Source organism: Carex rostrata, chromosome 2, assembly GCF_964058835.1.
Source record: "Carex rostrata chromosome 2, lpCarRost1.2, whole genome shotgun sequence".
NCBI classification, from domain to species: domain Eukaryota; kingdom Viridiplantae; phylum Streptophyta; class Magnoliopsida; order Poales; family Cyperaceae; genus Carex; species Carex rostrata.
This window is the reverse complement of record NC_135919.1, coordinates 17,551,458-17,623,546: the sequence shown is the minus strand read 5'-3', so window position 1 is coordinate 17,623,546 and position 72,089 is coordinate 17,551,458. Positions and strand designations below refer to the sequence as shown.

The following is a 72,089-nucleotide window of genomic DNA, read 5'->3' as shown; positions in this document are numbered from 1 at the left end:
AAAAAAAATTTCCGGAAAGGGTAGATTTCGAAAAACGTTACTGATCCGGTTATTTTTTGAAATTTAATATTAAATTTGGATATTAATAAAAAATTCGGAATATTTGGCATTAGCAAAGATTGGGAGATGATTGAAAGTTTTTAATATGAAAAACATGGGGAAAAAAAAATTCCATTTTTTAAAGTATAACCATAGGTTTATTAAGTTGTAAATAAATCATTTTTCTTTTTTACTTTCTAATTTACATAACATTTTTTTTATGCAATGAAGGACGCAAGAAGGTCTATTACACAAAAAAAATATATTATTTTTTAATGGACACTAGAAACTTTTAAAATCATATTGCGAACTAGGTTCAAGCCGACTTAACCGTATTTCTCAGTTAGAAAAGACACGACGGCCCCACGTGTAAGTCGCATATTATATGTAACTGCCAATTTAAATACGAAATCGTTTGAAATAAGTTCGTGTTATTCGTGTGTGATCCAAATATATACGCTCATTTATATATGTTATTTTATTATTCATCATAACTACCAAATATGGCTATCTAAATAATTCTTCATTCCTTTTATACAAAATAATCGGATATTAATTACACGCTTAATTTAGATCGATAAAAAAAAAGGAAACACAAACAAAAATGCTAATATTGGCGGTGCCAAAATCACCATATGAGAAGTAAATAATACCAACATGATACATTCCTCCATTCATTCATGACTAAGATAATCATGATTGAAGTCCACATTATATTTCTCAAAATATAAATATCTTTGCTACTTCAATTATTACCGTCCAAATTATGAAGGAATTGACAAATGAACTATGTTGACAGAATTTTGCTGTCCGCATACACTAATTTATTTGGATCAATGTTCAATGTACTTTTTATTTATTTTCTACATACAGATTCGACTTAATTTTGAAAAAGTTTCATATAATTCACCTAGGGACGTCATGCGGAGCAGATGTCCTTTATTTTTTTTTAGATTTTTGGTTTGAACTTATGTGATGTTGTGTTATATTATATTATGCTATGTTCAGGTTCAGTCGGGAAGTCATATTAGTTTCTTTTGCGAAAAAATAAAACTAGTTCTAAATTTCTGAATTATTTGTCTTCGACAAAATGGATTCAACAATGATATTTTCGGTCAGCTATATAATATACAAAGTACAGGTACAACATTAGATTGTTATTATTTGCTACAACAATATAATTAACTAGATTGTTTAATCATTTATGAATAATAGGAAAAGATAAATGGAGATACAAATATATAATTTTAAAAAGTTATACAAATTAAAATTAGTTGTTGTGAATTTCAACATAACGTAACATCATATAAAAATAATTATTGATAATAAAATGAAAGAAAGTTAATAATGGAAAATAAATTAGGTAAAATTTTAAAAGTAGAAAGGCAACTACTTAGTATGGCGTTCAAGTGGGATGCCATACCAAATTGAGCCTTCTATTCGGAAAAAGAAATAATATAAAATAATCACCATAGGAACGTCATACGGAGTGAAGGTTACTTTTCTTTTTTTTAGATTGGGAGAATTTCATATATATCCCTCAAAAGTTTCAGTATTACATATTTATCCCTCCAAAATCAGTAATTACATATTTATCTTTGAAAATTGTACAAACTCACATATTTGCCCAATTTAACTCTATAACATATCAATTATCTCCAAAAATAATTAAATAATATTTTTTTAAGCTTTAAAATTTATTTTACAATATTAAGTAATAATATATTGACCATTATACCCTTCAGTCTCTTTAGTTCGCCTGAGTTCTCTTCTCTGTAAGGCACCAAACCTCCCCCACCACTCGCTCCAATTGTGCCAAATCACAGATTTATCCCTGCCTTCCCTAGTCGCCTCCCCTCTCACAGATTTCTGCCGCCCCTTGCTACTTTAATTTTCCATTTTTGTTTGGAGAGAGGCGGGAGGTTTAACGCCTTAGAGAGAAGATAACTTAGACGGACAAAAACAAAGAGCATAATAGTCAACATATTTTTTAATTAATACTGTAAATTAAATAATTTTTTAAAGTTTTAAAAATATTATTTAATTATTTTTGGAGATATTTGATATGTAGAGTTAGATTGGATAAATATGTGAGTTTGTATGATTTTTAAGGATAAGTATGTAATTATTGATTTTGTTGGGATAAATATGTAATATTGAAACTTTTGAGGGATATACATGAAATTGCCCCTTTTTAGATCTATAGTTTGAATTTATTTGATTTGATGCTGTGTTATATTATATATTTATGTTTTGGTTCAGTGGGACTAGAGTGGAAAAAACGTATTGTGTCACACTGGGACTAACACATCGTGATTTTGGTTTTATACTGTTCCGTGTCGTCACCAAAATATCATGGGTGGTCACGACACGCGAATAGTCACGCCATGGGAGTCACGCCGTGTCTAAACATGTCATGACCAAATGTGTCTCGCGTGACCATTTAATCATAATTTAAGTTAATTTATTCAATATTCATCATTTAATCAATATCTAATGGTTCTAATTACACGTGACTCGCGTGACTACGTGCCGTGATTAAATTTTTCATGTGGTGTGCTGTGCTGTGCCAAAGTTTCAAAAGATAGTCACGGCACGGTACACGCGAATCACAACACATATATGACATGCGAGCCGTAACCGTGCCATTCCGTAATGGAGCCACTCTGCCGTGCCATTTTTCCCACTCTAGGTGGAACGCCATATTAGTTTCTTTTACGAAAAAAATAAAGTCTAGTTATAAATTTCTAAACTATTTGTCTTTGACAAAATTGATTCAGTGCTATTTTTCAGTCTGCTATTTATGAACTATTTATCTTTGACAAAACTGAATCCCACAATGTTATTTCTGGTCAGTTATATAATATAACAAAACACATGTAGAATATTATATTGCTATTATTTACTGCAACAATAAAATTAATCAGATAATTTAATTATTCAAAAAGAATAAAGGAAAAGATAAATGAGAGCTACAAACTTATACAAACTACAATTAGTTGTTATGAATTTAAACATAACATAATATCATATAAAAATGTGAATTTGACCATAACATCATATAAAAATATCATCGCATAATACTTAGTTACAAGCATAACATAAAAAATCTGAATTACATAAAAATAATATAACAAGTCCAAAATACATGACCATAACATAACATAACTATTTCGAAATACACAAATAGAACATAGCATAATATAACATAACACAATGTCACTTAAGTCCAAACTATAAATTTTATTTTTTGGACTGAAAATCCGTCTAATATGAGTAGTTTGCCTTCTCATTTTTAAAATTTATGTAAATTTTTTTCAGTTTTAATGTTTTTTTTCTATACAATATCAATAAAAAAAATCCGGCTGTTTTTGGTTTAGATGAAATTTGGATACATATTTTTGACAGGATTGTTTTTAATTTATACACTAAACCCTATACATGACTTATTTGGAGCTCTAAAAACAACCATGTTACATGTTAGGGGGAATTTCACGTATACCCCTCAAAAACTTCAAAATTACGTATTTCCCCCTCTAAAGTTTAAAATTACATATTTCCCCCTCTAAACTTCAAAAAATCACAAATTTACCCATTTTGTTGTATTTTATATTAAAACTCATTCTAAAATCTTAAAATACCCATTTTACCCTTTATTAAAAGCATATAAAGCCCATCAAACTCAAAATTGAATCTGGACAATTTTTCTACCGTCCAAACTGCTTTTAAATATGCGTGCGCAAGATCAGCACGAATCTTGATGCGAACATGCACGCATATTGATGTGACCTGCACAGATCTTAATGCGATGCGCACCAATCAATATTGCTTTAAGATCCGTGCATGCTAGATCAACACGAAATTGAAGCACTATGCACAGATCTTAATGCGATGCACACGGATCAAACAGTAGATGAACCCTTTAGATTTAAATTTGAGTTTGATGGGCTTTATATGCTTTTAATAAAGGGTAAAATGGGTATTTTAAGATTTTAGAATGAGTTTTAATATAAAATACAATAAAATGGGTAAATTTGTGAGTTTTTGAAGTTTAGAGGGGGAAATACGTAATTTCAAACTTTAGAGGGGGAAATACGTAATTTTGAAGTTTTTGAGGGGTATACGTGAAATTCCCCCATGTTAAAATGTGTACCCATAAAATTTGCCTAGCAGTGAAGTATTTAAAAGGCACCCCTGCCTTGTGGTTTCTTCATTCCGACGCCTCACCTTGCAATCCATTGTCCCCAACTCCCCAAGCAACAAGCAAACAGTACTACGACCGAACACAAAACAAACAAAAAAGAGAGAAAGATAGCGAAGAGATATCGTTGTGTTTCTTCTCCAAAATACCACTCGAATCCAACCGCTAGTCCCCAAATCGATCCGATCGACATGGAGAGCATGGTATCGGCGAATGAGAAGGATCTATTGATCTCCAACTTCCTCGAGATCGCTGTTGGGCAGACAGTAGACATCGCCTCCCACTTTCTAGAGGTATTTTTCCTGATTTTTTTTCAATTTTTTGCGGTGTACCTTTTCTGCGAGTATGAAAGGGAGATATGAGTAGGTAGATAAGTGTTGGGTTTCAACCAGGTTTTGTTTTTGCGCTTTTGTTAGTAAAATTTAGAGAAAAATAAAGGAATTTCAAGTTATTGGTACCTTCTATTCTAGAACTTTGTTATAGAAACTTTTTATTTTTCACGTGATATGGCAAAAAAATTTGAGTAAATCAAATGAAATTTGTAAATTTTTCCACTCAGAAATCTAAAATTTGTGAAACTCAGGCAGCAAATTGGAAGTTGGAGGAAGCGATACAGCTATTCTATGTAGGGAATGAAGGCGGTGTGCCAGCATCTTCATCACTACCTCCTGAAGTGGATAGCCAATCTCCTCCCAGGTGAGCTATGGATGTTAGAAACTACTTGAATTAATGAAAATTATTAAAAAAAAGGGAGGGGATTTTTATAATTTTTCTGTTTTGCATGTGAAAAGTGCCGTTGCTTCTGCTTTGCCAAGTGATTTGGCAGCAGTAACAGACATTGGAGAGGATGGAGTGCGTGCTCCACTACCTGCTATAAGAGACACCCTTTATGGAGATTTGCCTTACACTAGGTAAATTTCTTACATGATTTTCACAAACATATCTTAGATGATACTTGTGAAAATCCTTGGTAATTAACATGAGCTCTAAATTAGTATATGGGCCAATAGAATTTAGGTAAAGGAATGTAGTTCATTTGTATCAAATATTGTCCAATAAAATCAACTTTCATTTTTAACTGAAACGCCTACCATTAATTCCTTCATGCTACATAAAAAATTAATACCATTGGTCATGTTTGGTTGCGGAGCAAAGTTAATGAGGATTAAATTGCTTACTCCATTTTACTTCTCATATTTTACACTTCATTTGGTAGTTCAAGTCATGACTTAAATTAATCCGTCACTAAGATGTTGAATAATGAACCTCTTCCTATGATAGTGAGCCCTACAAGCAGAATAACTGTAGAATAAGTTAATCCGTCTGGAGAGGTGGAGTAACTTACTTTGGATTAACCCACCTCTTACTCTTTTTATTTTTATTTTTATTTTTGACTAAAATATTGCTATGCCCGTTTCATTACGAAACAGAACGTACTCTTTTTATTTTACTCCTCGTTTGGTGGCTTAAGTGTGTAACTTTGCACTCTTGCGCACACATGTTTGGTTGACACTGTATTATTTCAGTATGCAACGGCAACAAATGATGGCATTCAGGGACTTCGAGCAGGAGTCGAGGCAACAAGCGTCAGATGTTTGGGATTCTGGCCAAAACTACGATCAAAACGCTGCCTCTATAGAAAATCCCTCCTCCTCTTCCTCCCCTGTTAACTTGGCTTCTTTGTACCAACCACCATTTGCTCTCATGTTCAAGGGTCCCTTTGAAAAGGTAACATCCTAATGCCCAAGGAATTTAATAAAAGAAATGCCGACTTTAATGATTCTGTGATGCACTGGGGCTGAATGAGTGCAAACATTTTCTGAGTATAAAATTTTAGACATTTGTTTATTCACTTTGGACTTTATTGACTAACTGCAAATTTCTATGCATGCATATCTGAAGGCTAAAATAGATGCTGCTCTCCAGGAAAAGTGGTTATTGATTAACATCCAATCTTCAGAGGAATTTAGTTCTCACATGGTATTTTCTTTCTCTTTCCTTTGTCCACCATAATTTTCTTCACTTTTCAAATCACAACCCTAATTTGTTATTTGTTTATTTTTCTCTTGTTGTTTTAAAAAGCTTAACCGAGATACGTGGGCAAACGAAACATTGAGTCAGACAATAAGGTCTAATTTTCTGTTCTGGCAGGTGAGTATATATATTCTCAAAATATTAATATTTTGCAACAACAAATCTAGTCTCAAAAGTAGACTCTTTTATATTCATCCCTAAGATGTCCAAATAGACTAGCAAAAAGTGGCACATGAACATTTCCTAAAAGCCAACAAAATGTGGAAATCTTCAGAGTTATTGAGCAAATTTTAAGAGATTAGTCATTTTATAAGGCACATTAACTTGTTATTATATAGGTGTATAACACCACAAGTGAGGGAAGGAAGGTGTGTACGTTCTATAACTTGGTAACTCTACCGGCGATTCTTGTGCTTGATCCTATCACCGGTCAGAAAATGCGTGCATGGACCGGCATGGTTCAACCTGATCGTCTTCTAGAGGTTTCTTACTAGCCTTTTGTTGTCGATTGTTGCTACTATATTTATAAAATTTCTTACGTTTTATATTCGCGCACCACGATATGTAGGAATTGCTTCCATACCTTGACAAAGGACCGAAGGATCACCATGCCATGTTGCCACTAAAGCGCCCAAGAGAAATATCCCATAATGCTACTCCTTTTACCCCAGGTATGGAACACTTATCTTATAAAACCAATCCCATTTCTGGTGATTGGCCAATTTCACCTCCCCTTTTCATGTTTTGCACATAACAACCAGCATTTCTTGAAATTTTTGCAATCAACTACAGCCCATGAAATAATTGTGATTATTAATTATCATTGTCACTATTATCATAACATCATCATCATCATCATTATTATCTGATTTGTTCACTTTAAGAACAGATCAAAGCTGGTGTTTTGTAGTTGAGTGCTTTATACAAATTATCAAATAGGTTTCAATGTCAATAGCAGCACATATGAAATGTGAAATGTATTGTGTAAAAGACTCTTTTCTTATATACATACATTTCTTTCAACGGGGAAAAAGAGCCATTTAATGCATTATCTTAACCTCAGATTTTTTTTTTTTTCCTCCTGAAGCTAACATACCTATCGAAGATGAAGAGGATGAAGAGGTACGTCTGGCCATAGTGGCCTCTCTGGAGGATGCCAAAGGGTTTGACGTGGGGGAGGACCCACACGTCAGTGAATCTAATGACAGCACAGATGCAACGACTAACAATGAGGAGACGGTAGATGCCAGCTCAAGCAGGAAGCTTGAATATCCACCCCTCCCGGAGGAGCCAAAAGTGGCTCGGGATCTCCTTTGCCGTGTAGCGATACGTTTACCCAATGGCCGTCGCCTTACACGCAGCTTTTTGAGAACAGACACTATAAAGGTTCATATTTTTTATATTTTTTTTATTGCTTTCACTGAAACTAACCTTTAGAGACATAAGCAAGACTGTCCAGTATATCAGTGCAATGTAAGGTCCTTTTGGACTTAAAATAGTTTCTTTGTTGACCTCATCTAAGGTCCCAGTTGTTTGTTGACATGTCCTTCAATGAACCAAAATCAGAAATCAAAGTTGAATACTGATGATTAATAATAACTGCTCTAGTTCAAGTTCAGTTTTGTTCAGTATAGATCTGGAAAATTATGTTATTATATAAAAATCGGAACCCTCACATTCTTTGCGCAAAATTGTTAAATCTCATTGCTTTGTGTAGCTTCTATGGTCATTATGCTGTACTGAAGTGGAGGAGGGGGATACACGTCCATTCCACTTTGCGCAATCTGTTCCTGGCGCACCTACAAAGAACCTGGAGTTTGAAAGTGATCAAACATTCGAGGAAGCTGGCTTGGCAAATTCGATGGTTAACCTGTTATTGGACTGAGATAATGTTCTATTAAGTTAGTGTGTTTATAAGTCAGGTCTTTTGTGGGAATGTCTTGCCATTTGTTATGCGGTGCGATGACAAATGTTTTGTGGCTTTAATTATATGTAGAAGATTTAGTTTGGTTGGTTAAGTTGGCTCTGTTAATTTATGGGGTTGAAATTTATATCGGAAGGAATATATGTTTACTCTTTTGAGTAATTTAGGAAAATGTTTATTTAAAGCTGTTAAATGTGTCTTTGTTGGTCTTCTTTTTAATTTCAATTTCGACGTTGAGTTAATTGCTAGACCGCTTTTAACAAATTGAAGGAACTATTCAACAGGCCTTAAAAGGTTCAAAAGCAGTGCGTATCTTAATAGCAGGCCTTATTTTAGCTTAGGCCTTTTATAAACAATAATCCTGCCGAATGGCAAAAAAAACATTGAATTCTGGAATTAGCCATTAAATGCTGCCAAATATGAATTTATACGGCTGGTGCTCAAATACTAGTTTTTGAAGGAATTGTATTGTAATGGGATTTTGTCTGAGATGTAACTTATTTTGCTCATTTTACAATGAAGAGATGCAAATTGAGATTTGAACGTGTGTCAACATTAGGAACTGTAGATTAGTAAAAAAAATTCAAAAAATGTAAAATTTTGTCCATTTTAATAGAGAGGTCACATCTAATGGTTTGGATTGATTATTTGAACTTCAAAAATAAAAAAATCAATTAATTGCACCACAGTTCTAGAACAAACATTTTGATATTAGTCAAATTTTAATATATAGAGATTGGCTAATATCAAAATATTTGTTCCTACACTGTGGAACAAACGCTTCAATTTTTACATCTAGTTCAAAAAGTCGATCTCAATCGTTCAACATTCAATTCATACTTAAATGTGTTTGGAGACCAAATTTTACATTTTTTTTAGAATTTTTTTACTATTAATTAAGATGGTATGAAAATTGTTGATTCTATAAATATTAAATAGTAAAAAATTTCTAAATTATTGAAAACAACGATTTTCAATCCATCTTAATAAATAGTAAAACAATTCAAAAAATGTAAAATTTGATCTTCAAACACATTTTAATATACAAATCACATATAACGATTTGGATCGACTGTTTGAACTTTAAAAATCGCAAAACCAATTAGTAACACTAAGACATGGGAACCACCATTTTGATCTTAGCTAATTTCTCTCTCTCTCTATATATATATATATACATTTTACATAGAATATATGTCAGATGTTTCGTTCCCAGAATCTTAAACAGAGTTGAACAAACGATAATATTCCTCGAATTAGAAACCGTTTGTCTCAGATTAAATAATAATCCGTACTAAATTAGAAACCAATTGTCTGGGACAGTAAGAATCCATACTAAATGAAGGAAACAGCCTAATATTCCACCGCCTGTCTTGTAATCTTGCTAGTTGTTTTGTGTACAAGATAACAGGAATCTAATTTGCGTCTCTTGACCTCTGTGATGTCTTCTCTCGGCTAGAATTTCCCCCAAACTATTTGCAGAGAAATCCCTGTGTTTGGTGTGGTGAGCGGTAACGCCAATTGTGGGCTATTCGCTTATGAAAAACAAATACTTTGGGGGTTATTGAGATAAATCATGGATTGTGCATAATAATTAATAAACTCGGATGCAAATATATATATATATATAGAGAGAGAGAGAGAGAGAGGGGTTACGGTGAGTTGCGAAGTAAAGCGACTATTTTACTTCACGCTCATATTTTGTAATTTTAAAGTTCAAAACGTCGATCCGAACCATTCATCTTGTTCTCCATATTGAAATGTGCTTGGAGACCAAATTTTACATTTTTTGAAATTTTTTTACTATTTATTAAGCAATTTTGAAAGTATCTGATCTGATAGTCCAAAAAATTTTACTGTTCACAGCAAAACAGCAATTTTAAAAAATGCTTAATAAATAGTAAAAAAATTCCAAAAAATGTAAAATTTGGTCTCCAAGCACATTTCAATATGGATTAAACATCTAACGGTTCAGATTGGTCGTTTGGACTTTCAAAATAAAAATACAGCGTGAAGTAGAAACGCGTTTTACTTCGCAACTCACCGTAGCCTATCTCTCTCTCTATATAGATAGATATAGATATAGAGAGGGGGTTATTAAGATAAATCATGGATTGTGCATAATAATTAATAAACTCAGATGCAAATATATATATACAGAGAGAGAGATATAGATATAGAGAGAGGGGGGTTGGCTAAGATCATAGTGGTATGACCAAAATCTTAGTACTACCAATTCGTTTTTGTAATTTTTAAAGTTCAAATAGTTGATCTGAAGTGCTCAATGTGTTTTCCATATTAAAATGTAGATGAAGACCAAATTTTATATTTTCTGAAATTTTTTTACTATTTTTTATGGATTTTTGAAAATTACAGATTTTATTTATTTATTTATTTTTGAAAATCACTGTTTTTCAGAATTAAAAAAAAAACTGAAAAACAGTGATTATAAAAAATAGTAAATAATTTAAAAAATATATAAAATTTAATCTCCAAGCACTTTTAATATAGAGAACACGTTGAGCACTTCAGATTAACTATTTAAATTTAAAAATTACAAAAACTAATTTGTAGCACTAAGACCTTGGTCATACCACTTTTATCTTAACCAACCCCCCCCCGCTTTCTCTCTCTCTATATATATAACTTGTACATTGAAAGAGCCACTGTATATTTTTAAAGAGCGAGAGACATGGAGCTTGAATTTGTTAGTAGTGATTAATTGTATGTTTTGTAATTAATTGTATACTAAATTCTATATCTTCCTACTTAATAATAATGTTTGTCCATTCAAATACCAGTTGACTCACATAAAGTTGGTGTTATTCCTCTTTTTTTTTTCTTGAGTTGATTTATCTTGCAGTGATATTTCTTTTTCTTTCTTATAATTTATGGTGGTCTATTAATGCAGGATAAATTAGTCTGTAATTTTGTTTGGTTATTGATGTTTATGATTATTGATTGTTGCCATTGATTTTAGCCGTGCCGAGTTGAAAAATGTTGGAACAGTAATGTAACATTGAATTTAGACATAAAATAATTATATATTACATATTGTAAATTTATATGTTCAATTAAAAAATTATCAATACACAAATTATTTTTAATATTAAATGTCATATAAGATTTGAATTTTTAATGTGTAGTACATAAGTGATACAGTCCGGCCAAAAAAATTCAACAATGACACTAGCTAGTTCAACCAAATATCACTCAAGAGAAGCAAAACTCAACTCAACAAAGGACGAGGAGATAAAACTTAGCTCAAATGATAAAATTCATAATAACTCAATCATCTCCTTACAAAATGACTCTGGGATCTTATATAATCTTATATAACTCAATTATTATAACCTTCAACTCAAGGGCGGATGCAGGATTTTTGCCAGGGAGGGACAAAAATCAGATTCAAATAGCTTATCGGGTTCAAACCCATTAGCTTATTGGGTCGATTCAATGCCTTAAAATCTAATTTTTTGAAATTCACAAAAATGAGATTTGAATTTATTGAAAATAAAATACATAATAATGTTTTACGCATTAAACCGAGAATTTCGATATGAAGAACGCGAAAAACCTCCAAACAGTTGATTTTATATGGATTTTGCAAGATTTAACGCACATTTGGGTGCAACTTGGGTGTGTTAGATAACAATATGACCATTGGAGCCCACTGTCATAGAGAGACCATTTGAATTAATTTAAACTTCTCCTTTAATGTGACCCATTTATTTTGGGTACACCTACACCACATAGACCAAAACATGAAAAACATAAAAAAGTCATTGACTCATTATAAACTAAGCATATCCAAAAATTAAAATAAAAAATAAGCATTATATTGGGTCAATGACATGTAGGTCCACTTTGTAAGATTATTCTCCTTCCTTTTTATCTGAAAATTAGTCCAGAGAAGATGATTTCTAGAACTACAAAATTTAAGAGAAAGACAAAATCTCGTGGCTTATTCTCACCAGTAATCAAGAAAGAAAGAATCAGACTCGTTTTTTCTCAGAGAGAGACAATCTAATTTTCAGGAGGGAGGGGGGAAAAAATCGAAATCAACCTATTTTTTTCAGTACTTTCGAAAATCCAGGGGGGGGGGTAGCTACCCTTCCGAACTACACTGAGTTCGCCCCTATTTCAACTACATACTTTTGCTAATACCAAAATACACTTAATAACCACCTAGAGACTCTAAAAAGACTCTCCTATAAACTCACAAATAAACATAATTCAAACACACTTTTGACCATATTTAAAACCCACTATCAACTCATAACCAACTAATTAATTATAACACATTCCAAAACTAACCACACACGCCTTTTTGACTATGATGACTTTTGATTCTGGAAGAACAAAAAACACCAAAGTTGTAGATAATGTTGTCATCTTTCCACATAACTTTGAATCACCTTAATCCGAGCTTGTGTGAGAATTCAATGGACAAAATACTGCAACGTGTCAAACTTTTCAAAAAAACGGTCTAGAGAGTTTGGTCCATTGCTGACCTGATTTGGGTTCATATTAACTTAGATCATAGTAATATAGAATTGAAAGGCTTAATCGTCCTCCAGATGGGGCATTAAATTGATAACATGAAATATGTTGCTTACGTGGCTTGATAGGTGATCCGGAGGGCGTTATTAAGAGATAATATTCATTTTTTATGAATATTAAGCAGCAAGTTAAGCTTATTTAGGATTTTATCTCCAATGTACAAGCCGCACTGAATCGGCTCTCAATCATTCAATCAGATCATAGAGTGAGAAAAGAACCAGAAAAAAGTCTCTAAAAGAAGTCGTACTATCTCTTATGAAAAATATTTGTTCAGATACACTTTTGTATTAAATTTTAGATTATTCAACACACAACGATTCTAGACGGCCAGCGATGGCTTTTGCCGACCCAACAGAAAAATCGTAGAAATATCAAGTAATACTTGGGTCCTACTTTAGCCACAAAAGAGATCATTGAAACTCTGGTGATTCATAAATGAAATAGGTCAAGAAAAAAAAAAGTGGTAAAGCCATCAGTGCAATCTAAATATGTTGGGAAAGAAAATGAGATGTATTTTTCTAAACTTTGAAAAATCGGATGGCTAAAAAAAAAATGTACAAACTTTAGGAAGGAAGAGGGTCAATGAGCAGTGGCAGTGCCATCATGTAGTACGAGTAGGCAATTGTCTAATTTTGAAATTTTAAAATTGGATATGAAATAGTATAAATATGTTGGTATATCTACTCTCGAAAATTAGATTGTCTATCACTATCCTTAATACAGCAATCTAATTGAATGAATTAAATTGCAAATTGCAACAGATAATTGACTAAAATTGTTGAGTGTTGATTTATAATTTTTTAAAATTGATTAAAATGATTCAAGTATATAAGTTAATTTTATTCAATGACTGAGTAATCCAGTAACCTGAAATTATTTGTTCACTTCTGACTCAAATCCTGACTACGCTACAATCATTAACATTGATTATCTTCTCCTCTAAGAAATAAACATTCAACAAATTCTTTAAAAGGAGAGAAAGGAATATTCCATGAACATAAAAAAAAATCTTATGAAATCTTGTGAAATGAAAAACAAACGAACCGGCCCATTTTAACTTCCTGGCGAAAAGTTCTCCAATCGTACCAAGACCATTAATCATATATGTTTCCAGAGGTCCCATCAAGAGAAAAATAGTTCCCAATTTTATAACATGGGTTCGGCTCCTCACACATCATAACCCCCTCGTAGCAAAACCACAAACCCTCACACAAACTATCAAGCCCCGCTAGCTTCTCTCTACTTTCCCAAAGCCTTCCTCTCATCGCTAAAACACACAGCGTTTGCTTCTTGTTTCTTGTTACATATCACAACACCAAAATCGAACAGTGTTAATTCAGTGACAAGTGACAACCTAAATCCAAATGCCCACAAAACCATGTCTAACCCGTCATCATCTAACACCTCCCCTCTAGCCCTCCACCACCACCATCACCACCCCCAACGCCCGGTGGCGGCAACGGCAACGGCAACACCACCTCCACCTCCACCACCTCCTCCAGCTTCCCCTTCATCTTTGATCCGAGAGTACCGCAAGGGCAACTGGACTTTACAAGAAACACTGATACTTATACAGGCTAAACGACTTGACGATGAGAGGCGCTATCCTGGCGGAAGCAGTGGAGGCGCAAACAGCGAAGGAAGCGGGGGATCTGCTGGTGGACGCCCAGCGGAGCAACGGTGGAAATGGATCGAGAACTACTGCTGGAAGAATGGTTGTCACCGCAGTCAGAACCAATGCAATGACAAGTGGGACAATCTCTTGCGCGAGTACAAAAAGGTAGCACATTAATAATTAGTTATAAATATTTTGCTTTGACAGCATATTAGCATGTCAAACAACTTTTGTTTATTGCAATTCTTATTCTTTTTTCTTGGAATGAAGGTTCGTGACTATGAATCCCGTTCAGTCGCTACCGTATCAGTGGCAGGTACCGGTACGGACTGCCCGTCATACTGGACAATGGAGAGGTCGGAGAGAAAGGAGAGGAACTTGCCGACAAACCTTGCCCGAGAGGTTTTCGACGCATTGACCGATGTGCTAGGTAAGCGTGCGGCGAGGCGAGCATTGCCATTAGCCCTTTTGCCACCACCCCACGCTACATCGCCTGGAATTGTTGTCACAGCTGCGGCAACAGTTCCGGTGTCACCGTCAGTATTGAGTTCGCCATCGCCTTCGCCATCTACGCAGCCAATGCAAATGAAACCATCGCCGGTTTTTCCCTTGCCGGCGGTGACACCTCAACCACCACCACCTCCAATTGCTTCGATATCTCAAGCTCAATCTCAACCGTCGTTTTCTGGTACGTTCATGGTTTTAAACTTTTATTTCCGATTCTTATTCTTTTGTCTACGTTCATATTTTTAATGAAAATGATAGGCGTTGGTTGGTTTTTAGTAGATTTTCTGGTTATGTCCTAGGAAAGCAGTTAATTTACAAATTGATAGGTTTTGTATGGACCACTAACAAAAGACTGTTTATATGCTTAAAAAACGCATACGTTATCTAAAAAGTGTTAACTGATGCAATGTTTTAGATTTAACAGAAAGGCCATACACTGTTCTATTAATTCCTATTATCACTAAGCAAACCGACAAAGATGCAATCATTGGCTGTTAAAGGGAAGAAAAAAAAAACAATAAAAGACTTATCTTCCAAAAAATATATATACCGAGTACCGACCTTATGCGTCGTTTCAAATAATGCCAACATCCTGGTATGATATTGTTTGATTTATTTATTAATTAAGGTTTCATATAAATAATTGAGGAGGATCTAATTACACCATTTTATGGTAACACATCTTGACATTATATTTTTATAAGTTATTTTTGCGATTTCAATATTCAAATAGTCAATCCGAACCGTTCAACATGATGTCCATATTAAAATGTACTTGGAGGCCAAATTTTACATTTTTTTGAAATTTATTACTATTTATTTATAAAATTGTTGTTTTTGAATGGTTCAAAATTGTCTGAAAACAATAATTTTGTACATATCTTAATAAATACTAAAAAAATTCAAAAAATTATAAAATTTGGTCTCCCAGCATATTTTAATATGGAGATCACGTTGAACGGCTTGAATCATTTGTTTGGATTTTAAAATCACAAAAATAACTTATACAAATATGATGTCAAGATGTATCTCCATAAAATAGTGTAATTGGATCCTCCTCTAAATAATTATATAAAAAGGCCAATGGTGGTTGAGTTAATCATTACCGAAATCGGATTCTTTAAATGATAGTAGGATACCCATATCTCATATCTGCTCTGCTTCGCCTTTTACTGTTTGTATCTACTAAAAGATATACAATAATTTCAGCATTAAATAATAGTCTTGGGGGTTTTCTTGTATAAAAAGCAGACAGTCTGCTGTTGCATTTTCTTCAAATGCTTTCAATGGTGGCTTTAAAAGGATAGATAGAGCGGAACCAACTCGGTATGGGCTTTTGTTGTATTATTATGTCTTGTTCCTTTTCATTTCAACCTCTTTATTGGAAATTAATTTACAATAAAGTCTAGGGGTTGCCGTGCAAAAATGGAGCAATCTATTTTTTTTTGCTAAAGTTGTTTTAACCTGGTAAATTCCGTACTAATCTGGAGCCATATGTGATCATTTATGCTAACTATTTGTAACTTTTAGCTCATGAGAAAAATATATGTGGGTGGGGTATGATTTGGTAGCATTATTCCCTATAGTGAAGATATCAGGTAGTTAGAGTTGGTGGGCCTATTAATCAAAAATTTGAAAACAGAAAAAAAGGAAGGACATAATTGCAGCGATGCAGATTGAAATAGAAAATAGTTAATGTATGACTAGTTCAGATCCACTTAACCTCCTTTTCTCAGAAGAGCTGGTGGGGCTATCAAAGCTTATTTGTACTTCTCAATTAGCAAATTCCTGCCTCTGTTCTAAATAATTAAAACAGTAATATCAGAAACAATCTCTGTAGCATCCTGTAAAATGTCTCAATAATATATACCTATAAAAATCATGATTCTTCCAACACCTTTTCGAATTAAGGGCCTTTGTACAAAAAATACTTTTCAAAGGGCATGTTTACTTTATGTCTCCAGGGAAATGTAATGATATTTTAATGTATTAGAGGGGCACAATTGGAATTATTCTAATGTCGAGGAGAATCTAACAGCCAAAAGTGATTGTCTAAAAAGCATTTGGGTTAGTATAATAAGTAATAACAGTACTAAACAAAAAAAAAAAGAAGCTTTGGTTGTTATGTCTCGAAGATTTTTAAATTCTTCATGGAAACAGAAATACTATATTTAATGTCCCTGTCAGATTTGCTACTATGTTTCTGGGGGGGACCAAGGAGATCTAATACGCTCATATACATATATTAAACAGAAATATCAAATACTATATTACATGAATCCATCTTGAATGGAAATTATTCTTTGGCAAATCTGTTTCTCGGATAAATTATTTTCTAGAATTATGATGAGCCACATATATTGAAAAGTTAATTAATATGAGGTATTAAAGAAATCCCATGCATGCAGATGCAGCCATAGATGTGTCGCCTTCGTCGGAGTCAACGGACAATGAGGACGACAATGAACCAGCACCAAAGCGGCGCCGTTTGAGGCGACTAGGCTCAAGTGTTGTTCGAAGCGCAACGGTTCTCGCTCGGACATTGCTCTCATGTGAGGAAAAGCGTGAAAGGCGCCATCGTGAGTTGCTTAATTTAGAGGAACGCCGGCTCCGGCTTGAGGAGCAACGTGCCGAGCAACACCACCAGGGCTTCGTCAGCTTGGTATCGGCCGTCAATAATCTCTCTGGTGCAATCCATGCCCTTGTCTCTGATCACCGTAACTCAGAAACTACAGGGTTTAGATCCCCTCAAGCACCTCACCGTCAAGTAGGAGATATGAGTCGTTGAACTAATTTGGTTTTACAGATCAATGGTTGAGATCTGCTGCCTGATGATTCGGTACCTCAGCAGATCATGGACTTCCAGTTCTTCTGTCGCAAATTTAGTCACTGTCAATGGGCCCGTATTTCGGCCTACTGGATATTGTTAATTCCCTGGAGAAATTTGGATTGGATTGGATTGGTGATTGGGCGTTAGGCGCAGCCGCGAAGGATTGCATTGTAGATAGAAGGAAATTGGAGGGTCATTTTCTAATTGTTAATTTAATTTTTTGGGTGATTTTTTTGGCTCCCGAAAATAGGAAATATTGGTCTCTGATTATGTGGTCTTGGGTTTTGTGAGGCAACGAGTAGGATAACACTGCCTCGTGACCCTCCACGTGGGACCCACTTTCTGACACTGGTGCTTGTGCTGTTAAATGATGATACGCTGTATTCAGTTTGGATTGTTTTTCAATTACATAAGATTTTCTCAGAGTGTCATCGTTATTTCATTTCAATCAGAATTCATTTCGGATGAGCTGTCATGTTTCCAATTTAGCCACATGATAAAAAAAAAATACAATTTAGGAACGGCCTGTTGAATATGGCTGTTAAAGATGCTAAAACTTTAAAAGTTTTGCATTAATGCAGAATATATGAATAAGAAAAAGAGAATCTCTATAGTAAAACAAATGGTTACGTGTCCGTACCGGGTCCCACCACATGATATAACAAGGACCACGACATGAGGTGCAGCCGGAGGGCAGCACCCCGTGCATAATTACTTTTACAGCTAGCTTGTATCCCTGCACATGAGTGGACCCCACTTGTCAGCTTCCCAGTATCTGATACCTAATGCTGGCCAATCAAAATCAAGTGAAAAAGGCAGCCCTTCCAAGTCTGCAGTCAAACACAGCAGGGACCAGTCGGTAACAGCTTTATTTTCCCGAAATGACAAAAGTACCCTAGGTCGTAACTGTTACTACGGAGATGCCCCCAGAGAGGTTTGTACTGTGCGAGGACCGCTCCGTTGTCGCTTTCCCCCGATTTGTCCCTTTCTCAATCAGAGGGGTATTTCCGTCCTTCAGAAAGTTCCTCTATCTTCCTATTCGCTTCATGCGGGTGTTCATCTTTTCGATGCGAATTAAGACGACTACAGCGCGCTAGAGTTATTTACACTCTTTAATTCTCACGGCGAAGTATACGGTCGAAATTTAATTTCTAACAGTTAATCTATATAGAAGCCCAGCGTAATTCTTTTGTACAAAATTTGGGTGTATTTCGATTTATTCGTTTTGTGTGTCAGGAGAGGGACTGACAATCTCGGTTGTCATGCGATCAGAGCCGGAGTCAAGGTTGTTTGACCAAAGACTAAACAAATTAATTTCCCGATAATACCCCTGTAATTATATAGGCCTGCGCCGCTATCCTCGCCGAATACAAACACAGACGGTCCCAGCGCCTGGGTTAAATTTGTCCATGCGTGTTTTAATGAAACCTTTTTTCTCCTTAATCTACCCAATCAAAATTGTTTGAGAGCTGTAACAAAGTAAGAAACAGTAATATGATAATAGCGTAAGTTTGCAACCACAAAAGTTTTGTGGAAGTGTTGTCAGAAGCAGTAGAAAAAGGAAGAGCAGACAGTAAAAGGGCGTTTTAGTGAGGTCTTGGCTCTTTTATCTTTTTCGTAAAAAATAAAATAATTGGGAGGTTCAGGTGCAATTACAGTAACAAAAAAGAATGATTGTGACGGAAGAATGGTTGGAAGATGCTGGAAAGTTTTATAGTAACTCAAAAAAGAATAAAAATGACTTGTTTTTTTGTTGTAACTTTGTAAAACTTGAATTTGCTTTGATATTGCTTTTAAGCCAGATTTACTGTTGGAATTGATTCTTGCAGCTAAAAGGGAGAATTATAAATGGTGGAAAGGTTGTTTGGCAAACTGTTACTGATGAGTATGAGGTTGTTCATTGAAATTTACACTTCCTCATTTAAAAAAGTGTATTAAGTATATTTTGGTGTAATGCAATATTAATGTAACATTATTTTTCTGTATTTCTAGAGGAAAGAAGAGTCCATCGGACCTATTTTGGTTTGATGAGTTCAATCACCGTCCGATTTGCTTTAAAATGTGTGTTCTACTTTAAAATTCACTCGCATCTGTTTCAATTTTTGTTCATATAGATCTTAAAACGGATCAGATGGTCTTGAAGCATTGGATCCAAAAGTAGGTCTAATGTCCATCGCATCTACTCTGTTCTCATTTCTCGAGATGCTGATAACCATGATGTTTTAATTATATATTTGAAAATGTATTTATTTTTATATTCAAAATTTCTAATTGATGAATACAAAACTTCTTCACTGAAATCACCTCATATTAAAGTCTTGTTCTTTCTTCAATAGATTTTTCTTTTTAGCAAAGCTTAGAACATACCATTAGTAAAAATGAGGAGGGTTCAAATGCACCCAAATTTTTGTGCACTCAAATGCACTCTATCTTTCAAATTTTTTTTCTCTGTTTTCAAAGTCCGAATAGTCAATCCGAACCGTTAGATGCGATCTATATATTAAGATGTGCTTGGAGACCAAATTTTATATTTTTTGGAATTTTTTTATTATTTATTAAGCCACTTTGAAAATCGCTGATTTTACATTTTCTGGACCATTGGATCAGCGATTTTTAAAGTGGCTTAATAAATAGTAAAAAAATTCCAAAAAATGTAAAATTTGGTCTCCAAGCACATCTTAATATGTAGATCGCATCTAACGGTTCGGATTGACTTTTCGGACTTTGAAAACAGAGAAAAAGGATAGGGTGCATTTGGATGCACAAAAATTTGAGTGCATTTGAACCCTCCTCAATAAAAATATAAGTTTTATTTTCTTTTAATGGTGTATGTTAAATTCACAGTAAGCGTGTTCAACGTTTTGTGAATAAAAAATTCACTATACTCATTTATCTCTGTTCCATTTGAAACCACATCCTATACTTCTCAGAAGATATAAAATTTATCTGAATTTGTTGATTGGTTCAGTTAACATAATTAATTTATATGAAATTTCTCTGTTTGCAGTGCGTTAAATTGGCTGTACAGATATGAATTGGGCATGCATATATTGTCAGTCAATTATGAGGTAACAGTTGAGACTTGAGACGATGGATTTAATATGTAATTAATTGTTTCTTATATATGACTGGCTCGAAGCTAATAAACTGCTTGCTCCACTGTCTGGAGACGTCAGTGGGAGTCAGAAAGCAGCCCCAGACACCCACCCAGCCGTCCATCTATCGAGAGGGACATCAGTGCGCCTGACAACAACCCCAAAGGGCCAAAGGCAACAGCAAATGATAGATGTCTCCGGTCAAACATGACGGTCAAATCCCCATTTATCGCATCATCTTCATCTCCCCTAATCAGTAATCACGGTTTTAGCCTTAAAAAGATGACCGTTTCTCTAGTCTCTTCCAACAGGAACACTGAACAGTACCCCACCTGAACCTTTTCGTTTTTCAACAGGTGCAAATTTAAAAAATAAAAAAATAACAAAACATTTAGCAAGATTATAATTCAAGTAATCATTGGTTTTTTAATATTTTATTATTATTTTAACGAGAAGATGTGATTTTCAAACATAAAAAAAGTAAACAAATTTAAAAAAAAATGTAAAATTTGACCTCTAACCACATTTTAAAATGAAAAAATTTGAATGAACTATTCAAACTTTAAAAATGAAATTTTAAGCGAAAAATAAAACATCATCTTTAATTCTCAAAACAATAGTCCATCTCATATTATAGTTATACATTCAGCTTTTCGAGTTTGAAAGTCCGAATGGATTTAGCATTTTTTTTTATATATGATTGTGATCAATTCATAGATTATTTAAAGTAGTAGACATTAGTTCGACCCTGTGATAATTCAAAAGCCTTTATTTTCTTTTCAGCAGAAGAGGAGAGTGAATTTTTTTAATTATTTCAGTGCAAATATTATATTTTGAATTTGTGACCAAAGCGCATACTGATTCACTACATTGATTCGCCATTTCTGTTTCATATATGAAACGGGCTTATATAGCCTTTTTTTTTTTTTTTAAAAAAAAAAAAATTCACTACATTGATTCAGTACAGGTACTATATTTTGAATTTGTGACCTTCATACTTCCGTTAGATCGAATCATTTGTTCATGCATATGATCATGTTTTGTTTTAATTTTCTGAATTTATAATAAAGTGATTGCATTCAAACCCTGTCTCATAATTAAAAAAACAGATAATCAGAAATAAACAATACTGAATCAATAGAGACAATCAACAAATGTCGTCAATTCGATTACTAATATGATATATTTGACAGTACATTATAAATTTGTAAATTAAAATGATTACCAAAAATAAATCACTTATGATCGATAAATCGTGTACAAAAAATCACATCATTTTCATACAACAACAGCAACAACAACTAAGCCTTTAGTCTCAAACAAGTTGGAGTAGGTTAGAAATAAAACTCAATCACAATCATAAAATAAAGATAAGTAGTAATGAAATAAAAATAATAAAAATAAAAGTGAAAGTGAAAGTAATAATACTAATATCAACTATATTCTACCTAAACTATCAATCGTAGGGGTCAAAGTCCTAAACTTACATCCTTGACACCAAATTTCTAGTTCTATGACCTAAGACCTATAATATTATTCCTAAATAATCCCTAACTACTATTAGGTCATGCTTCTGGTACGTGGATCGCTAGCTTCCACGCGCTCCTATCCGAAGCCCACTCCTTCAAGTCCCTTTTTACTACTTCGTCCCATGTCAATCGTGGCCAACCTCTGCCTCTCCTTGTGTTTTCGATAAGGTTTATAATTTCAGTACGCACCGGTGCGTTAGGAGGCCTCCTTTGGAAATATCCAAACTATCTCAAACGGTGTTGGATGATCTTCTCTTCGATCGGTGCTACCCCAAGTCTGTCACGTATATCATCATTTCTAATGTGATCCCGCCTTGTATGACGACAACTCCACCGCAACATATGCATTTCTGCTATACTAATCTTTTGAACATGTTGTCTTTTAATAGCCTAACATTCTACACCATATAACATCGCAGGTCTGATAGCTGTCATGTAGAACTTGCCTTTGAGATTTTGTGGGACTTTTCTGTCACATAGGATGCCAGATGCCCGTCGCCATTTGACCCACCCGGCTTGTATCCTATGGCTAACATCTTCACCAATCTCACTATCACTCTGCAACATCGACCCCAAATATCAAAATATGTCATTCCTAGGCACTACTTGTCCAGCCAAAGTGACATCTCCATCATTTGACCTGACACCGCTGAACTCGCATCTCATATACTCGGTTTTAGTCCTACTAAGTCTAAAACCCTTCGATTCTAGAGTCTGTCTCCACAACTCTAGTTGCTTATCAACTCCTATCCTACTCTCGTCGACTAGCATCACATCATCAGCAAAGAGCATACACCAAGGGATCTCCCCTTGTATGTCCCTTGTAACTTCGTCTATCACTTGAGTAAAAATATAGGGGCTCAAAGCTGACCCTTGATGTAATTCTATCTTAAGAGGAAAGCCATTGGTTTCGCTATTGCATGCTCTGACACTAGTCACAATGTTATCGTACATATTCTTGATGAGGGTAACGTACTTTGTTGGAACTTTATTATTTTCAAGAGCCCACCACATGACATTTCTCGGTACTTTATCGTATGTTTTCTCCAAGTCAATAAATACCATGTGTAACTCCTTCTTCTGCTCCCTATATCTCTCCATAAGCTGTCTCATCAAGAAAATTGCCTCTGTGGTCGACCTCCCAGACATAAAACCAAATTGGTTCTTCGCAACGCATCATTTTCATAGCTAGATATTTTCAATCATACAAGCCATTACAACATATTTGAATTTTATTTTTGAAAATTAATGCGGAATACCTAATTATAGTATAAAATAATTCATAAGTCGTAATTCTAATATAAAATAAATTGTCGGTAATAGTAACAAATAATCCTCTCTGAATAAATTTAGACAATATTTTTTTTCTTAAACTATTAATTAACTCACACATTTAGGATGTAGCTAGCAAATCAAACATTTGAAATTTTGCATAGAAAGGATAATCTGCTGCAATGGGACAAAAGATGCACACAATTTTGTGGAGAATGGAGAAGTATAAATAACATCATGATTTATCTAACACTTGGATAGGAGTCCCTCAAACACTCAGTTTCATCTTAGAAAATATCCCCTGGTCCCTCTCATAGGCTCATAGCTTTCTCTTTTATATTAACTCCCTTTCAAAGGAACTTACTGTCAATTCCCATGTGACTGGAACCAAATCAAAGTTCCCCATACTGTTCAGCTGTGCTTTCCATTCTCTCTCTGTTGGCACCTGGTGACATTAATGCAGTGCAGATTAATTGTGAACTATATATTTTTTTACAAAATTGACGTATAAATACATGATGATTCGTAAAGTACATCAACTGATCAAGGCCAAAGTTAGAATTAATCATTTAAAATTGATTTTAATGATCCTTAAAATTAAGCATTATGCAATCAGCGTCTATATCACAGAACATAAATATGTATTAGATAAAACAAAAAAAAAGATTATATGTTGCTTATATATATGAACAATGCATGCTCTTGACTTCAAAAAAAAGGCCCTTCTAGATTTTCAAGTCTCACTTATGAACGATTTTATTTTGCTTATTTGCAATCTCAACTCAACAACAACATGCTTGTCTAGCCCGTCTGAACTTCATTGAGAAATATAATATAGTCCAACTATAGTCTGATTTACAACAAATCAACAATGCATGCAGCCCAATAAATAGGCAATAAATATGCAGTTATTCCAAAGAAATAACAGCAACCTGTTATTCCGATCTGAACCGTTAATCTTTACTGACATTCGTCTTTTAAAAAGTTTCTTCGTTGAGATTTGCACGGAAAAAAATGAATTGCTGGAATCGGAATAACAAGTTTGATAACTAATTAAAGAGTCCCCTATATCATAAACAGAACTGAATTGGGAAATTTTTTATTGGTAGTAATTAATAGAAAATAAGAGATGGAAACAGAAAGAGTACGGTTATTTTTTTATGGGTAGTAAGATCGGTACTGTTCATACCGATCCTAACTTTTTTTTTTTTTTTTTTATAAAGTTAGGATCGGTACTGTTCATACCGATCCTAACTTTTATTTATTTTTTTGCAAAGTTTGGATCGGTTATTTAAGACAGATAAAAAAAAAAAGTTAGGATCGGTATGAACAGTACCGATCCTAACTTTGTAAGAAAAAAAAAAACGAAGTTAGGATCGGTATAAACAATACCGATCTTACTACCCATAAAAAAATAACTGTACTCTTTCTGTTTTCCTTTCTTCTTTTTTGTTAATTACTACCAATAAAAAATCTCCACTGAATTGACTCTGTTTAAATTAAACAATTGATATTCATTAATTTAAAAGATTCTTACGCTGTACTTACGCACTCCAAATGAATTCGTATCAACTCAAAGAGAATCATAAGCAGAGTCCGATTGAGTAAATAGATCTTGACCGTCCGATATATTTTGAGATTCGTGTAGACTAAATTCACACTAATATTAAAGAGTCCTCTATATCACAAGCTGAGTCCGATTGGCTCCGTTTAAAATTAAAAGGTTGAGATTCATTTTAGAGTTAATGCAGAGGATACGCACTCCAAAGTCCAAACAAATAGCCTCCGTTAGGGTTAAACCCACAAGCGTTCCAATCTCTCTCTCTCTCTCTCTCTCTCTCTCTCTTCCCGGCCGCCTCACTCTTTCTCCTCCTCTCGCTACTCGCCGCGTGCTCCCTCTTTCTGTTCCCGGCTCCCTCCTCTTTCTCGTCCCTGGACAGAAGCTGTGTAGCTCACTATCTAGGAAGATGTTTTTTCTAACAGGACCACATAGTTATAAGGTTCGTCTGTTGTAGTAATGTCCTTATGATGTCACCATACAAGAAGAAACTACTTCTAGTTCTTAATAAAAACGGGCTACTAGCTAATATTGATTCAACAATATTTAGATTTCGAAATCAGCAACAAATTGGTGTTAACAATTCAATCCATTACTAATTTGTAACTGATTTGAAATCTGCATACGTTGATTTTTACAATCTGAATTAATATCAGTTTAGTAGCCCGTTTATACTAAGAATTTAAAGTTTTTTCTTATATGATATCATCAATTCTTTGCAAATAAGAGCATTACTACAAGTAGACGAACCTTCTAATTCTGTGGCCCTCTCAATAACGGCACCTTTCTCAGTATCAATCGTTACATTGGAATGTGATTCAAAGGTATAGTTTAGCTTCTCATCTTTTACTGTTTGCTATGCAATTATCTTATGAAACCTTGTAAAAAAGGAGGGATACTTTCTGAATAATATTGTTTCATATTGTTGAATTTGATGTGTTCTTATTTTTTATTTTTTCAAGTGTATAGAATAAAGGTTGGTATTGACACCAAGGGTCGAGCACAAGGTTCTTTACTGCACGATCATGTAGATGACGGTGAATTTGAGACTGAAAATGATAACATGTTTTGAGACTATGTTCTACAGTCTAGTCTTATGAAACCCTGTAAAAAGGAAGTTATACTTTCTGAATAATTTTGTTTCATATTGTTGAATTGTTGTTATGTTCTTATTTTTCTTTCAAGTGTAGAGAACAAAGGATGGTATTGACATCAAGGGTCGAGCAAAGCTTCTATATTGCTTGATCATGAAGCTGACAGTGAATTTGAAAATGAAAATGACAACATGTTTTCAGACTATGTTCTTGTTTGTATTAAGTTTTTTTTTTTGTCTATTTGAATGATGTAGGAACTAGAGTTGTATTGGCATTTGAAAATTTGTATGTACTGCGGCTGTTTTCGTACAATATAAATTGAGAAGATTTTGTTGTATTATCTAACTAACTTATGCAATTTTTGTAATTTCATTAATGTTGTTATAGAATTGATGTTATTGCTGCTATCTGTTATGTTTGAATTTGTGTTACAAAATTGTATGTATATATCGGTTCATGAAAAAAGTAGTGGTACTTTATAGGGATTTTTTTATTACTTTTTTTTTTCTCCAGAAAAGCAGGGATATTGTAAATTAGTTAGTTGTGATAAAGCAATAAAAAAAGGAACCGGATTTCCTGCCCCCCGGGGTGCAGGAAATTCCTGCCCCCAGAGTCACTGCGGAGTGGGACCGGTTGTTGTTAAAGGGTTTAACTACTGTTACTGTTTTTAAATGAGGGCCCACCCACAGCGACTCTCCTGCCCCCCGGGGGCAGACGATTCAGTCTCATAAAAAAAATACACTCAAATGAAATATAACTTGCATCCAAACAAGGGTGGAAAATTTGAAACGCATTTCTAGCATTACATACCAGTACAACCATACAAATCTATCAAAACCAATTATCAGAGGTTAACAAAATCAGTAACAGGGTACTTCGCTGGAATGCTTCAAATCAGCCCTAAAACACACGCTGCTACTCAAATTGAAACATATTCTCCACAAACTACTCACTTAAATACGCCATATCAAAAACAACACCAAATCATTCATAGTAGTATATAAAAAAATGAATATAACCCCTTAAAAAAAAAAAACTTGAGTGCCACATTCAATAATCTTCTTGAGTATTACAATTATGAATTATTCTTTGTACCCTTCAAAACAACAAATTTAAAACGAATTCTAAGAGGAGAATGCTTCACAGCTCTTTGCTTGTGCTGCCACACCACCTACCACTATTTGAAACCTTCCTGTTAAACTGTTACCCAAATTAGATTTGTCATAATAGAGCATTGGTACCGACTGGTACCTAGTTCTATTCCAAACTAGATATTTTTGTTTTTAGTAAAGTTGGAGGTCAAGCCACCCAACTGTTTTAATATCCATTAAGTATTCCTTATCTTGGTTTCGAACCTACGTCCTCTCACACGGAAAGCATTGAAACTCAAACTAGATTTGCCACAATAGAGAACTGGTACCGACTGGTACCAATGAGGAGAGACGTGAAACGCACAGGTAAAATGTAGTTTATACTCGGTACCAAAAGGTAGTAGGTTCGATATTCCGAGTTGAAACGCACAGGTAGATTATTGGAGTTTTTGAGTTTCAAACCAGAATATAATTAAAAGTGCCGCAGGAACAATTTATACAGCTTCGTTTTTGACCACTATCTTTTCAACTCTTTCGACAAAATAAGCTGGCATGATTGGATTAAAGAAGGACGCGATTAAATGCGAAATTATAGACCGAATTTTTTTTTCTTACCACCCCATTAAATCAGAATTAAATGAATACCATCTATTAATTCTGAATTCAGATTTCACCACGAACTCGGACTAAGTCCGCGTACGGATCCCCAATCCGAACTTACACTGAGTATGCGAACCGATAGGCGCGCGTACAGTGGCGTGGCCAGGATTTGAATCAGGGGTAGGCAAAAAATGGGTTCGAATTTTTTTTTAAAATGGATTCGGATTCAAATCGTCTCCATAACTCCCGTTCCCGCCTTTAATACCAGTAATTCATGACTTAATCAGTTATTTAATCTCTTAACTGTCATATATATGTGTGTCAGTTTTTTTACTAATATGATTATTTTATAGGTGCATCCGCGCATGCAAGGAACATGTATTAATATAAATTAATTAGTCAATTGCTCCACTACAGTAACAAAACATTCGATAGTCTGAGACTCTGTGTTCATTGTATCTGACAATAGAATTTATTTCAAAAGTTTGTCATTGGAAACAAGGGGTAAAAATGTAAAATTGTTCTACAGACTATAGGCGATATAGAATTCTCAAGATATCAATATGGGAAATTAACGGAATATAAAATTTAGGTGGGCCCAGTAACTCATAAAATAATATTCGGCCAAACTTGGTCCACTATGAATCAATCAATATTTTGAAAACAACACGGTGGATCACATGTACACCATGTTCATTTAATATTTACAATGCCTTCTTCTCCCTCTTTGTGACTGGCACCTACCTTTCTCCTCCAAATTCTTTCGATTCACCATGAAATTAGAAGACTGAATCAGTCCAGACAGAAGATAATCGCCTCTAATCATGACTTAATTAGTAGTGTGTCAGGGGTAGGCAAACCCGTTCTTCAGAGGTAGGCAAGCTCGTTATTACAACCGGATCTTTAAAAAAAAAAAAAAAATTCCAGGAGTAGACATTTGCCTACCCACGTATAATACTGACTCCGCCTCTGCGCGCGTACTGAGTCGGCGAACCGACCCGTCCGCATAGTGAGTCCGAGTTCCAATCCGAAGAAAATATATACGGATTTGAAGAGAAGCGGTGATTTTGTCGGACCCTGCTATTCCAAAATCTAACGTTTAATCAATCGTTTCAAAACAATGCAAATCTAACCCTTTTAATTGTTTAATAAAATGTTAGATTTGGAATAGCACCTACAATTCCTACGGATCAGAGCAGATTTATTTCCGATTTTGTCAGATGACACACCAAACGAGACACATGGGGAAGGAGTGATATGGTGATCTTCTATTGTTACAATCACACAACTTTGTGTGTAAGGAATAATACTGTGAATTTTGTAATATTGTTACAACCACACAACTTAAAGAAGTTGCCACAGGAGATCGCTCCAGATACGGGCAGGATGGGGATGCTGCACTGCCCAGCTACCACCCCGATTTATGCATTCTTAATCCGAACTTGGAATCAATGGCCCCGTTCGGCAACACATGGTGGATTAAATAATAATCCGTGCTAAGGAGGGGTTGTTCGGTAAGCTAAAGGAAGGGGTGAAGGATTAAAATAGCTAAAGGAAGCTAAAGGAAGGGGGGGGAGGTGCCTTAAGGAACGGGCAGGAGATTAAGATTCGGGCAAAAGGAGGCTAAAGGAGGTTGTCTTAATCCGCGCTAAGGAACCGGTGTTCGGCAAGATTAAGTGACTAAGGAAGCTAAAGGAGGCTTCTTTAGCCTTAAGGAGGCTTAAGGAGGCCCTAGCCGAACGGGGCCAATATGCGGACGGGTCGGTGCGTCGACCCAGTACGCGAACGGGTCGGTCCGCCGACCAAGTACACGCGCTCATCGGTCCGCATATTGGTCCATGCGCGAACTGAATTCGAGTTTGTGGTGGAATCTGAATTCAGAATTAATTGGTGATATTCATTTGACTCTAATTTAGTGGGATGCTGAGAAAAAAAAATTTCGGAATTATAGAAGTGGTATTTTCCTAGTTATAAAAAGGAATTTTGTAGAGGTCTTTCTGTTTGACAAAAATATTACATTTAAGTGGAGGTGCGGGGAATCGAACCCCGTGCCTCTCGCATGCGAAGCGAGCGCTCTACCATATGAGCTACACCCCCGAATTGGTATTATTTTGAGTATAATATTAATAATATTAATTCCTGGAAATTTTTAAATTTGGCTCTCTGAGGATTCTATTGTTTTATATGTAGCGAGTAGTTAAAACCCGGAAATAATCACCCATACACCCATTACATGTTTTACTCGATAAATGTATTTTTAGTGAATCCTCTATGATTTACACAACTCGTCCTCTTCGACTTCATGTGAAAAATTGAAATTTAATATATGCACAAAATAGTTGGTTTAAGTTTCCCTCGCCTACAAAATACTCCGTCTCGACTCTCGACCCATCCTTCCCCCGAATTTTGTTTTTTTCATTGGGCTGATTTTCTATTCAGCCAAGATACTTCAGGTTTGATCTTATCTCTCTCTCTCATCATCTTTCCTTTTCCTTTTTTTTTTTTTCCTTTTCGGGGACTGGAGGGTAGGGGTTTTAGCACAATTCGAAAATTTCATTTTGAGAGTTGTATCTTTCTTATTTAGGTATGGAGATTCCACCTGAGACGGATAATTACATAAAAGAGTCGATAGAGATGTCGCTTGGTCTACCGATCTCGGAAAAAAATATGCAGTTGAAGATTGTGGCACTGGAAGACATACATCATCGCCTCCAGAGCCAGATTTTCCAACTTGAAGATCGCTTCCTTCGGGCCAAGGTATGATTTAAGGTTCTAAGCCTTTTCTTTGCTCTAATTTTTCTCTTTACATGTTGATTTACCTCTAATTTTAGGGATGCAAGATCAGGTCATCAACTGTTCCTTTTCGTTAGTTCATACAATTCTTTGAAGTATGAGATATCATGATATTAGTTAAGGATTTAAATCTTCTTGTGCTATTAAAAGGTATCCATCATATACTGCTAGGCTGGCACTGAGTGATGACTAGTTTTCTCAATTTTTTGCCTGAAAACTATTTAAGCCCGAGTTAAGTCTTGAATCATCACATTGAGTTTCAATTCTACATTATGGAAGCAATATAGAACAAAGGTTCTCAAAACTGATATCTTACCCAACCAATATTCATCTGGTATGGGCCATCACATTCTGTACCTCACCAGTTTAATATATAAAATAAAAATCTACTGTAGTTACCTACAATTTGCCATATTCTTTGCTCTCTTATTAGGCTGAGGCGAGCATGAATGCACAAGGTTTAAGGAGGTCTATTGAGGAGAAAGAAAAGATTCTCTCAGAATATGCTGAGTTGGAAGAGAAGCATGCCAAGCTGGAAGAAGGCTTCAAACGGACTGTTGAGGCCTGTGATGAATTGGAGAGGGAAAATGAGGAGCTTTATGCCAAGCTCACTGACAGCTCCAGGGTAAGTGCCAACCTATCTATTTAACTGTTGTATGTTGTGTATATATTTATTGCATCTTTCTCTTTATGTTTTAGATTATGCACTGGATAAAGACCGTGAAATTTGTACAGTGTTTTAGTTTTATATTCTAGTCAGTACCTACTTTACCTGCAATTTTATTATTGTTTATAACATATTAGTGTTCACTAGTTGATATTAGCACTTTCCAAAGAAAGAAGAAAAAAATGTTAAATTTTAGGTTTGGTGAAACCGTTGTCAGGTCAACGTTGAGATAGTATTGGGAAGAGGGAAAATGTTATACAGCAACAACTTTTCTGTCTGGTCACAGCATCAATAACATCACTTAATTCTCACTGTAACATTTTATAGGAGAGCTAACAACATCATTTGGTAGGAATTATTTACTGTACTAAGTGGTACAATCCGTTATTTTAAAATATAAAAAAAAAAAAAAAAAAAACTTTTAATTGGTTTCTAATATGTGCCAAAATTAATTGTTGTGTGGTATATGACTCTACCGCATTGCAGATGGATTTAGCTGCAAAGGTTGAATCACTGAAAGTGGAGAAGGAACAGATTCTAGTCAATCTCAACAAAGCTGAGGAAGAGGTTACTAATACTTATGAAACTTAACTATTACGGAAGAGGTCCCTGCATTTTATATATTTGGAACTGTGGCTCTTATCAGATTTTAGATCTGGCAAAATCTGGAACTTAATTTTAAATCAAATGTTTACCGAGCCAAGATAAATGGGAAGAGGTCCCTGCATTTTATATATTTGGAACTGTGTCTCTTATCAGATTTTAGACCTGGTCAAATCTGGAACTTAATTTTTAAATCAAATGTTTACCGAGCCAAGATAAATGGGCCAATGACTGAGTAAAGACTTGACTGTTGGAAAGGTAACTTTGTATTCAGAATTTCACCGACGCATGCAGTGAACTAAAACCCGAAATGACTCACCCAGTTAGACACAACTCAACACTGACATTAATGGCTTGTTTGGGGACTTCTTTTCTATTTACATGAAATTTTGCAAGTTTTTTTCTCAGGGATTTCTTAGTTTAACTATGAATTTGTTCTTTTTGTAATTTATGTCAGCTTTCAAATATATCTTGACAGCATTCTTGTTTATTATATCTAAGGTTGTGGTGCTCTCTAAAGAAAACAAAATGCTTGAAAGGGAGAATAAGCGATTGATGGAGCAGTTAAAGAGGCGCCCAGGGGGGTATGATGCTAAACTTTCCGCTAGTTCTTCTGCCAAGGTGAGTAGATTGTAAACAATTTTAACTGTTTGAAATCATGCTTTTAGGTCATGTTCTTTAATATGAATTTCCATATTTTTTTTTAGTTAGAAAAAAGAAAGTAAAAAACCATAGAAAAAAGAATAGTACAGCAAAAGGAAATGGCTGCTATGGCAGTAGTAACAAGTAATATCCAGCAACATGGTAGGTTCGTTAATCCTTGATTGTTGGTGCTTTCTTAGTTGAAAGATATGAAATCAGGTGAATTTCTATGAGTCTATCCATGTTAATTGAACATAAGACAAGCATATCTGATTCAAATGATAAATTTTACCCATTGGTCTTAATCTATGTTGCAAGCCATGTGTTTCCATTCTAAATTTGTAGACTTTTGGAGCTGGTTTTGTACTTGATCAAAATGTTGGAAAATGGAGGTCAATAGGTTATTTTGGTGTGTCTATTTTTTGACCTTTTGATCTTATTACAAAAGAAGTACTTGATCAACTGTTTGAAATTGTTGTTTGAAGGTAGTCCGGCTATTGTTGAAGTTGTGCGTACAAAATCCCTTAGTGAGCTTAAGCTTACCTTAATTTCTTGCTTGGATTAGGAAGATTTACTGGTTAAATCTTTACTCTGTGAGGGTTAAATATTTGGGAATTTTAAAATGAACATATGATAAAATAAACACCAGCACGATTATCTTATTAGAGAAGACCGGTAATAATGATGCATTAACTTCTCACTTATACAGGTAAAAGGGAAATCAAACCTGAAAAAAAGTTCAGTTGCTGGCAGGCCAATTGATTCAGAAAATGAAGATGCAAGAGACCCTCTGACACCTATAAATTTTAATTCTCCTGAGCTTGACACTTTCAAGACCAGTGTTTAGATTGCTTTTAACAATCAGAGTGTTTTCTTAAAGCGAACAAGTAACCATCTTTTTGATAGTTTTGAGACACTGGTACTTGCAGATGTTAAGTTGCTGACACTTGTAATTGCCAATACTATGCTTTTTGTATGTATCTTGCTAGTATACGGCCAATCCTCGAAAGCTAATAGGTATTAGTAATTTTGGTTATTTTGTCTGTAAAAATATAGGGAGATTGCTATTCCTTTTGTAGCAAAAGCACTGAAGGATTCTATTGAAAATATTTTACATTTCATGTTTTTAATATCATGGGTATTAATGGGAGGCAATTTCTAGAACATATAGTGATGGATCTCGTTTCTTTATCGGGATATGTATGTTTGGTTCCTATATATATTTTGAGTCGTCAGTTTTAATCTGATATGAATCTTAAAGCGGGCCTCTTAGAGCATCTACATCCGTGAAACTCTTGGAATTTCTAAATAACTGTTAACTGATTTTTAGAAATTTTATCTCTGAAAGTTTATAAACTCTCACATTCCTGAAACTCAAAATTAGAGTTTCTTAATTGCCACATCAGCAAATAAATTACAAGAGAAAATAATTTCAGCGAATTATTTGGCCACGTCAGAGTTTATAAACGGTTTCTTATTAAGAAACTTTAGAGCAAAGTTGCTAAATAAGAAACTCATCTGCATTCCTGAAACTGGTTTAAAAACTGCCACATCAGATTAGAAACTCAAAGAGTTTCAGGGATGTAGATGCTCTTATATTTCAAATGGGTATCAAATTGTACCAAATTGATTTTGGTCCGGTTGTGAATAAGAAAGAGTTGGAAGTTCTGATCAGTAAGATTTACATTGAACTATGGAGGAGTTATACAACGATAAAGATTGTCAAAATAATAAATTATCAAATATCTCACCCTTTTGAGGTAATGAGAAAACTAGAGAATAAATTACTTATTAGTTCTAGAGGGGCAAGGATGTGCTCATCACTTGTTATATATATATATATATATATATATATATAAATAACAACGATAAACTGCAACGACAGAATTTTTTAACAAGCGTACTTGCTAATGAAATTCGGCCAGATTTCTTTAGTTTGTTTAAACAAATGAACACAATAGAAGCTTTTGGACCTTAGTTTTAAACTAATGAGAAATTCTAAATGTGGGGAATAATGCATCCAATGTTGCATTGTACAGATGGAGCCTCCCAGCTTATGAACTCATGAAAAAATAAATTTTTTTTTTATGTAGAATTTCTATTCATCCACGTACATATACATGATACAAACCCATAAATTGCCAAATTTTCATGTCAAATTAAGCTGAGACTGTTTACTTATTTTCCAGATCCTCTACGTGAAGAGCTCGCAGCAGCTTTGGCCACGACTCGGGAATTCCACCAGGTAGATCAAATTCTAGAAGCTTCCCTCTTGCTCGATAGAATTCCTCCACTGGTTCACACTGAAAGTAAGGAAACACACGAGAAATTTTAGACAGGATTACCAGTAAACCGAAATTTCTCATATGAGCTCAGCAAAAACTACATTCTTCATATAAAGTCCCATGTATTTGAGAAGTATGGCATGCTGGCCATAAAATGCACGAGAGCTTATTTCTCCTCATCTCACACTATAAATCAACCAAAATTTCTGTGTATATGGTGAAGCAAAAGCTATGGAAATAACAATGTACCTTCAAATTTACATGTGCTAATCACATGTTTGTAAATGGTGTGATTATACATCTCATTTTTGGACAGAAATACGTAATTTTAGTATACTGCACATGTACTGACGGAGATTCACATGGATCACTGTCCATGTGGTGCAGGGTTATTACAAATAATTCTCGTTTCATAGGCCACAGAAAACAATATCCTAAGTTTTTGCATCAATATATTATGAGGGTTAAAATTCCTCGTCTTTCATAGTTTCATTCCTCACATCCTTTATCTCCGTTTTCAAAGTACAATTAGTCGATCCGAAGAGATCAACATGATCTCCATATTAAAATGTGCTCGGAGACCAAATTTTATATTTTTTTGGAAACTTTTTACTATTGTTTTAGATAGGTACAAAATCACAGTTTTGGACCATCCAGAAACAGTGATTTTATCGACAATTTGGACTTTGAAAACCGATATAAAGGATATGAGGCACAACGGGCATGGGAGACCTGAGACATTTGAACCCACCTCATATATCATCTGCATTTTCGGTGAAATTAGCACATGGTAACAAACAATATAACTGGCAAACCAATTTATACCAGACGATGGTAAACGCGTAGCCGCTCCTTGACGACCTCTTCAGTGTCATCAGGGCGAGTGATGAGCTTAGAGTTGCACTGTGGCGGAGGCAGGAGTGGGGGCATGCAGATTCCAGGCCGGCCATTCTCCCCCTTGAAGTCTATCGCGGCCAAATTGAAGTTTCCCCCGCACTGGCTGCAGATGCGTCTCCCTAGGCATTTCGCTAGCAGTGCATCCTCCCTTAGCTTTAGATTTATCACGAGATCAAGGTCTGTCACGCCTTCTAGTATTTCCTGATTAAGAAGATATAGATCATAGGCATGTATGCCGCACTTAGTAGAATGCATTGGTTTCAAAATTAGAAAGAAATCAAATTTAGTTGCGGGGCATATCAGATACCAGTGGGTAACTTATTTCAATGAATTGTTCCATAAATATTAATGTTTTGCTCTTCTACATGGCTTGCTTATTGCAAAAATAAAGTATAGGCAAGAGCAAGAGTGAGGCTATAGTAATATGCATATTACACAATGGCCTGCGCTATGGACTCATATCTTAGTTTTTAAAGTCTAAACAGTCAATTTGAACTATTCAACATTCTCTTCATATTAAAATGTACTTGCACAAATTTTACATAAATTTTACATTTTTTTAGAATATTTTTACTATTTTTTTAGATAGGTAGAAAATCACTTTATTTGAAAATTGTGGACCATCCAAAATCAGTTATCTTCTACCTATCAAAAAATAAAGTAAAAAAATTCTAAAAAATGTAAAATTTGGTCTACAAGTATATTTTCACATAGAGATCATGTTTAATGGTTCGGATAGACTATTTAAACTCTAAAAATAGAGATATGGATGTATGTTACGGTTCGATCTGTAATATGCATATTGCCATAGCCTCACTCAAAGAACAAGTTAAAAGGTCTTAAAATAGTTGGGAATTGTACAATATAAGACTTGTTTTACATATAAGGCTGTAAAATAGTTGGGAATAGGTACTCCCGCAGAACAAACTAGATTAGCGGCTATCACTTTCTATGCCTTATTGGGGACCTTTCAGACAACAAAAGAAGCATAGGTACTTACAAGCAGTTAGGAAAAGCTCACCGCTTGTCTAATTGTTCGGGGGAATCCGTCGAGAATAAACCCTGTTTCACCCTTCGTTTGCCCTTTCTCAAGCCTTTTTGACAATAAATCTATTATTATCTCGTCTGACACCAATTGTCCATTATTCACAATTTCTGCTAACTAAAACACAGACCCATACATTAGGTCTAAAGTTCAAATTTCAAAGCACCAATACAAAAGTTAATTGTGTAATGTTTGGCACCATCCTCCTAAATTTATATTCGATTGAAGGTCTACTCATAATCAACTTTTGTACTATTTGTTACATAAATTAGAGAACTATCATTAACAATAACCGTGTTATCTTCCACAAAAAAAATTGCAAGCACCAACATCAATAGGGCTAAATTGGATACAAGTTTTCATGTGAAGTACTCAGTTGGATATAATACCAACTTTGATGGTGCAAATCTTTTAAATTTCACCAAAAATAATGGATGCCTACTCTTTTTATTTTTTTAGTAACACAAAATTTGAAACTCACATATGAAATAAACTGTTAAATGGATCTATATTATTTTTTCTACGTGCAAATTAAAAATTATCACTTTTCGAGTTTGTTTAATACAAATTAATAAGTTGAAAAATTATTCTAACATACTCTTTGATACTAATTAAATAAAATTGAAATGTCGTAATATTTAACTTGTGCACAGAGAAAATGATATGAATCATATCTAAAGATCTAATTTTGACTTTTGTATTTTAAATTTTAAAAAGTAGAGGTATGACAAAGACACCATCAAAAGTGTGAGGTACTTGAACCAACAAAGAAAAGAAAAGAAAAGAAAAGAAAAAGGACCTTTTTAGTGAGGGAACCGGAGGAGGCGAGCTCGTCACGAACGAGATCGCCGGTGGAAATATGGGGTACACCTAGCAAATTCGATAGCCTGCTAGCGTACGTCCCTTTACCTACACCGGGGCAGCCCAAGAACACCCACTGCACGCTACGTGTCCCCAGTTTCTCCCTACTAACCGGCGGTGCCATCCTCGTGCAAGGGCTTAGATTCGGATCCGTGTTCGGATTTGGATTCGATTTGATGCGGATGGCCGCTGGATCCGAAACCAAGTCCGACAATCGCCGAATTGTAAAAGGTGAATATGCGGCACGAATGACCCGGTTTAGCGCCGCCATCTTTTCCTTTCTCGTTAATTCTCTTCTCACTCTTCCCCTCTCTGTTTCTCTTTCTTTTCTCCTGAAATTTGAGAGAGAGAGGGAAATGGTGGAGCAAGGTTGGGGATTGAGAGAGGAGAGTTTCTCTTTCGGTCAATTGCGTTTGTGATTGGAAAATAGTGCTCTGGTTTAAAGTAACTCTTTTCATAATAAAGGAGCTTTTTAAATGCACGGGATTCACGTGACTGCCTAGAGAATTCGTATTCTCTCAGGTTACCTGATTGAGTAGAATTGAATCGAACGGTCTGAAAATGGATTGGCACGCATCACAAAGTACAAATAATCCTGCCCCCTGTCATCCCGAATCACGACCATCTGAAAGTAAATCTGACCCGTAAGTTTCATTTGTGGTGAGTCAGGTACCTTGGAGGATACGGATCCCTGGCTAGACTCCGTCCTCTGGAATCAGTATAGTTATAACCTTTTAAAATTTATAATTTTTTAAGGAGAAGCTAACCGAGCACCGAGCAATCAAAGGGAAGAAGCCATCGGATCACTCAGTTTTGTGTTCGATCGGTTCTCTCACTGTCAGATCTGTTTTAGAATTCGTGTGTACGGATTTTAAAACAGATGCAAAATTGTGGACGCGAATTCTAAAGCAGATCTGACGGTAAAGAGAACTCATCAAATACAAAAGTGGTCCGATGGATGTCGGACGCCCCCCTCTCCCGCAATCAAAGACATGCATAAAAATTTCATCTCTATTTAGAATGATAAAATGATTTATAAGTTTATTTTCCATATGATAACATTTGATTGAAGGTTGCGAAAATAATTTCCATTTTTATGATAATAATATTTTGAAACTCATTTTTCACTGAACATAATATGGTCTATTAGATTTTCTTAAAAACAATATGCTGACAAGTACCACTAGAAAAAAATAGAAATATTCAATTCAATTATCTATGAGAGATTATTAATAGTTTTTTATTTTGAAACTCTTAAATTTAAAATCCGTCATTATAGGAATAATCTATAGAAAAAAAATGATTATTAATTTTTATCGTACATAAAGTGACTTACAATTTCAATAATTTGAAATTAATGATCATAGATGCATAATCAAACAATACTAATAATAAAACGAATTAAATTTTTAAATAAGATAATTTCTATAAAATATTTTGCATTCTATAAATTTTGAACACAAATTGATATTTTTTTGGAAGTAGTAAAAATATATATAATGAAAATAAAATGATAAGTTACACAAACTTTTATTGAGAAATACAAAAAGATTGTATTACATTAATATTTTTTTTTGCATCTTAGATGCTAAAAAAGTATGAAACACAAGTCGTCTGATTAAGATAAATGAAATAAGAAAAAAACAATTAAATAAACGAAACTTTAAATGATATAAAAAAATTAAAAAAAACACCTTTTCTTTTAATATATATATTTATAACTGACTGCTCTCCAAAAGTGACGACGTTTTATACAATAATTGATTGCCATAGTGCCACCTCACCATCAGTTGTCAAAAACAAACTCCGTGGTCGGCCGTGATACACGAGTGATGCTATGATATTATGCATATTTGTAGATAGTACTAATTAATATATATATATATATATATATTTTTTAGAATTTAAATAGTTGATCTAAAATGTTAAATATAATTTTTATATAAAAGTATATTTGTAGACTAAATTTTTATATTTTTTTAAAAACGTATTATTTTCCAAATAAATAAAAATATTATTTTAAATAGTATACAAATTTTAGATTGAGTGATTTTTTTTTATCTATCTAAGTAATAGTAAAAATAACTTCTAAAAAAAAAAGAATGTTGCAATTTGATCTACAATAATGTTAGGACGATTCACATCGATTATTAAATTTTGAAATAAAAATATTAAATTATAGTATATATCAATATGCGCTGACCTTGTTAATAAACTTTTTTTTTTTTTTTTTTTTACCGATAAAAACTATTTGTTTCAACTACCCACAAGTCCACAACCACGGGGGTTCAAAGTTTTGACCAATCCATTTTTTTAATAAAAATTCTTCAAGTTTTGACAAGTGGCTTCAAAGTTTTGAGAAAGTAAACTTCATGGGCCCCTACCGGTTGACAAAAAAAATGAAAAATGGTTTGAATCGGATAACCGATCCTTCTTTATACTTTTATTTCTTATTTTATAATTTTTTTATGAATAATTTCTTTTTCTTTTTCTTGTCCGGTCCACCTCGTCTCGCTTCATTCGAGTAAATGAATTCATCTAACAGATCTGACAGTCGCTTCTCACTCTATTGCTTCTCTATTTGTTTCAACTCTTCAGATTCAAATGAGAGTCCTGTGAATTCATTCCACCTCTCCCGTAGTATCTACTATATCTATATATAAATAAGATACATGTTTTTATAATAAATACTGATGAAGATGATGCACCGAGTTTTCTTATTTCTTCTCTCCTTGTTCTCATAACTCTTCAATAATACAAAAATATAATCTCCTGTTTCTAAGCTCTTTTTAATGACTTCCATATTAGCAGCTCTCTATCCTCTTCTCCTGGTGATATTATCTTGAGGTTTGTCGGTCTCAATCCGGTTGATTCAATTTCTCTATTGGAACCTCTGAGTGGTGATGGTTCTAGTCCGATTGATTCAGTTCTCAGTCTGATTTGATTCAGTGCCTCTCAGTTGACTTTGGAAAGTAAAAGATGCTACGTACACAAGGAAGGGTTTTTAGATTCGATGTAGTATGCAAGAAGGAACATGACAGTTCGCAACTACTACACTTGTATACTTAGAGAAGAAAATGAACATGTCTATTAATTTGCTAATCTAGCACAAACTGAACACTTCGTAATTATTGATTTTATTTTTTGTCTTCTTTTTAATTTTTAGCAGTGTGAAATTTTACGAGTAATTTCAGTGTATTAAAACTCTATCTATATGTAATAATTAAAGACAGCTATGTTAGAATAGACTAGACTAATAATTTGCTCTCATAATTAATGTAAACTTCTAAGAGCTTTTAATAAAAAAAAGAAAAGCTTTTTTTGGGCATCTTATAGTAAAAGAAGTATAAAACATAAGTCGTCTGGATAAATGAAATAAGAAAAAAACAATTAAATAAACGAAAATTTAAATGATATAACAAGCTTTTATAATTCACTGGTGCTGTCTTAATCTCTCCAAAAGTGACGTCGTTGTATACAATCATTAATTGTCATGATGCCACCTCGCCATAGTTGTGAAAACTGCGTGGTCGGTCCATTTTACTTTGTTCGGTCTTTCTCTGTCCACCGTGATACACGTGTGATGCTATGATATTATATACATTGGAATTAATATCTCCATAATTAATATTTTCGTTTTCAGAATTTAAATATTTGAGTGTTGAATATGATTTTTATATAAAAATATATTTGCGGACAAAATTTTATATTCTTTTAAAAAAATATTACTTTTGAAATAGATAAAAAAAAATTATTTTAAATTAGTTTAAATTTTAAATCAAGTGATTATTTTAATTAAATTTAAGAAAATTATATAATTTGATCTTCAAATATGTTTTTATATGAAAATTACATTGAACAATTCATATTGATTGTTTAAATTTTAAAAATATAAATATTAAGTTAAATTACATATCAAAATTCGCTAGTCTCACTTGTTACATGTTCATCAGAACTGTTCAACTTTTGGTATGTACATGTTGAAGTCAGATCTGAGAATTTTTTATTCATAAAAATTATTTAGAAAAGGAGAGAAAGATAAAGAGTATAGATGTTGCAATAATGATAGAAATACCAGAGAACAAATCTGGTCCAAACTTTCGAACCGGAATTAACACCACTGCTCCAAGCCTCCAATCTTCTTCTTATTTTTATTTTTTATTTTTTATTTTTTTTTCCAATTTTCAATTTTCACAGCAACACAGAAGGTTGCACAAATATTAGCCTAGGATTAAATCCGGGGGAGAGGGGGGTTTCCGATGGGCATTGGACCAAATTCTGTTCGATGGGCTGTTGGAACCGTCAGATCTACTTTAGGATTCGTGTGTACGGATTTTAAAGCATAAATAAACCAGAACAAAATTTTACTAATAAAACATTCTCGCTAGATTCGGAAGAATTTTTTATTTATAAAAATATTATAAAATAAGAGAACAAAATAAAAAAGTACAATGGTTTTTTCATACATAAAATGAAAGGAGTAGAACTAGGGTGTTCTTAAGTTCATCAAGTTTATTTGTGAACTCAACTCTAAAGCTTATCAGATTAATTTAATCTAAATCGTTGAAATTCTTCTACTTTGCAAGTGATGCATCTACATGCAAAATTTTTAAAATTTTAAATTAGTTTTGTACAAAGTCAGGTGGTCAAAAGGCATTCAAAAAAAATGTATGCATCAAAATTAATTTATATATATTTTAATTTTGACCACTTGACTTTATACTAAATTAATTTGAAAGTTAAAAATTTTCACATGTAGACACATCACTCATAAAGTAAAAATATTTCAACGGTTTAGATCCATTGTTTAAAACCAACCCGATAGATTTTAGAGTTGAATTCACAAAAAACTTAATAAACTTAGAAACATTCTAGTTCTACTCAAATAAAAAAAATGAGTAAATTTTTTATCAATCTGAAATTTTGGACCCATAAAAATTCTATCAATCCAATAATTCTACCGATCAACCATTGAAAGTTTCAAAGTGTAAGTTTTTTATTGTTAATTTTTTTCTTGACACGATTTCAAAGTGAAAATTTGACCGGTCAACTGTGAATTTTTTTGGATGGATAGAAATTTTACCGATTCTTCTCTGTAGGAATAAATCATTTACCAATTCTTCTCTGTAGGAATAAATCAAAACACCCTTTCTATTTCTCCTATTTTATAATATTTTCAGTGAATAAAAAGTTCTCGCCAGATCTGGCCTTCTTATTCCGTACACGCTTCTTGCATGACATGTAATGTACGGAATCGTGTTTTATGAGCATCTCGACGTGGCCCCGTTTTACGTACACGCTTCTTTAGTCATTAAAATAATTTAAAATTGAATAGTTTCTTAATTTTAACCAGTGTTCTAAATAGTGCGCTATAGCATTTTTGGACCCTAAACGCTACGCTATGGTATCAAAACGCGCTATTTGAGCTACGGGCGCTATAGCGGTAATAGCGGTCCGCTATAGTGCATAGCGTGTAGCGCAAATAGCGCGCGCTATGCAACATAAGCTATTTTTTTTTCTTTTCAATTTATATAGATTTTAAATAAAGGCTCAGATTGGATTTTAACCGTGATTTTTTTTTTTTGCAATTGACGTAGTAAGTTTTATAGTAAACTATTAATTATTAAATGAGAGATTCATCAAACGAAATCAAATAAGAAAGCTACAGCGCGATATGCAACATGAGCTGTTTTTTTTTTCTTTTCAATTTATATGAGCTTTAAATAAAGGCTCAGATTGAATATATTAAGATATTTCTTGAAGTAACAAAATGATACTTACTATATGGTAGTTTGAATATTTTGAATAGATTAAGATAATTAATTATGCTATGATGTCTAGGTTATTTTGAAATTTAAATAGAAAAAAAGATAGATTATGTCATAATGCTGAATATATTTTGAATAGAAAAAGATCGACAGTTTATGATATTAGTATTACTATGGATATTTTGAGTCGCAATTTGAACTTTGTATTGGTTCAATATGAATATTATAATTTTTTAATCAATTTGATGTTATTTATTATTATATGAGACTTAGATAATGTTGATATTTAGTACAAATATATGATATAATTTTTATAAAAATAAAAAAACGCTATGTGGCATAGCTCTCGCTATAGCGATGCTATTTGCTATAGCTTTTTTTTTTTTCGGCTTCCCGCTATGACGCGATAAACGCTATTTAGAACCTTGATTTTAATATAAAGTCATAAAAAGTGTGCTTTAACATTCAACTAGTTCCTTGCAATAAAATATAATTTTTGTATCACTTAATGAGTTATCTTCATTATTTAGCGGTTCTATTAGAACTAATATGGTTACATCATTTTAAGGGGGAATTTCATATATACCTCAAAAACATTGAAATTACATATTTCCCCCTCCAAAATTATATTTTTAAAGCAAAGGGTAAAATTGATATTTTTATAAACTTAAAATGAGTTTTAATAGAAAAGACAATAAAATAGTTAAATTTCTGACATTTTGAAATTTAGAAGGGTAAATAAGATATTATGAATTTTTAGAAGGGGGAATGTGCAATTTTGAGGTTTTAGAGGGGGGAATGTGCAATTTTTAGGCCATTTTACAAATCTGGTTTCAATTCTGATCAGTAGTACATCACATAACCGAAATAATAATCTAATCTAGTACATATGATTAAGCTAGAAATGTTGGAAATGTAAAACCAGTATAACTCCAAGGGTGTCCCTGTAATTTTCCTTTCTTTGCCAGCATATCAGAAGTTTCATTACTTGTGCTTTCCACATAAGAGCAACTAATCTGTCTATTTTCCTTGAACAATTCCCATAGCAGATGCACTTTAAAAATTGACAAGGCAGAAAGTTGCTTCTAATGAAATAATTGATTGCCTCTCTTAGCCCTGTTGTTTCGGACTGAAAAGCACAACTTGCCAGTATTCCTGCTACCATGTATTTGATTAGTTCTCCTCTGTGCTGAACCATGAAGCCCATTCCTCCTCTCCAGGGCTCATTCCAAGCCCTGTCTGTGTAGCATGCGAATGCTGCTTTGCCTTGTACCAGTCTCAGTACCAGTTCGGTACTGGTAATGGTGACAGATAGATCAGCCTATCATCAGTGCCTTCTGCTGATGGAGGAAGGACATTTGCCAGTACCTGCATGCATCACTGGTACCCAAAAAACTGTATCAATTTTTAAAACTTAAATGAAGATAGTACAGAGTTCACAACTTCACATGATGGGTCATCGTTACACTTTCACATGATTGATAAACATATATACCTTGAAATATAATTATTGTATGCGTGTTAAAGAGAATTACGAGTAACTGTTGAGAGGTCATTGCCATGGATTGCAACAGAAATGCATATTGTTAAAAATAAAACTTTAGAGATCAACTTTTCACAAACCAAAATTTTAAAAGCTTCCCCCCCATAACATAATCCTAAAAAGTTTTAGGATGCATGATTAAAACACCAAATCGCATAAGAAACAATACGAAACCCCCAGAAACAAAACAAAAACGGAAAAGCATGCTTCAGTTTAATAACACTGAATTGATTAGAGAAATATTTTAGTTCTTTTAGATTTCCATTCACTATTTAGACTAGTAAACAGGTCAATCACACGATACTTTGAGCACAGACGAAGCTTGTGCCAAGGTGATCCCCTTTCTCCGATGTTATTTATCCTAGTTACTGACTCATTGCAATGGTTCCTAAGAAATTCAACACGGGCAATGCATTCGCCAATGCTCACAGCACCAAGGCCGATTCAATAAGCTGATGATAGTATGATACTATAATATACACAGAGGCACATTCAATCTCCTTAAGGGTAATTGCTCTAATCCTCAAAATCTAAAAAGGATTAACGGGGCTCAAGATGAACCGACAGAAGAGCAATTTTGTGGCCATTGCTGTACACCACACTTAGTTAGCACCATACAGAGCATTATCTCCTGTTTACAGTCAGATTTACCAGTGCAGTACCTTGTGATTAATTTTAGAGAATTAAAGTAAACATCAAAAGAACACAAGACTCCCCAAACCTCCCTCCCTTCTTTTATTTTAATTGAATATTTTGTATATTTTACATGAGAATTCTGGTATACTAATATAGATGAGGAGATTAGTAATCAGGCAACAATCTGCCATATTACTTCATTCCCTTTCTAGAGATTTATTTCTATATTTTACAATAAGATACAAGGCAATAAATAAAAATTATGCTCCAGCTTGCTATATTCGGCTGAGTGCCCCATCTTCCATCTTTGTCTGGCATAGATTTCCTGTGGCACTCCAACACTCCCCCTCAAGTTGGTATGTACGGATCTGTCATGGCCAACTTGCTTAGTATGCCATGGAATATCTTGCTCGAGGTTGTCTTAGTGAGAATGTCTGCAAGCTGTTCTTCTGACTTCACATATATCAGTCGGATTATCTTTGCTTCGATGTTTTCATGGAGATAATGTCTGTTAACCCCAACATGTTTGGTTCGATCATGTTGAACTGGGTTGTGTGAGATATCAATTGCTGCCTTGTTGTCACAAAATAAGTCCATCTCTTTATTAGGTGGGAAACCAAGTTCTGTCATTAGCTTCTTGAGCCACATGAGTTCACAAATTCCTTTAACCACCCCTTTTAGTTCGGATTCAGCACTTGACAGAGCAACAGTGTTCGGCTTCTTACTTCTCCAAGTAACCAGGTTCCCTCCTACGAAAGTAAAATATCCAGATGTTGACCTTCTGTCAGTAACATTCCCTGCCCAGTCAGCATCTGTATATCCCATCACATCTAAATGTCCATTCCTTAGGAATTGAATTCCTTTCTCTGGAGTTCCCTTCAAATACCTTATTATTCTCATGACAGTCTCCATGTGTTCTTCACTTGGATTATGCATAAACTGACTTACCAGGCTTACTGCATAAGCAATGTCCGGTCTAGTATGTGATAGATATATTAACTTCCCTACTAGCCTTTGATATCTTTCTCTGTTTGCGGGTACTTGATCTAGATGTTCTCCCAGCTTAAGATTTTGGACTAATGGCGTGTCCGCTGGCTTGCAATCAAGCATCCCAACCTCTGCTAGTAAATCGAGAATATATTTTCTTTGAGAGAGAGTAATACCTTGTTTTGACCTCATTACCTCAATACCAAGAAAGTACTTAAGTCCTCCTAAGTTCTTCATTTCAAACTCTCTTGAGAGTCTCTCCTCAAGTCTCTTTATTTCGTCCCTGTCATCACCTGTAATTATCATATCATCCACATATATTATCAACACAGTTAGTTTCCCTTGACTTTTCTTAAAGAATAGAGTGTGATCAGAATCACTCTGTTCAAACTCGTAATTTTTCATAGCATTACAGAATCGATCAAACCATGCCCGAGGTGACTGTTTGAGACCATATAGTGCCTTATGCAACTGGCACACTACCGGTCGATGTCCCATGTTTACATACCCGGGAGGTGGATCCATGTAGATTTCCTCCTTTAAGTTGCCATGTAAGAAAGCATTCTTTACATCAAATTGATGTAACAGCCAATCTAGATTTGCTGCAAGGGATAACAAAACTCGAATAGTATTAAGTTTAGCAACTGGAGAGAAGGTTTCCTGAAAGTCAATACCATAGGTTTGTGTGAAGCCCTTTGCAACTAATCTTGCTTTATATCTCTCAACTTCACCATTTGCACCAAACTTTATTGTATAAACTCATTTACACCCAACTGGTTTTTTTCCTTTTGGTAATTCTACTAAGGACCAAGTTCTATTTTTGTTTAATGCTTCCATTTATAAGTCCATGGCTTGTACCCATTTAGGATCTTTTAAGGCTTCTTCCACATTTTTTGGTACTTCTAGAGACAACATTTTTTCACTAAAGTCTTTCAAAGGCTGAATCAAATTTTCTGTGCTCACATAATTTGCTATCGGGTATTTAGTCACAACACTTGTTCCATCTTCTGGAACATACCGGTTTGGTGGTTTTCCTCTATTTTTTCTTGGTGGTAGAGTATAGTTAGAGGTACTTACCTGTGGATGATCCTCAGGAGATCCCGGCCCTTGTGGTATTTGGTCCATTTGTATCATTTCTTCGGCTGTATTTATCCACACTCGTCTACTCTCTCCTCGTTTAAACACCTTTTGTTGCATATTCGGATCAAACTCAATCTCCTGCATAACCTGTGGACCCGAATCAGACCCGACCCAAGTTGAATCAGACCCGTCTGGATCAGACCCGATCTGTTGATTTGGATCAGACCCGACCAGATACTGTTCATCAGACCCGACCGGGTTTGGACTGATCAGGTTCGGTCTATGGTTAATTTGATCAGGTTCAGGTTGTTCAGTGGCTAATGGACTGATCAGGTTTGGATTATGGTTCGGGTTTGAATATTGTAAAGTATGCATAACCTGCTCAGAATATTCGCTCTCATTCACACTCTCCCCCTGAGGCGAATATGTAGGATAAAAAGGTTCAGTTTCAAGAAATGTCACGTCCATGGTAACATACCATTTTTTCTCAACCGGGTCATAGCACTTGTAGCCCTTTTTATGTAACCCAATACCTAAGAACACACATTTAATTGCATGAGGCTCTATTTTAGATCTTTGGTGTTTTAAAATATGGACAAAGGCAACACACCCGAATATTTTTGGAGGTAAGCTTTGGACCGAAGGTATTGCAACAAAGTTTTGAAGAGTTTTTAGTGGAGTTTGAAAGTTATTTGCTTTTGTGGGTAACCGGTTAATCACATAGACAGCCATACTAACAGCACTATTCCAAAAAATATTCGGCACTTTATATTCAAACAACAAAGCCCTTGCTGTTTCAAGTATATGTCTATTTTTCCTCTCAGCTACCCCGTTCTGTTGTGGTGTTCAGACACAGGACGTCTCATGAATTATTCCCTTTTCACCAAAAAATTCTCTAAGAACCCCATTCACAAATTCACCCCCATTATCACTTCTAAAAAATTTAATTCCTTTGCCATATTGGTTCTGTATCATATTGTAAAATCCTTTAAAAACCTCAGACACTTCATCCATTTTTTTTCAATAAATATACCCAAGTCATTCGAGTACAATCATCAATAAATAGAACAAACCATTTATACCCACACATTGAAGTTACCGGGGATGGTCCCCAAACATCAGAATGAATAAGATCAAAAGGAGCAATACTTTTATTACTACTAGTTGGATACGAAGCACGATGGCTTTTTGCTTTTATGCAAGTTTCACAAGAGAATATAGAATTTTTAAAACCAGAAAAAAGAGAGGGTAACAATTTTTCCATATAGCCGAAAGAGGGATGTCCTAACCGTCTGTGCCACATCCATATCAGTTTCTCTGAACTTGAGCCCCCAATTGTTACATTTGCTTTTCCAACTTTCAAATCTTCTAAATGATACAAACGACCTTTCTTAATACCATGGCCAATGATCTCCTTCGTGAGGATATCCTGAAAGACACAATAATTAGGAAACATAAGAACCACACAATTTAATTCCTCGGTTAACTGACCAACGGATAGGAGTTTAGTAAACAAGGATGGCACCAACAGTGCATTATTAAGACTAAGGGAATTTGACATATGCACATCTCCTGTGCTTTCCACTGGATATTCCATTCCATTAGCATTTAAAATCCCATCTCGTATAGGTTTTCTCAAGTTTATTAAATCATTTTTTGAAAAAGTCATGTGGTCAGTTGCCCCAGAATCAATGACCCAATCATTTAAATATTTTTCAGATGATAAGTTCATACCTTGATCCGCTTGTTTACCTGTTGTTTTTGTTTCTGAAACAAAACCTGCATTGCCATAATTTTCTGCTCGAATCAGATGCACCTGACCCGAACCAGATGCAGCCTCCTGCTGATTGCTGCCTTGGTGCGCTGGTAGAACAAGGCTCGGTTCTGCCCAGTTCGGCCCTGTTTTCTGCTGGCTCATCTGGTTGGAGTTCAATCCGCCAGAAATGTTCAGATCTGGGCTCGGACTGGTTGCTGCCAAATTTGCCTTTCCCTTCGCCTTTTCCTTGTTGCTTCATCCTCTTCTCATGGTACCACTCAGGATATCCAATAAGTTTGAAGCATCCTTCTTTCACGTGTCCCATTCCACCACAGTGACTGCATTTCAGTTTAGCCTTGTCTTGTTTATACTGATATTTATTCAAACCAGAATTTACCTCAAAGCGCTTGTATCCTTGTGACATCATGGCCATGGAGCTGCCTATGCCTTCTTCTCCTTTCAGCATAACTCCTTGCCGTGAAGTCTCTCTCCGGACTATTGCATATGCTAGTTCTACCGAAGGGAAGGATGCCATCTGCAGGATGACAGCTCTCACGTTGTCTAGCCGGTCATCTAAGCCATCTAGGAAAATATAGACCCGAGATTCTTGAACAAACTCATTGAACTTCGAGATATCTTCGGCATGAACCATAGGGTTGGGACGACGATAGTCAATCTCACGCCATAATCCTTGGAGTTCATGGTAGTACTCCTCTACAGTTTTACCCGACTGTTTAAGTCGAGTTACTCTCTTGTTCAGATTGTACACCTGGGCCTTGTCGTTTCCATCATAAAATGTCGTGGCAATTGCGTCCCACACTTCTTTTGCAGTTGGATACCGAATGAACATGTTATGTAATTTTGGTTCTAAGGAGTTAATTAGCCATCCTTTGACTACTGCATCATCCATATCCCACCTCTGAAACAGTGGATCAGTCGGTAGTGGTGGAGAAGGGTTGCCGGTGATATGTTTCATTTTGTCATGACCTTTCACATATAGCCTCACTGCTTGTGACCAAAGGGTATAGTTTGTGTCATCTAACTTTGTGGAGATTGGATTTGGGTGTATTGGGGCCTCGGTTACTGTTGCGGTAGGTAAGGTGATTGTTTGTGGTTGCTGTAGAGAGATGATTTGATTCTGTTGTAAGGTTAAGAGTTGGGTCAGTTTTTCTAGAAGTGCGGTGGTTTTCGCTGCTTCTGAGATTTCTTCAGACATGGTTCTGTTTTTTGTTTTCTGGTTACAAGAGAAAAAATTTTTTAGGTTTTGGGAAGAAAGATTAGAGAGAGTTTTTAGAAGTTGTATCGTATGAAGGAACCTCTGATGCCTTCCAAGATTGAACTAAGCTCTGTGTTAGAAATGTACTATAGGCCAGAATATTTATGGGCCATATTAATAATTAATATGGATCAACTCTTTATTGGGCTAGGCCCGAATTTCTGATATTCTGATCTGATCTGAAATGGATAAGTCTTCTGAAAGGGTTCAACGAATTGATGCCATGAATAGGCTCAAACGAACTGGTGCATATAATTTATAAATATGCTGTGATCTGTTCAGAATTCAGTTGGCCATTATCATTCAGTTTTTCGAAAAAACAGAAAGAGAGACAGATAAAAGAGGGGCTGTTAATTCGGTACTAGCATATCGAATTACAGAAGTTTATCAACTTGTTCGTGTGGATACTGATAGAGGCGTGACTGCTAGGCTGTTGCGTGGATCTGACACGAAGGAAAGGAAACACGAACGAAAGTAAAAGAAGGCTACTGCTAGACTTGAAGTTTCCGCTGCGCGTCTAGTGGTAAACTCTGTTTTAATCCTAGGATTAGTTTTATACTTGGATTCTGGTTTTCGGGTAGTGAACAAATATTGAACTGTTTCGAATTGTTGCACTATAACCTACCCGAAATTCCTACAGTGGTATCAGAGCCACTTGTGTAGAATTAATTCTGGATTTCTGATTGTTAATTAGATTAACGTATCAATTTAATCGATTGGATTGATTAAAATTATACGAATTAATTTGGCGATTTATGTGTGGGTTAAGGAATAATTAAATAATCATAACAATTAGATTGTTCTGACAGAATTGAATCAGTTGGATTGATTCGAATTTTAGGTTAATTAAAATTAATCTGAAAGTTCTGTTTTCTGAAAACCGAATCAGTTAGACTGATTCTGATATATGATTATTTTATGAATCTGAAGAGAAATTGTTTAAGTAATATATACTATATTACAGAAAAATTTTCATGAGCCCATATTTAGAATTAGATTCTATATCTAACTTTGTTTTGCAGTTATGGAATATGTGAATAGTATGATCCCGTTGCCTTGTGTGAATGATGTGTGTAAATGCGGCCTGAGGTGCCCCATGAATTAATTTATTATATAATTAAAAGTGACTTGCATGTCACTTATTATGTATCATTTATACGGTCTGCGAACCGTTAAAATTAGGACATGTATGTATTTTCTTTATTGCCATTAGAGTAGTTATTTTGGTTAGAATAAAGAAGATTACATGAAGGATGGATGGTGGCTATTGTCAAGTGGAGTCTTACAATGGAGATTATCATGCCATGGATCATACTATTCCACTTATGAATTGGGCTCATGTTATTATTTAATTGTTTATTATATAACATGTTTTTAAAATAAACAACAAAGTCCCTTAAAGAAAAATTAAGTTTCATGCCTTTCCAAAATCTCTAACCTATCAAGGTTTCGATCGCTAATTGATGGGCTTGCCAAAGCAAGGTATCATTAGTTATCTTAATGAGGTAGGATATAAGTGTTGGATACTTATATATAGAGAATTGGTTTCACTTAACTTGGCTATCAAAACGTTTTTGGGCCTTGAGGCATAGGTTTGAGGAGCCGGGACATGAAATGTCACCTCGAACAAACCAAGAGTTATATTAGATGTAATTAGCATGGGAGTGCTTACCTAAATAACTAAATTCAAGCAGTGATGCCAAAGCTCACTTGAATTTGGTGAAATATGGATCTTGGTCCGCTGTGTGGTTTTATATGGGACATTGATTTTAAAACACATAGTGGGAGTAAAACTTTAGTTAAAAGGTTTTTCTAAAAACATAAACTTAAGTCTAAATTTCTGCATATTTATTTTGTTGTAGATTATGGCAAATACATCTACTTTTACGTTGCGATCTGCTACTGAAAAGGATAGTGCAAAACTCACTGGTCCAAATTTTTTAGACTGGTATAGAAATTTACGCATAATTCTCAAGCAAGAGAAAAAGGAATACGTTCTAGAGAAACCCGTTCCTGAAAAACCAAAGGCTGATACAGATGGTAAAATTTCTGCCGCAGAACAAGCAGTTTTTAATAAGCATGTGAATGATGACCTTGATGTTACTTGTCTCATGCTCACGATAATGAACTATGAGCTTCAGAAGCAGCTTGAGAAATTGAGTGCCTATGACATAATTGTGCAGCTTCGTGAACTTTTTCAAGTTCAAGCTCGTACTGAGAGATATGAGACATCAAAGGCATTATATCAATGCAAACTGGCAGAAGGAAGCCCGGTTAGTCCTCATGTACTCAAGATGATGGGATACATTGAGAATCTGAACAGTTTGGGCTATCCCCTCAGTAAAGAGTTGGCTACTGACATTATTCTCCAGTCCTTGCCCTCAAGTTACCATCAATTCATTCTGAATTTTAACATGAATGGGCTGGAGAAGTCAATGACAGAATTGCATGGAATGCTAAAGACATCCGAACAAAACCTGAGGAAACCTAATGATGTCCTGTTGGTTAAGAAGGAAACGAACTTCAAAAAGAAAGGCAAAAAGGGCAAAGGAAAGGCCAAAGGAAAAGGCAAAGACAAAGTTCAGGGTGGGACCTTGAACAAAAGAAAGTCTGTTGCTAGTGCCACTGAGTCGCAGTGCTTCTATTGCAATGAGATTGGTCATTGGAAGAGAGACTGCAAGAAGTTCAAGGAAGATAACAAGAAGGGAAGTGGAGCTTCCACTTCAGGTATTTTTGTTATAGAAATTAACATTTCTACTTATCAAACTGATTCATGGGTATTAGATACTGGATCAGGAGCTCATATTTGTTCAAATATGCAGGTGCTCGCAAAGAGTAGAATGTTAAATAAAGGAGAGGTACAGCTACGTGTCAGCAATGCAGCACGAGTTGCTGCTTTGGCCATAGGCATTGCATCATTGGCTCTACCTTCCGGGATGATCTTAGAATTAAATAATTGCTATTATGTACCTGCCATAAGTAGAAACATTATCTCTATTTCATGTTTGGATATGTTTGGATTTGAATTTAAATTTAAGAACAGTGGCTGTTGCTTTTATTTAAATGATATGTATTATGGCAAAGCTTCGTTACATAATGGGCTTTATATTCTAGATCTTGATGTTCCTGTCTATAACATACAAACCAAAAGACTCAAATCAAATGATTTGAATTCCACTCTATTATGGCATTGTCGTTTAGGACATATAAGTGAGAAACGCATAAAGAAGCTTCATAAAGAAGGACTTCTAGACTCATTTGATTTGGAATCACTTGAAACATGCGAAGCTTGTTTGTTGGGAAAAATGACTAAAACACCTTTCACTGGGATAAATGAAAGGGCGAATGACCTTTTGGTACTTATACATTCAGATGTATGTGGACCATTTAGTTCAGTCGCAAGAGGTGGTTTTCAGTACTTCATCACATTTACTGATGATTTTAGTAGATATGGTTATGTCTATTTAATGAGACATAAATCAGAAGCATTTGAGAAATTCAAGGAATTTCAGAATGAAGTACAGAATCAACTTGGCAAGACAATTAAAGCTCTTCGATCAGATCGAGGAGGCGAATATTTGAGTCAAGAATTTGGTGATCATTTGAAGCAATTTGGAACACCTCAATGGAACGGTGTGTCTGAAAGGAGGAATAGAACATTGTTGGACATGGTTCGTTCTATGATGAGTCAAGTTGATCTTCCATTATCATTTTGGGGATATGCTCTAGAAACGGCAGCTTTCACACTTAATAGGGTTCCAACAAAGGCAGTTGAGAAGACACCATTTGAAATATGGACTGGGAAACATCCTAGTATGTCTTTTCTTAAAATATGGGGTTGTGAGGCTTATGTAAAACGATTGATGTCTGATAAGCTCACACCTAAATCTGATAAGTGTTTCTTTGTTGGATATCCGAAACAAACCAAGGGATTTTTCTTCTATAATAGGGCAGAGAACAAAGTATTTGTTGCTCGAAATGGTGTCTTCTTGGAGAAAGAATTTCTCTCCAAAGGAGTTAGTGGGAGTAATGTGCATCTCGAAGAAATTCGAGATACTCAAGAAGATACTCCTACTACTCATGAGGAACCACAAGACATTGTGGAACCAATACAAGAGACATTACCATTACGAAGGTCGGATAGAGAACGTCGCGTACCTCAGAGGTATTTGTTGCTCATATCAGAACAATGCGACATATTGTTGTTGGACAACGATGAGCCTACGACGTTTCGTGAAGCAATGGTAAGCCCGGACTCTGATAAATGGCTTGAGGCTATGAAATCTGAAATGCAATCCATGGAAGATAATCAAGTTTGGAGCTTGGTTAATTTACCTAATGGTGTAAGAACCATTGAGTGTAAATGGATTTTTAAGAAGAAAATTGACATGAATGGGAATGTTCACTTTCACAAAGCACGTTTGGTGGCAAAAGGTTTCAAGCAAATTCATGGGATAGACTATGATGAAACTTTTTCACCAGTTGCAATGCTTAAGTCAATTAGGATACTTCTAGCAATTGCCGCATATTTTGATTATGAGATTTGGCAAATGGATGTCAAAACCGCTTTCCTTAATGGAAACTTGAACGAGGATGTGTACATGACACAACCCGAAGGTTTTGCTGATCCAAATAATGCTAGGAAAGTATGCAAACTTCGAAAATCTATTTATGGATTGAAACAAGCATCTCGGAGTTGGAATATTCGTTTTGATGAAGTGGTCAAGGAATTTGGATTCATCAAGAACGAAGAAGAACCTTGTGTTTATAAAAAGACTAGTGGGAGCGCACTTGTTTTTCTTGTCTTGTATGTGGATGACATTCTGTTGATTGGAAATGATATTCCATTGCTTCAATCAGTAAAGTCTTCGTTGAAAAGTAGTTTTTCAATGAAAGATTTAGGTGAAGCAAATTACATATTGGGAATAAGGATCTATAGGAATAGATCAAAAAGGCTAATTGGATTGAGCCAAAGTACATACATTGACAAGGTGTTGAAAAGATTCAACATGCAAGATTCAAAGAGAGGATCTTTACCTATGTCAAGTGGCATAAGTCTCTGCAAGAATCAGTGTCCTTCGACACAAGATGAGCGAGAACGCATGAGTAAGATTCCATATGCTTCCGCAATTGGATCTATCATGTATGCTATGCTTTGTACACGTCCCGATGTTTCATATGCTTTGAGTGTCACAAGCAGATACCAGTCAGATCCATGTGAGGGTCATTGGATAGCAGTGAAGAATATCCTTAAGTACTTGAGAAAGACTAAGGATGCATTTCTTGTTTATGGAGGTGAGGAAGAGCTTGTTGTATCTAGTTATACAGATGCAAGCTTCCAAACCGACAAAGATGATTTTAGATCGCAATCTGGATTTGTATTTTGTCTCAATGGAGGAGCTGTAAGTTGGAAGAGTTCCAAGCAGGAGACAGTAGCCGATTCTACAACAGAAGCTGAATATATTGCTGCTTCAGAAGCAGCAAAAGAGGCTGTTTGGATAAGAAAGTTCATTATTGAACTTGGTGTGATTAAAAGTATTGAAAATCCAGTGGATCTCTATTGTGATAATAATGGAGCAATCGCACAGGCTAAAGAGCCAAGATCACATCAAAAATCCAAACACATACTTCGACGTTTTCACCTTATTCGAGAGATTGTGAATAGAAGTGATGTTAAAATATGCAAGATAGCAACAGATGCAAATGTGGCAGATCCTTTGACTAAACCTTTTTCGCAAGTTAAGCATGATATGCATACTAGAGCTATAGGTATTAGATACATGAGTGATTGGCTCTAGTGATTATTATTGTGCTACAGAGGTTTATAATTTAGATGTTTGTTTGTATGTTTATGTTTTATGAATAAAACAATGCAATGTTCCTTGAATAATTTATTGCTTATTATTTATCATCAATTCGATGAATTGGATCGTAAAACTTTATAATAGAATGCAATATTATTCTAAATAGTCCCTAGTCTTTATTGTTAGTTGGAACACTAATAATTTATGGACTGGTATGTGGATTGATTGTGGATGATCAGGTTTTACGGATCATTGATATGAGATATCCAATGCAATCACATGGATACATGTTTGATAAACATGATATTGGACAGACCCGCTATAAAATACTGTATGGATTATTATGTGTCATCAGTTTATTTTATACAATATTTTGTTGAATCCTTTGACTTGAGATCATCATTGATTTCTTCAATGAGGATTGTATACTTTAATGCTATCAAACGTTAGCCCTAACCAGGTAACTATAAAGGTAGTAATTGGGTGTATTATGAATCATGTGAAGAAATGTGAGTGATCAAGATGGAATTTATCCCTCTCATGTATTGAGAGTATGATATCTCTGGGCCCCTCTAGAAAGATAGATTGAAAAATGCATGGCCGTGCTATATGGTTGATAGTCAATCATATGAAAGTCAATCTAACTTTGGTATGAGAAATCAAAGATTGTACTGTACAAAGTTGACACATATCCTGCTTTGAGTACAATCATGATATCAAGTGATAAAGGGATTAACATAAATAATTGTGAGGTAATTGTCGGATATTGACATTCATATAATTTGGGTAGTCATAATGCCCTGCTAGGGACCGCTTATGATTTGTGTGCCGAAAAGGATTTTCAGCTCACTGCCAACATTATATGAACCTATTGGGTCACACACAAGAACAAGGTTGAAAACAAGTTTAAAATATTTGACTTTAGTACAAGTGGGAGACTGTTAGAAATGTACTATAGGCCAGAATATTTATGGGCCATATTAATAATTAATATGGATCAACTCTTTATTGGGCTAGGCCCGAATTTCTGATATTCTGATCTGATCTGAAATGGATAAGTCTTCTGAAAGGGTTCAACGAATTGATGCCATGAATAGGCTCAAACGAACTGGTGCATATAATTTATAAATATGCTGTGATATGTTCAGAATTCGGTTGGCCATTATCATTCAGTTTTTCGGAAAAACAGAAAGAGAGACAGATAAAAGAGGGGCTGTTAATTCGGTACTAGCATATCGAATTACAAAAGTTTATCAACTTGTTCGTGTGGATACTGATAGAGGCGTGACTGCTAGGCTGTTGCGTGGATCTGACAGAAAGGAAAGGAAACACGAACGAAAGGAAAAGAAGGCTACTGCTAGACTTGAAGTTTCCGCTGCGCGTCTAGTGGTAAACTCTGTTTTAATCCTAGGATTAGATTTATACTTGGATTCTGGTTTTCGGGTAGTGAACAAATCTTGAACTGTTTCGAATTGTTGCACTATAACCTACCCGAAATTCCTACACTCTGATACCATGATTAATTTTAGAGAATTAAAGTAAACATCAAAAGAACACAAGACTCCCCAAACCTCCCTCCCTTCTTTTATTTTAATCGAATATTTTGTATATTTTACATGAGAATTCTGGTATACTAATATAGATGAGGAGATTAGTAATCAGGCAACAATCTGCCATATTACTTCATTCCCTTTCTAGAGATTTATTTCTATATTTTACAATAAGATACAAGGCAATAAATAAAAATTATGCTCCAGCTTGCTATATTCGGCTGAGTGCCCCACCTGCCATCTTTGTCTGGCATAGATTTCCTGTGGCACTCCAACACCTTGGGTTGCCTCTCACGAGTCGAAAACCGCGCAAACTAAATTTTCAGCCTCTAATTGAAGCAATACAGCACAAAATGGCTGGATGAAAATGAGGATTATTCTCTTTGGGAGGTCGGATCATCATGGTTAAATCGGTGTTGTTGGCGATCCTACTCCACTACATGCAAGATTTGGAAATCCCTAAATGTGTCTTCAAGCATATTGATAAGCTCCAGAGAAATTTTCTATGGTAAGGAAACGAGACATGTAAAGGAATTAATTGCTTGATTAATTGGAAAAGGATCTGTTTGCGAAAGGATAATGGGGGCATGGAGATCCTGGATCTCAAAGTGCAAAATGAGGCACTACTCACGAAGTGGTGATGGAAATTAGAATCGGAGGTGAATTCCTTGAGGACAGAAATGATGCTCTGCCTTTATGGGGTAACCGAGGCCTCACACATTGTACACAACCACAATCTTTCTTTCTTCACAAGGTCTCTGAAGCCACTCATTCCTTTCTATTCGTTCTCGGTTACAAGTTGCAATAGTGGACCAATAGCCACAACTGCTATGGCGACGGACAGAGCACGATACTTTTACCAGTGCCTCGGCTTACAAGCGAATGCAGGACTGTGGACTTGGGTGCAGGTTCCATAAAGCTCTTTGGAAATTGAAACTGCCCTTAAAGGTAAAACTCTTCCTTTGGATAACTTTGCAGAATAAAATACTCACACAACAAATACTAGTTGCTAGAGGGTGCAACATTACACCGGGCTGCCATCTCTGTCGAGATAACATGATAGAGTCAAGGGACCACATCATGTCCCACCGTACCTACTCAAGAGAAGTTTGGAGCGGTCTCATCCAAAAATTCAGCATACCAGTCAATACTGGTAACCAGGAAACAGTGCTGACCATTTAGTGGAACCACATAATTAGACTGACATCGCTGCCACGATAACTTTGGGATATCGCCTGGGTGGCCCTGTGGCGTGAGCGAAACAGAAAGCTCTACTCATAGGAGAGGAAGTGTGCAGTAGAGCTGATCAGAAACACTGGAGCAGAGATTCAGAGTTGGTACCAGAACATATAGTGGATTCGGGTTTAATATAGGCCAGCAGATCCAACAGTAGATGTCACTCATTTTCATTGCAGAAATTGTACCGGTAAACTTATGGTACGGGAAGCAGTGGTGGAGGTCAAGCACTGGTGCGTAATGTGATGAGTGCTGACAGGAGGCAAGCAAGAGTTCATAGTTAATGATAGTAGAGCGCCTTTTAAATATTGTAAATATTGTGACATATTGTGACATAGGACCTGCTTTTAAGCCTACGGGCATTTCCACCCAAAAAAAGTAGAGGATTTGTAAATATACTGTAATCACCTTTGTCTATCAATGAAAATTTGTAAGATGTCAAATTTGCCAACTTACCCTTAAAAAAAATATCTTGTCAATAACGTTGCCTTAAATACTTCTTTGGAAAGAATAAATATACAAATGTTATAAAATAAAATAAAATAAAATAAAAGAATTTATAAACCAGAAGATAGAAATTACAAGAGATATTGTTTCCTCAAAAAAGAAATTACAAGAGATGAAGAGAACCTATCAACAAGCGATGCAAAAATAGCTTAAGAATGTGCAATTATGAATTGATCGCACTGCAAATCTTTCTTATTTGTCCTGACGAACCCGTTAGTGGATTGATATCCCCCATCTTAACCATTGCAGCAGCAAAATCCATATAAAAAGAGGATGGATCCCTACTATAGCTGGTAACCATGCCATCAGTCTCACCTCCATTGAACAACACTTGGTCAGAGTGCAACAGCCCCCTTCTTTGCATCAAATTTTTGTAGTATTTATTGTCAAATGAGTTCGGTGTAACAGGGTCAAGTGGTGCCAAGTTTGAAATTCCGGCATTGCTTGAACGAGGGCAATTACGTCTCCTGTGAAGAGCAAAGCTCGGATCGATGTTGGTCTCATTGTATATACGGCCCCTAAATGCCACGCATTGAGCTTGACCAATTGTATGTGCACCTGAGAGCGCAACCATTTCCTTAGCATTGAGTCCCTTTCTAGCAAATTTAGCAATCAGCACATCCAGATTATCACCACCGAAGGGCAAATCAGCAGCAGCCAAATCTCTATTTGCGGTGGTGGAATCTCTTCTCCCCAGCTTAACCGTCCATGTCGGTCCATTCACATACTCAGAAGAGTCTCTGGCTGCAAGTGCGACGATATCTGCACATGATACGATTTTCGGACAAATTACTTCCACGGCCCACTTGGCAGCATCTATGACTTCCATTCCCCTTATCGAGTTGTTGTTTTGAAGAGCAGTTTGCTCGCCCGTGAACCATGGGGTGTCTTTCAGAAGCACCGATCCGTCACATCCCTGATTATTTTATGTAAAAAGGTGCAATTTCCTTTAGATTTTACTCCAAATTAAGCTAATTAATATTAATCATGAGTATGTAGTGGGTATGTTATTATATTTATATATAGTTTTCTCTGACTAGAACAGTGTTTTTTAATATATATGCTTTACCGCTAATAGGCATTTCTGATATCAGAACTGAAAACAAAAATCAAATAAATTCTAAATGAGGTGTGTCATTGGATGCACCTCAGTATTTAACGAAACTATTAATCTATTGAATATACACCATGGTTAATTTAATTACTTGAACAAAGCAGTCATGGAAGTGAAGGCGTATGAGAGAGGCGGCCATTCGGCGTTCTTTCGCAATAGCAATTCGTATGGCTGTGCGAATGATTGGAATGGCTTGTGGACATGTATAATCATATAGTAGTTTGGAGTCAGAGAAGCTTGACAGTGCTTTAAAGAGAAAGCGAAAAGCATTGCAATTGCTATCAAAGCAAGTTTAGAAGAATTAGAGGCCATTGTTAATTATGAGAGAGGGCGTGATAGAAGCTAATTGAGAGTTGATTTGTGGTTTTATGATGAGAAGTGGTGTATTTATAGGGTACCTTCGGTGAAGAGGTCTTTGGGAAGAATGCATCAACCATGAATGCATCAACTATAATTATTTATTTTATTTGAACACTGTCATGCAGGGTATCGATCGATATCGATGCTGATTAAGATATGCACAAACTTCTTTGCCAGCCGTTTTGGATTACTTCTTCCAAGTCAAACATTCATCGCACTTTTGAGTTTTGTTATAATTAATAGATTAGATATACTAGGGTAGTTATACCAATTGATGGACCAAGAAAATTATATATATATTTTATGGTCTGCAGCGCCAGCACGTGACGTAGCCATCGATCGATCCCTTGGCAAACAACTCGTTTATTAAAAAAAAAAAATAAGGAAAATTAGAGGAAGCTTCGCCGGACCATTGGTGTGCAACTCGATCGATCGCTTAACAACCTTTCATAATAAAGGAGCTCTAAATACATGAGATTGACGTGACTGGCTATATATATATATATGCTCCTTTGAATAATCACATAAAGATACATGTATATATACTTTTGAATAGTCCTTTTAGTAGGATGAAAAAACTTTTTCTTTATTCATTAAAACATTTGTCAGTCGGTCGGCTAGTTGCCGAGTGCCGACTGACCTTAAAAAAAAGAAAAAAAAGAAAGAAAGACACATGTATACTTCATCTCTATTTAGAATAATAGATGATTTAGTAATTGATTTTTCTATAGGATAAAATTTTATTGACTTTTGTGAAAATAGATTTCCATTTTTTTTTCTTTCTTTTGATAATATTTAAGTCTTCAAACTTATTTGTCAATGACAATAGTACATGTGGTGTATATATTTAGATCTACTTAAAACAAAATATTTTAACACTGCTACAAAAACACTAATAGTAAACACATCCGGAAATTTACCAACAAAACAGTCTGTAATGGGATGAGGTATGCATGCAAAAATGAGCTCAAGTATGCATACACATACAATCAATAAGAATAGAACCCATGTACGTAAGGAACTTGGATTTGTACAAGGTTGTTTAATTATTAAGCTACCGCACCCTTTCATACATAGTTAAAAACTTAAAATGAAAGCAAGAGTGTATGATTCTGCCCAATCTCTAACCACCATTTTTTGTCTAATGAAACCTTGTACATCATGTATAACACATTTACGTATATGTTTCCGGTTTTTTCCACGTGCCAATTACCAATGAAAACCTCAGTTTTGCTGGAAGTCCATCAAGATTGATCTCAGGCTTGGCTTTAGATGCACAACTTCAGACTTTACTGTTTCTACGCGTATTGAAAATAAAAATGATAATCATGAATATGGTTGTTTAAGTATGGTTTTAAATATACATATAGGAGATATTTCATATTCTACTTATTTCGAAGGGTAACCTCTTAAAAAAAAAACCAGAAAAACTAATTTCCAACGCCGTTTATGGAAATACTGACTATTTGTGTCGAAGTATGTAGCCAGGGGCGAACCCTGTATAGAACCAGGGGGCCAGTTCTCCTTTGGATTTCGAGTTTTAGTGGTGATCTATCGGTACCGATCGACTTTGTCTCTCCCTGAAATTTTTTTTGCCCCCTCGGAATATTTGATTTGTAATTTGGGTTAAATTTAGTGTTAAAATCATATATGATTGGTAATTAGAATTATAAGTTAAAGCATAAGAAATTATAAGACAGAGCATTGGATAATATAAGTCAAAGCATTGTTTTTTTATCGAGTACCAAATTAGTTAATGAGTTTAAATCCGATAAACTATTTAAACCCGATTCGATATTTTTTTGTCCTCTTCTAACGAAAATTCTGAGTTTGTCCCTACTTGTAGCGACGGTAAAATTTACAAGGGTGGCTCATTGAAATGACTTTTCTTTTTCTGACTTAATTTTGTAATGATAAGTCCATGGAACAAGTCATTTAGTGCTAACTCGTCATAAATTTAAAATTTTAAGGCTTTAAAAATATTACCCTAAAAAGGATATTATTAAACCTTACACCAAACCATACAAGAAACTATATGAACCAAAAAAAAATCATAATAAGAAAAAAGAGCGCTTAATTAGTATATTTACAAGAATAGAAAAGTATCCAGGAAGATAAAAAAATACTATTACCGCAGGTACACTGACAGAAACATGCTATATTTATGAACGTATTGGTATTACCGACAAGAGTATCCGCGACGAAAAATAATTTTACTCTCACGGATGTTGTCCTATTCTTGTAATAACACTAAAATGATTTGAAAAATATTTTATTTGTTCTAGATTTCCTTGCACAGATTATTACACTTTTTAATAAAATAGCCTTAAAAGTACTTCTTTGGAAAGAACTCAATGTACAAACATTAAAAAAATTAATAAAACAATGTATAAATCAGAAATAAAATAATTACAAGAGATGAAGAGAACCTATCAACAAGTGATGCAAAAATTGTTTCAGAATGCACATTAATTGATCGCTGCAAATCTTTCTTATTTGTCCTAACGAACTGGTTAGTGGATTGATATCCCCCATCTTAACCATTGTAGCAGCAAAATCTACATAAAAGGAGGATGGATCCCTACTATAGCTCGCTACCATGCCATCAGTCTCACCCCCATTGAACAACACTTGGTCAGAGTGCAACAACCCCCTTCTTTGCATCAAATTTTTGTAGTACTTATTGTCAAGTGAGTTCGGTGTAATAGGGTCAAGTGGTGCCAAGTTTGAAATTCCGGCATTGTTTGAACGAGGGCAATTACGTCTCCTGTGAAGAGCAAAGCCCGGATCGATGTTGGTCTCATTGTATATACGGTCCTTAAATGTCACGCATTGAGCCTGTCCGTATGTGCACCAGAGAGCACAACCATTTCCTTAGCATTGAGTCCCTTTCTAGCAAATTTGGCAATCAACACATCCAGATTATCACCACCGAAGGGCAAATCAGCAGCAGCCAAATCTCTATTTGCAGTGGTTGAATCTCTTCTCCCCAGCTTAACTGTCCACGTCGGTCCATTCACATACTCAGAAGAGTCTCTGGCTGCAAGTGCGACGATATCTGCACATGATATGATTTGTGGACAAACTGCCTCCACAGCCCACTTGGCAGCATCAATGATTTCCATTCCCCTTATTGAGTTGTTGTTTTGAAGAGCAGTTTGCTCGCCCGTGAACCAGGGGATGTCTTTCAGAAGCACCGATCCATCACATCCCTGATTATTCAAAATATAAAAGGTGCAAATTCTTTTAGATTTTACTCAAAAATTATACTAATTAATATTAATTATGAGCAAGTAGTGTGTATGTTATTATATCTATATATTGTTTACTCTGACTAGCTAGAACAGTGTTTTTTAATATATATGCTTGTACTGCTTCGACGTATTTCAGATATCAGAACTGAAAACAAATATCAAATAAATTCTAAATGAGGTGTGTCATTGGATGCACATCAGTATTTAACGAAACTATTAATCTATTGAATATACACCATGGTTAATTTAATTACCTAAACAAAGCAGTCATGGAAGTGAAGGCGTATGAGAGAGGCGGTCGCAAAAGCAATTTGTATGGCTCTGCGAACGATTGGAATAGCTTGTGGACATGTATAATCATAGTAGTTTGGAGTTAGAGAAGCTTGACAGTGCTTTAAAGAGAACACGAAGAGCATTGCAATTGCTATCAAAGCAAGTTTTGGAGAAGAGCCCATTGTTAATTATGAAAGAGAGAGAGAGAGATAGATAGAAGCTAACTAAGAGCTGATCAGTTCGTAACTAATTAAGAGTTGATTTGGATGATGAGAAGTTGTGTTTCATTTGTGTATAATGTTGGGATAAACTAAGCAATACTGCACTGCTTTGTGCCAGTATGCAAATGATTGAAGAGAGAAGAATATTTTTCTTAACAGAAACAACGCTTTATTTCCTCTCTCTTACTCAATTACATAGAGTTCTACGATATTTATAACATTACAATGTTTCTAAAATAGACACCCACAACTCCCTAAATTAAGCACCCACTATACAACAGGCTAAAAATAACTAACCACTACTCTAACAAGTCCTAAAATAACTAGGCTTAAAATAACCAATGCCCAAAATAACCCATGCAGTTTTTATGCTGTTAAAAACTAATTTGTACATGCTTTAATCAATTTGAATTAATTTTTAACACTCCCCCTTAATTCAAAATTGATTATATCAAGTTTGATTCTGAATTCTTCAAGCTTTTCTTGGCAATGCCTTCAGCAAAATGTCAACCTTCTGTTCTTCAGAACTTGCATGCTTGATCTCCATTTTGCTACTACCAATTCTACTTGCAATGCTTGATGCCATGTTTCATTTCTTACTTCTGCTTCGAATATTGTTGATCTTTGCCTTCCACCTGCTGTATACACCAAGAAAAGCATGGGTTGCTCTTTCTTTTCTTCCTCACAGCATGCTTGCTGTTCTTCCCTTTCTTTTATGAAACAATCGGCTTGCACACAGTCGTATCTTTTCTGCTGGAAGCACTGGACATCTTTTTGTCGTGCTGAAACTCAAACTCGCCAAATCTACAATGGCCACGTCCACCTCTGCCTTGAGAGGACTCCCCCTTTCTGTAGAACGCCTTTTCATCGTCTTTCTCCTTTGATCTGAACTTTGCTTCATGTGTCTACAGTGATCCCATGAGTTCATCAAAGGAACAGGTGTCAAAATCTTTGGACTCTTTTATTGCTGCCACCACATGATCAAACTTGGGTATTAGACTTCTCAACACCTTTGCAACCACAGTCTCCTCCTCCATGGTGTCTCCAAATACTCTAATTTGATTGACCACCTCTTGTACTCTTGAAAGGAAAATTTGCACAGATTCTTCCTTGTTCATCTGCAATGTTTCAAAGTCCCTGCGTAGGCCTTGAAATTTGATAGCCATGACTCGAGTACTCCCTTGAAATGTTGTTTTCAGGGTTGTCCATGCCTCATTTGCGTTGGTGGCTGCTGTAATTTTCGAGAAGATCGTGTCATGCACTGCTTGTTGGATGAAGAACAATGCTCTTGCATCTTTCTTCATGGTTTCTTGTGGATTTGGATCAGGATTGGGAACTCCTTTCTCAATCAAGTCCTATAGGCCAAGCGATTTGAACAAGGTTGACATCTTGATGCTCCAAAACTCATAAATCTCGCCTTTGAACAGCGAAATTGCTGGTTGCGTCTCATTCACCAAGCTACTGCTGTTTTCTGCCATTGAAAACGCCCCAATTCTTCAAGGTTGCACAACAATCAACTCTACCATCAATTGTAACTTGACTCTGCCTTCAATTGCTTGCCCACCGAACCATCAGCTCTGATACCATTTTGTTGGGATAAACTAAGCAATACTACACTGCTTTGTGCCAGTATGCAAAGGATTGAAGAGAGAAGAATATTTTTCTTAACAGAAACAACGCTTTATTTCCTTTCTCTCTTACTCAATTACATAGAGTTCTACGATATTTATAACATTACAATGTTTTCTAAAATAGACACCCACAACTCCCTAAATTAAGCACCCACTATACAACAGGCTAAAAATAACTAACCACTACTCTAACAAGTCCTAAAATAACTACGCTTAAAATAACCAATGCCCAAAATAACCCATGCAGTTTTTATGCTGTTAAAAACTGATTTGTACATGCTTTAATCAATTTGAATTTTAAATGTTTGTTTATATGTTTATGTTTTATGAATAAAACAATGTAATGTTCCTTGAATAATTTATTGCTTATTATTTATCATCAATTCGATGAATTGGATCTTAAAACTTTATAATGGAATGCAATATTATTCTAAATAGTCCATAGTCTTTATTGTTAGTCGGAACACTAATAATTTATGGACTAGTATGTGGATTGATTGTGGATGATCAGGTTTTACGGGTCATTGATATGGGATATCCAATGCAATCACATGGATACATGTTGGATAAACATGGTATTGGATAGACCCGCTATAAAATACTGTATGGATTATTATGTGTCGTCAGTTTATTTTATACAATATTTTATTGAATCCTTTGACCTGAGATCATCACTGATTTCTTCAATGAGGATTGGATACTTTGATAGTATTAAACGTTAGCCCTAACCAAGTAACTATAAAGGTAGTAATTTGATATATTATGAATCATGTGAAGAAATATAAGTGATCAAGATGTAATTTATCCTCTCATGTATTGAGAGTATGATGTCTCTAGGTCCCTCTAGAAAGATAGATTGAAAAATGCATGGCCGTGCTATATGGTTGATATGAAAGTCAATCTAACTTTGGTATGAGAAATCAAAGATTGTACTACACAAAGTTGACACATATCCTGCTTTGAGTACAATCAAGATGTCAAGTGATAAATGGATTAACATAAATAATTTTAAGATACTTGTCATATATTGACAATCATATAATTTGGGTAGTCATAATGCCCTACTAGGGACCGCTTATGATTTGTGTGCCGAAAGAAATTTTTCAGTTCACTGCCAACATTATATGAACTTATTGGGTCACACACAAGAACAAGGTTGAAAACAAGTTTAAAATATTTGGTTTTAGTACAAGTGGGAGACTATTAGAAATGTACTATAGGCTAGAATATTTATGGGCCATATTAATAGTTCATATTGGATCAACTCTTTATTGGGCTAGGCCCGAATTTCTGTCATTATCTGATATTCTGATCTGATCTGATATGGATAAATCTTCTGAAAGGGTTCAACGACTTGGTGCCATGAATATGCTCAAACGAACTGGTGCATATGCTCATAAATATGCAGTGATCTGTTCAGAATTCGGTTAGTCATTACTATTCAGTTTTTCAGAAAAACAGAAAGAGAGACAGAAAGAAAGATGGGTTGTTAATTCGGTACTAGCATACCGAATTACAGAAGTTTGTCTACCTGTTCGTGTGGATACTAATAGAGGCGTGACTGTTGGGCTGTTGCGTGAATCTGACACGAGAAGGAAAGGAGAAGAAGGAAAGGAGAAGAATTAAGGCTACTGCTAGACTAAACTTGAAGTTTTCGCTGCGCTGTGCGTCTAGTGGTAAACTCTATTTAATTATGGAATTAATTTTATACATGGATTCTGATTTTCGGGTAGTGAACAAATTTTGAACTGATTCGAATTGTTGCACTATAACCTACCCGAAATTCCAACATACCTTTGGTGAACAGGTCTTTGGAAAGAATGGTTCAACAATAAATTATTTATTTTAACACAGCACGTCAAGCAGGGGATAATTAATACTTTTATAATTGATACTGATATTCCAGCCGTTTGTATTACCTGTTCCAAGTCAAACATTAATATTCATGCATGGCCCTCTTTGCGTTCTCATGATTAGTTGATTAATTAGATATCGTGTGTCAGTTATACCAATTAATGGACCAAGAAAAATGATATAGTAGTAGATTTATATTATTTTATGGTCTGCAGCACGTGACGTTTTTAAAAGGAATTAGTAAAATTAGAGGCTGCTTCAACGAACCACTAATGGTGCAACTTGCTTAACGATCTTTCATAACATAAGAGCTCTAAATACATGAAATTCACGCGACTGGCTATATCCTCCTATCGGATCATTTCAGAAGCGATTACCGAAAAGAGCAATCACATAAAGATACATGTACACTTCATGTCAATATATAAGGCTATGGTACTATGCATAGCGCATATTAGTTCGTACTATATATTAATATCTTTATTATTTTAATTTAAACAACCAATCAAAACCATTCAACATGATCCCATGTGATAATGTACTTGTAAATCAAATTATATATTTGTTTGCTATTTTTTAGATAAGGTAAAAAAATCACTTTATTTGAAGATTCTAAATCATTCAAAGGTATAATATTCTACCTGTCTAAATAAAAATAATACCAATTGAAGATGCTTGGAGCACTCTAGTAGTGTCTCCATATGATAAGAGAAGAAGACAGTTGCAACCCTAATAAAACTATCTAATAAAAAAGTATTTGCTGCACTATAATAGTGTCTCTAGATGGTGAGAGAAGAGGAAAGTTGCAACTCTAATACAACACTCCAATTGAAGGTCCTTACAGCACAATAGTAGTGTCTCCATATCAAAATAGAAGTGGGTAATTGCAACCCTAATACAACACATCAATGGAAGGTGTTTCCAGCACTTCAATAGTGTTTATAGGTGCCAACAAAAGAGGGTAGTTGCGACCATAATACCACACTCCAATTGAAGGTGTTTGGGGGACTTTAGTAGTGTCTCTATATGGCAAGATAATAAGGCATTTACAACCCAATAAAACACTCCCATTGAAGGTGTTTTGAGCACTCTTGTAGTGTCTCCAGATTGCAAGATAATATGACATTTACAACCCTAATACCACACTCCAGTTGAAGGGGTTTGGAGCGCTCTAGAAGTGTCCCCATACGGCAAGATAATAGGGCATTTACTGTTGGGGTTCACGCGGTGCTAACCGGAAACCGTTTAGGCTTAAGGTGCGGAATGACCGTAGAACAAAAATTTCTATGGCCAACTTAAGCTCAGGATTAAACTGGGTATGTCAGGAAACTTTCCAAGGCGGTCCACCTTCAGTATTCTTTTGGCATCAAAACCCAATTTAATCCTTTTACAGATCTACTCCATGATTGATTTCTAAAACTTTAATCTACTTACAAATTAAATAGATTAATATAACATATTTATACCTTGTTTCCAAATCACAGTTGGAATGCAGACCGAGCGAGTAGAGCCTCACCAGAGAAGGAATCGACTCGGAGTATCACACGTGTGATACCTCTATCGGTTATCCACCAGGACTAACCGGAGAGCGGTTTATTTCTTCTGCCAGAAATACCGTAAACCGCGGAATTCTGCAAAAACACTATTCACAGGGAAAAGACGAAAACCCGTAAACACAAATTTTCGGTTGCTCAGTTTCATCAATATGCAAAACTGACATACCGCTAAATTCGGTAAAACACTATTCATCGATCCCGTAAATATACTCCACAACAACCCGCAAGATTATACGTCAAGTACGTATAACTTTCTTTTCTCAACCGAAACACTATTTGGGAGAGAAACCGAGAAAGAGAGAAAATACCGATCCGTTTCGACACGAAACGGTACGAATGAATTAGTTATTTGCTCTCTACCCCTCCACCCCTATTTATAGTGTTTAGGGTCGGTTGCAAAAGACCAAAATGCCCTCCAAGTTCGGCATATTTACAAGGTATGCCATTGACACCTCATCCTTTTATATGTGAAATGACCAAAATACCCCTTCCACACCCTTCCACACTCTTCTCCATGTTTCTACACATGCAAGGTGGCATAGGTGTGAAATGACCATTTTGCCCTTGTGGATTGGATTGATGACATGTCATCTGGATAGGATCAATGACATGTCATGCGGATAAGGACGAATCTGAAAAGACCCGAATGCCCTTGGCCTGAACACAAATAATATTCGTATAATTATTCTGAACAATTATATATATATTTTTCTTGCGGTTTGTTGTTTCGGTAATTTATACAACGTGTCCTGCACATTTATAAATTAACCGGTTAACTTTTATACAACGCGTCACACACGTTTATAAATTAACCAATGTTTTTGCTTGTTATTTTTACATAACATTTATAATTTAATTATAACACGTATAATTAATTATAACCATCTTACTATTGATCATAACCAATTTATAATCAATCACAATAAGATTCTCCGATTAACTCCTATATGGTGTGACCCAATAGGATCTGTGTTATGTTGGTAAATAGAGTTAAAACTGTTTTAACTTCTATAATCATGGGTGGCATCTGGCAACACATCATGACCATCCAATTACACAGATGATGCTGTACTGTACAAGATCACGATCCAGTAAACAATTTACTTGTGTCTGTTCTTCTGTCTCATAGCTATCAGATCAGTTTCAAAGTAGATGTGTGTCATCCTTGCTAACTGAATCTTTTCTTGATCTTGAGCAGATTATCAAATATAATTACTCTTGTAATTATACCGCTAGCAGATAATCTAACTCTATCAAGGGGCCCAGTGATGCTATAGCTCGTATAGAGATACGAGGGACAAATAGTATTCTTGGTAAACTATCACTTCCTCAGCTAAGCTATACATATGGAAAAGCTACCGTTATGACTGCTTTTTACGGACAGTGTTAGATAACAATCACACATACATATTTCTCAGTGGGAACGATAAATACCTCATACTGTAGAACGTGACACTGAATGAAAACATAAATGACACGAACACAATTCTATTTAATGTTTCATTCGGGGTCTGTCAAATACCATGTTTCTAGAACATGTATCTATGTGATTAAAATGACATCTCGTGTCAGGTGGTTTGTAAAACTTAACCATCTTTTAATCCACATACTAACCTTATCGCGGTAATTAGTGTTCCTGCTAATTACCTTGGTCAGTGACTTTTTAAGAGTATATATCATCTATATTATGGAGTTTCACAATTTCAGTCATGAACTCGAAATGATCCATAAATTCAATAATACTAAAGGCAACAAAACGATATATAAATAAACATTCAATTCATGAACAAAGCTTTATGATAAATTATCGTATTATTGACTTCTAGATTATTACAAACTAACATTTACAACCCTAAAATCACACTCCAATTGAAGGTGTTTGGAGGACTCTAGTAGTGTCTCCATATTGCAAGATAATAGGGCATTTAAAACTCGAAT

General features: G+C 35.1%; 4 protein-coding genes, 1 long non-coding RNA gene, 1 other non-coding gene and 2 pseudogenes across 9 annotated transcripts; 4 read left to right on the top strand and 4 right to left on the bottom strand.

Moving 5' to 3' along the window:
* Positions 1-4,257: 4,257 nt before the first annotated feature.
* LOC144546534 (UBX domain-containing protein) lies at positions 4,258-8,386 on the top strand. The gene is made up of 10 exons (XM_078295083.1): positions 4,258-4,533; positions 4,824-4,936; positions 5,032-5,151; positions 5,767-5,968; positions 6,143-6,220; positions 6,323-6,391; positions 6,613-6,756; positions 6,843-6,945; positions 7,362-7,660; positions 7,992-8,386. The coding sequence occupies exons 1-10, from the start codon at positions 4,432-4,434 to the stop codon at positions 8,157-8,159; spliced, it is 1,398 nt and encodes a 465-aa protein (XP_078151209.1). The 5' UTR covers positions 4,258-4,431; the 3' UTR covers positions 8,160-8,386.
* A 5,588-nt stretch (positions 8,387-13,974) lies between these two features.
* Positions 13,975-18,087, top strand: LOC144550608 (uncharacterized). The gene is made up of 3 exons (XM_078298607.1): positions 13,975-14,541; positions 14,647-15,064; positions 17,292-18,087. Exons 1-3 carry the CDS (start codon positions 14,140-14,142, stop codon positions 17,669-17,671), a joined length of 1,200 nt encoding a protein of 399 aa, XP_078154733.1. The 5' UTR covers positions 13,975-14,139; the 3' UTR covers positions 17,672-18,087.
* Positions 18,088-29,976: 11,889 nt separating this feature from the next.
* TRNAA-CGC (transfer RNA alanine (anticodon CGC)) lies at positions 29,977-30,049 on the bottom strand. The gene has a single exon. It is a non-coding gene; the product is annotated as a tRNA-Ala (tRNA).
* A 247-nt stretch (positions 30,050-30,296) lies between these two features.
* Positions 30,297-33,787, top strand: LOC144546525 (uncharacterized). The gene is made up of 6 exons (XM_078295075.1): positions 30,297-30,405; positions 30,537-30,709; positions 31,179-31,370; positions 31,899-31,979; positions 32,517-32,636; positions 33,367-33,787. The coding sequence occupies exons 2-6, from the start codon at positions 30,539-30,541 to the stop codon at positions 33,502-33,504; spliced, it is 702 nt and encodes a 233-aa protein (XP_078151201.1). The 5' UTR covers positions 30,297-30,405; positions 30,537-30,538; the 3' UTR covers positions 33,505-33,787.
* Positions 33,788-34,622: 835 nt separating this feature from the next.
* Positions 34,623-38,174, bottom strand: LOC144546513 (putative adenylate kinase 6, chloroplastic). 2 transcript variants are annotated; one of them, XM_078295067.1, is made up of 4 exons: positions 37,684-38,174; positions 36,861-37,001; positions 35,768-36,040; positions 34,623-34,960 (listed from the first exon to the last, which is right to left on the bottom strand). In XM_078295067.1, the coding sequence occupies exons 1-4, from the start codon at positions 38,014-38,016 to the stop codon at positions 34,832-34,834; spliced, it is 876 nt and encodes a 291-aa protein (XP_078151193.1). In that variant the 5' UTR covers positions 38,017-38,174; the 3' UTR covers positions 34,623-34,831. The 2 variants fall into 2 exon arrangements, 1 of the variants encoding a protein (XP_078151193.1); XR_013508813.1 differs by having other exon boundaries at positions 34,831-34,960; positions 35,694-36,040; positions 37,684-38,172.
* Positions 38,175-44,572: 6,398 nt separating this feature from the next.
* Positions 44,573-59,944, top strand: LOC144546504 (uncharacterized). Its single transcript, XR_013508811.1, has 2 exons — positions 44,573-44,800; positions 58,965-59,944. It is a non-coding gene; the product is annotated as an uncharacterized LOC144546504 (long non-coding RNA).
* On the bottom strand, positions 59,883-61,354 carry LOC144546496 (peroxidase P7-like; annotated as a pseudogene). The gene is made up of 2 exons (XR_013508798.1): positions 61,094-61,354; positions 59,883-60,804 (listed from the first exon to the last, which is right to left on the bottom strand). The product of XR_013508798.1 is annotated as a peroxidase P7-like (transcript).
* A 2,361-nt stretch (positions 61,355-63,715) lies between these two features.
* On the bottom strand, positions 63,716-65,138 carry LOC144550607 (peroxidase P7-like; annotated as a pseudogene). The gene is made up of 2 exons (XR_013510514.1): positions 64,871-65,138; positions 63,716-64,574 (listed from the first exon to the last, which is right to left on the bottom strand). The product of XR_013510514.1 is annotated as a peroxidase P7-like (transcript).
* Positions 65,139-72,089: the final 6,951 nt, after the last annotated feature.

What these genes read in the sequence shown, in the direction of transcription:
- LOC144546525 (XM_078295075.1), top strand. Translation starts at nt 30,539, where the DNA reads ATGGAGATTCCACCTGAGACGGATAATTACATAAAAGAGTCGATAGAG. An exon ending in TCAACAAAGCTGAGGAAGAG is followed by an intron (nt 31,980 to 32,516) that starts GTTACTAATACT and finishes ATTATATCTAAG; the next exon opens with GTTGTGGTGCTCTCTAAAGA. An exon ending in CCGCTAGTTCTTCTGCCAAG is followed by an intron (nt 32,637 to 33,366) that starts GTGAGTAGATTG and finishes TCACTTATACAG; the next exon opens with GTAAAAGGGAAATCAAACCT.
- LOC144550608 (XM_078298607.1), top strand. Translation starts at nt 14,140, where the DNA reads ATGTCTAACCCGTCATCATCTAACACCTCCCCTCTAGCCCTCCACCAC. An exon ending in TCTTGCGCGAGTACAAAAAG is followed by an intron (nt 14,542 to 14,646) that starts GTAGCACATTAA and finishes CTTGGAATGAAG; the next exon opens with GTTCGTGACTATGAATCCCG. An exon ending in ATCTCAACCGTCGTTTTCTG is followed by an intron (nt 15,065 to 17,291) that starts GTACGTTCATGG and finishes CCATGCATGCAG; the next exon opens with ATGCAGCCATAGATGTGTCG.
- LOC144546513 (XM_078295067.1), bottom strand. Translation starts at nt 38,016, where the DNA reads ATGGCGGCGCTAAACCGGGTCATTCGTGCCGCATATTCACCTTTTACA. An exon ending in CCGGTTCCCTCACTAAAAAG is followed by an intron (nt 37,002 to 37,683) that starts GTCCTTTTTCTT and finishes TCTGTGTTTTAG; the next exon opens with TTAGCAGAAATTGTGAATAA. An exon ending in CCCGAACAATTAGACAAGCG is followed by an intron (nt 36,041 to 36,860) that starts GTGAGCTTTTCC and finishes CTTCTTAATCAG; the next exon opens with GAAATACTAGAAGGCGTGAC.
- LOC144546534 (XM_078295083.1), top strand. Translation starts at nt 4,432, where the DNA reads ATGGAGAGCATGGTATCGGCGAATGAGAAGGATCTATTGATCTCCAAC. An exon ending in GATAGCCAATCTCCTCCCAG is followed by an intron (nt 4,937 to 5,031) that starts GTGAGCTATGGA and finishes GCATGTGAAAAG; the next exon opens with TGCCGTTGCTTCTGCTTTGC. An exon ending in CTAATTTTCTGTTCTGGCAG is followed by an intron (nt 6,392 to 6,612) that starts GTGAGTATATAT and finishes GTTATTATATAG; the next exon opens with GTGTATAACACCACAAGTGA.